Here is a 72,089-nt window from a genome sequence, read left to right as displayed (position 1 = left end):
AACTTGGTGGCAGATTGAAATCCCAAGGACTCTGCAGTGCATCAGTAGACACTGGCAGGGAACTTCACCTCCTCCAGAAGATATAGAACAATGTGACTAAAACACATGATTGCTCTGAAAAAGACCCTTATCAAGGAAAAACAAACAAATGAATGGAAAAAAACCCCCACATAAAATGCCATGCTTTTTAGGAGGTGTAACCAGTTTCTTCCAACATGTGCTTAAAAGATGGTCTTGGGCAATTTATTATTATCATAATTACTATAATTACTAGATTTTCCATAGTATTCTGTTATGGACTAAATGGTTGTGTTATCCCCAGTTTCATATGTAGAAGCCAAATCCCCATGTAATGGTATTTGGAGGTGGGAACTTTGGGAGGTAATTATGTCATGAGGGCAGAACCCTCATGAATGTGATGGTGCTCTTGTAAGAGGAGACGTGACAGAGTTTGCTTATTCTTCCTCTCTCCTATCAGCCAAAAGAGGGCACAAGGAGAAGATGGCCATCTGCAAACCTGGAAATGAGACCTCACCAGACATTGGATCCATGAGCACCTTGATCTTGGACTCTCCAGCCTACAGAACTGTGAGAAATAAATGTTTGTTGTTTAATCCACCTCGTCTATGGTATATTTATTACAGCAGCCTGAACTGACTGAGACAGATGGCATTATACAGCTTCTTCCTTATGATGGGCCATACTCAGAAGCATAAAACACAGCAAGTACTATTTTTTGTTTTTAATGAAAATTTTATGGTGGGGAAAACTGCTTTCTGCATTTGAATCCAAACCACGTTGAGGGAGTTAGTTGTTCCATGAGACATCATGGCGAAATTTGAACTCCATTTATTACATGGGTTGGGAGGAGTATTTGAGAAAGCCATCTCTAAACTAGAGACAAATGTTGGAGCTAAGCATGGAGGGTCTTAAGTCCAACTGAACTGGATTTAAACGGTAGCTTCATGACTTATTCAATCTGAGAAAACTATTCAACTTCCTTGTGTCTCAGTTTCCACCACTAAAAAATTGGAATAAGCATAGTGTCAAGTTTATATAGCTGCTCAAGGATTGCCAAAATCAGATGTAGTTCTTGGTATATAGTACATACTTAATAAATGTTGGAATGAAAGGCACCAGTTTAAGAGGTCTGCTATTTTTTTGCCTCCTATTTTTCAGTATTACATTTTTATGAGTGGTTGGCTGGTTTAACCCCAACTCTCTGCAAGTCTGTGTATTAGTCAGGTTCTCCAGAAAACAGAAGCGATGTACATAACCTGCAAAAGATATACGTGTATATATATGTGTGTGTACACATACACACACATATATATGCACACACATACAAACATATATAATGTAAACCAATCATATAAGCCAACTCCTTATACAAATTTATGTATGCATAGCCTTATAATAAATTTACTATAAGGAATTAACCAATTCCTTATAGTAAATTTGTGTACCCATATCCTTATAATAATTTTATTATGATCTGTGATCTGCTTTACCCAGCCTACTGACTCAAATGTCAGTCTCACCCAGAAGCACCCTCACAGACACACTTAGAGTAATATTTCTCCAACTATGTGGGCACATAAAGTTGACACACAAATTTGACATAAAATTAGCCATGACAGTTGGACACAGAGTCTTCTAACATCACTGACCTCCACCCATCTCCTTCTATAGTCATGGACCTGAAATCATTCCCCTAAAGAATGTGTATCTCTGGATCTACTGGAGTGGCAAAGCGGATATAATTTTACGGAGCGCATGAATCCTACCAGCCACTTCTCAGCCCTTGACGGATCTGCATTCTCCAGACAAGCTGGTTGTTGTCCTTACCAATGGGGTCACAATGTAAGTTATGGCCTCCTATTATAGATTCTATTATTAATCTTGAAATTGTTCTTTCCAAAGTCACACGAGTCATGATTCCATAATTGGCATGGTGCTAGTGTCAACTCATTTCCTCCCAAATTCACTCACATGAAAGAGATAAAAATCTTTACCTCCAGAGAGTATATAGGTATGGGAATATTTTTGTGAGTGTGATTAGGCTTTCAACTAGCATTTTAGTTTCAGATCATAAATTTGCCTATGCTTTTCCAAAATCCAAATGGATAAGGATGAGGGAGAAGGAATTTCTGTACACTTGAAATCTATTCACTAAATGACAGTGGTCTGGGGACCATCCCCTGAGCTATCTAATCCAAACAAGCAACTACAATGGAAATAAATTACAAAACTAAACTGTAATTCAAGTAAAGATAGAAAATGTTATAAAGTGGTGCTAGAGAATTACAACTTTGGAAGCCCTTTACTAAAAACGTATCTTTAGAGTTTTCCTAAGTTAACAATTGTAGAAGAGAGAAGGATAGAACCACCAATAGAGAACTGTCTGGATACCAAAGGATTAAAAGAGACCTTTGGGAGAACTGACACCCCCAAATGTTTCTGCAAAAAATGACCCTCTTAGTGATCATGCTGAGAAAGCAGCAGTTAAATAAAGGAGCTATATGGAAAAATTCTCCCTCTGTCTCAGAAAAAATAAAAGTAAATAAATAAAAAGTCACAATTCATCCTTTGTTCCACACATTAGTAGTTACAAAATTGTAAGTAAATTTTGATAAATACAGTAGACTCACTTTTCATAATGTTTAGTTTTATTTTCAAGACAGGGCCACAATCACACCTTGACGTTTTTGTTCCTATTTTAGTTAGATCCAATTTAGCTGGCTTTTTTCCCCCTCACCATTTAATAGTTGGATAACAAAAGTCTTTCTTTCAGCTGTGCCAAAATGCATACTATGTTTGTATGTGCGTTATTATGTTACAGTGTCTGCAGCCATAAGTTACTAGAAGTTAAGTATTTGCTTATATCTTCCAGGATTAACATATAGTGGTATCTCTTTTCTCTATATCCTCTAGGGTCATATTTTCCTCTGGGTTTATCTTGGATATTCTCTGATAAACTGTAGACTTTTGTCAATAGTTTATATTCCTTGGATTTCCAGTCTACTTAAGAATAAGTCAAAAAGAAGGCCACAGAGAGTTCTATGTGTGGGGAGGCAGACCACATTAGGGCCAGATGGTTAGGAGAAGGTCTCTGTGCTATGAGATCCCTGCTATAAGACCCCTTCTTCTGCTCTGAAGTCCCTGTTTCGCTCCCCTTAACTCTAAATCCTTCCAATCGGACACGTCCTAGTTACAGGTCTACTCTCCTATCTGAGAAAACAAGCCTGAATCTGTGGGAAAATGTTGTGTGGCTTTATTTCTGCCTTTAAATTTTGTCCTCTCAGGCTATTATCTTCTTCTTACTGAGGTCTATTGCATCTAAGCTGACATATGAGAGTTCTGGTTCAAGCTCTGTCTCTAATTGGCTTTGTGATCTCAGACAGGTATCTTAATCTGTCTGGACCTCGGGTTCCTTCTGTAAAGTGTATGGCCTGGCTGAGGTTTCTAACCACCCCTTTTAGCTCATAAAGTCTATGATTCTAAAAGAAATTTGTGTCTCCATTATAAGTCTCCACTCCAGACACTCCAGAATGTTACTCACTGCATAGCCAAACCCCAATCTTCTTCTTTAAACCTGCTTATGAGCGTTAAGCTTCATGTCAAACTGGAAGTTCCAGTTTCCTCCATGATCTTGCCCTCTTCTTCCTACTTTCCTACTTAGTGTTCCCCTTAGCCCAGCCCTGCTTTTTGAAAATGATTCTACGTTGCCAAACAAACTCCAAAGCTAAGTCCTCTCAAAGATTTCTTTAAACTTCTCACCAAGAAAGAGTTTTACCTTCTTGGGATTTCCATAGAATTTTCTTCACGAACTTTTATTATGCTGAATATACTCTATGCTTTATATGTGGTCTTTGTGAACTAAGCCCATCTATACTTCTAAATTCTAATGTCTGAGAAGCAAAAAGATTGCCAATTCACTTTCTGTGCTTTTCTTTTCCCCAAGCTCCAAGCGTGGTGTTTTGTGTATAGTGGTACATAAAACAACTACGATCCATTGGAAGAATGAATGAATACATGAATGTGCAAACCAGTGAAGGGGAAAATGAACAAATGCCTTTGAATCTCATATATAAGAACTTGATTAAAAAAATAATTGCATACAAAGAAAAAGCAGGAATGAGAAAAGCCAGGCAGCAAAAAATAAGTTGGGATTCCCAGTGGTTCTCTTTCTCTGCTTCTCAGAATTATAGAAAGAAAAGATTGAGACCCACATTCATGGCCATATTGAGGCCTGGTGTCAGTCCTAGGACATCTTGCAGTGGATTAAAGTGACATTCAGTTTTTTGGGGAAGTCCACAAAACTGTGGAGCAGGTCAGTCTGAACTCTTGTGAAGTCATTAATTCTATATTTGCTCTCTCCCTTTCATCTTCGTGGGTTTAATAGTAAATCATTCCTCATTCCTCTGGACTCTGGTTTCTTTTCTGGAGCTTGTTCTAATGATGTAGAGCCCTAATCACAAAGTACAAATGCTAAAATTCCCCCTGCAAAGTTAAAAAAAAAAAAAAAGGGCAAGACATGACATCCAAAATAAGCAAGTGCCCCTGAAAGCCAACTGGTTATTGCTAAGGTTGTTGCTGGTGGAAAATTTATGAATTGCTTTTTTAAGCAAGCAGTGGACTGAATCAAAAATGCCAATAATTTAACTTCCAAGAGTTTTAATTAAGAAGAAAAACATTAAGAGGTAAACACTTGGATCACTTATATTATCTGGTGACCCAAAATAGACATATGACTTCTCTCTGGGATAGTTTGATTTCCCTTGGAAGTTTCAGAACACGTAACTGGGGGCAGAGTTACCTGAGGCTGCAGTCAAAATGATTTTCTTAGTGCTTAGATGCATACATGGCAGAGATAGCAATTTCCAGAAGAGAAGTCACACTGAATTTGGCTGGCCTATCAATGGCTCCATATAATAGCAACATCACTCACACATAACTTTGTTTTAGTGGCTGATATTAAGAAAAATCATTGCTTGCAATGTGATGCACAGGGCTGTCAAATTCACACATACATACCCTTTGGTCTGAAAATGATTCTGTTTTTATAGCATCAATTCAGCAGTGCAAAGTTCATAAATTTGTATTAGGAATATGAGGACCACATTACATCACAAGAAGAAAGCAAAACTCTGTAACTGAGAAAATGTAGGCCCATCTTCTGAAATCGATGTCTGGGTCTAACTCATGAGTCAGTGGGAATTTTCTAGAAATCAATGTGGGATATAGCTCATATTTTGAAAACGTAGATCTTCAAAGGGGACTTTATTCAATATTTATGATGAAGATGATTGCTCAAGCCTCTAAAATGGCAGTAAACCTTAATTGCATCGTGTAGAAGTTGAATGCTCTTATAAGAAAATTATCTTGGGCTGAAGTGGATAAACTCTGAGGTCTGAGTGAGAGAGGTTTATCTTAGCAAGAAAACTGGATTACTGCTTAGAAAAAGAGAATGATGAGTAGCACTATCAACCTAACACAGTAAATACTGCTTTTAGGAGAAGTTTGAAAATAAATGAATAAAGACAAGACCGGTATCAGCTACTTCCTTGTAAGAGAAAAACAAGTAGAACTAAAGTCTCAGCACCCATATCAGGAAAGTCACTGGGGAGCAGGCTCCTCTGCAGATGTAGTTTAGGGGCTCAGCTAGAAAATCAGAAGCAGTGAGCAGAGCAGGTGGGAGGAGGCAATTGCATGATACTTTGCCTCTCACGTGCCTTGTTTTGGAAAATAGCTATTTCCTTAAAAGGATACAGCAAGAGAGTATTTATCTCTAACTCTCCATGGTCTGCCTTTAAAAGGGTTCTGAAGGCAGAGAATGGACAACGTCTTTCCTAGATTTCTCTTCATTTTTTTCATTGCCGAGTCAAAACAACCAAGGGAAAAGAGTGGTTGCAGCTGTACTTGAAATATAAGATGGAAAATGCGTAGAATCTGTAACACAATTTCTCTGGAACAAAAAGCGTTCTCCAAGATTCTTGTCCTCGAAGAAGATGAATCCAAACTTGGCATGACATGCCATTCTACTCACTTCAGAGCCAAGCGGCCAAGAGGGAGCCTGATACTCCAAACCCTTCCACCTTAACCAGCTCAATGGCTTTCTCTTAAAGAGTATGATCCACAGCACAGCCAGATATGGCTGGGTGTGTATTTTTCTGACTGTCACTGTTAAGTCCCCTTGGCATATATTCTTCAACTTCTCCTCCCTCCTCCCCCATGTAGGAAAGATGAAAGGGGATCTCCAAGAGCCTTTGTCAACTCACGGTCTTGTCTCCTGTTTTGTGGGGAGCCAGCTCACCTACTACTTGGAATCTGTCTTCAACCTGATAAGTGACAAAATGTCTCATAAGGACAATGTTCAGCTCTGGAGACAAAAGCTGGAGTTGAGCATCTACCCTCTAAATACATGCACAGAGTACATGTGTGACAAGCGGGGCAATGTTTTTATTAGGGGATCCTGAAAGCAATACAGGAATCAAAAATCCTTTCTTCCAACACTTGCAAGATGATTTACACATGTTCTATGTAACATGTCCCCAAGTTACTTTTTTTTTTTTATAGAAATCAGTGTATCAAAGTTTCGCATTGCCAAGCTCCTTTTATTTCAATTTGAAGGTGATTAAAAATCTTTAACTGAACCAGAAAACCTAAAGAAGGTCCTGCTTTTCTTGTAGAACCCATGAAATCTATCCCATAAGGACTTTGGGCACATAACAAATGAATTTGAGACCGTCCATTAACCCACTTTCCTTTTTCTCAACAGAAGATCCCTATACATGAACAAAATAGCACAGATGTGGCAGAAAATGCAATTGAAAGAGCAAAAGACTTCACTGTGAAAAAACAGACCTCTCTGGTTTAAAGACCAAGCAAGAGTTTATAAGGCAGCCTCTTTTGGAAAAAGTCCAGACACTTGTTTCTTACTTCCAAGATGCAGCATCTCATTTTTGAAAACCACAGGAACTTTGCTTTCTTGGCGGGTAGGAAAATATACTTGTGCAGCTGAAATTGTTTCTATTTATTCTACATTCCATTAATGCAACTGACCCTTTTTCTTGAAGTATTAGCAGCCCAAAAGTTAAAGGGCTATAAAGAATCTGTAACTGGAGAAAACAGGAGCACTCAGATCTAGGTTTGCAATAGTTTTAAGCACAGTAAGGACTTGAGGGAGGAGTAAGGGGGAAAAAGATTCTTTGGTTCCACGAGGTTCCTGCAGATGACAATCCCATTCTCTCTCTAACAGTTACTCAGGAAACAGACCAGAGCTGGTTGTCCTTATTGACCTTTGTGATATGTCAAGAAAAGCTTGTGTATTTCCATATCCATTTCTCCTACATTTGCTCCTTTACCTATACCATCACCTACACTTACAGCTACAGCTATTTGCTTCTCTCTTATACTTATAAGATTGATAGAGTTACTAAACTAAGCGGTATATCAGAAACAAATTCAACTATGAAGGAGTGTGTCTGAGTGTGTGTGTGTGTGATAGAGAGAGAGAGTAAGAGAGAGAGAGAGAGGGGGAGAGAGAGAGAGAATGAGCAACAGACCAGGGAACATGCAACCCAGAACCTCCATTTGTCATCACTGCTCTCTTCTCTGGTGTCACATGCATTTGGTCCCGTAAGGTGTAATGGATGATAAGTAATTTTGGTTTTGGTGTTTCTCCAAAAATGGTCCCAAATCCACAGTGCCACACCAACAGAGACTTTTACTAATTTGTGTTTTAAGTGTGTTTTGGGGGTTAATGTCTACCTTCCTGGGAGTATCAGGGGAAAAATGAAAAAAAGGAGGTTGATGATGTGTGCGAGGAAAGGAACAGAAGAATGGGACTGGTCCAGTCCTTTGGGTTCTCTGCCTGTTTTCTTATGTCACATCCAATTGTTCAAACCATTCTTTTAATCCAATTAAAGGCTTTGAGTTGACGAAGTCACTCACTCAGAAATCAGTGAAACCCCCATGCGCTGTTTGTGATCTGCAGATGTCAATGGGTGTGTGTTGTCCTCAGAAAGCTTCAGGCTGTAGCAGTTCTTAGCTTGCCTAGTCGGTTCTTTGGAGAAACATTCTCTGTTGTACTTTCACTCCAGCTAGAGCATGGCTAATATTAAATACTGAGAGTAATAAGAAAGATAAAGGTGATTGCCCAATGGCTTGCAGAAACAGTGGGTCCCACGAAACAGGCATTCAGATAGCACACCATGCCAGTCACAGCAATTCTGGAGCATGCCTGGTGACCAAGGCAGCTATATTTCCTCAAAATGTGAAGATTTCTAAGATGCCTGAAGTACAGGAGCAGGAGTCCCTTGACAAAATGTAATGTCTGGGTTTCTGGTAGTATAGCCCATGCTAGGAATATGAATGAGACCAGTTGCAACATTTGTTCACAATCTGTATCCCATTTTCAGCCCACACTCCAGAACTGAGACACCTCCCTTTCTCCTTGATGTGCTACTTCCTAAGTCAGGATGAAGTATCTTGTGATTCCCAAAGCGCGCGTTCACTCAATAGCGGCAAGAGAAGGCCAGTACGGAGCCCCCCTCTCACCATGTCACGGGGCTAACCTTCATATCACAGGGCACACCTCCATCTACTGGCACTAATTCACTGACACAGGTTTGGCATCCAAGCCAGTTAGTCCACAAGGGTGAAATATTGAGGCAGTCATAATAGAGGAAACAAATCAGCTCTTGTCCATAAGGTCTTTTAGCCTCATACAAATCACGAATTCAATAATAAATAATAAAAATGGCACAAAAATGCCAGATGTGCCAATTCATACCCAGAGACACCTGTCAAGATCTAAAGACTGGTGTCAGGGGATCGCTTGAGGGATTTCAAGTCCTGGAGCCAGACAGGACCAGTGTTGATAAAGGAGAAAGAAAAGCCTTCCTTTCAAGATGAGTAATACGACTTTCTGGTGAGGTTGGTGAATGCAGTAGATGGGAATCAAGATTCACTTGAAAGCTGCTATGATACAGTAAACCAAGGATTTAAGCGCAGACGCTACAGAGTCAAAATATGCCCTACACTGCCACTTTAGAGAGCACAGCTTTGATCTCAAGCAAGTTACTTAACCTCTACAAGACTTCTTTTCTTCATTTGTAAAGCATGGATAATAGACATAACTACCTCATAGGGTCAGAGAGTACATGTAGATGTACATGAAATTTTAAGAGACTGCCTGGCACTTGGAAATTCTCAGTAAATATTGGCTGATAGTATCCACTTAAGTGTTTTGTCAGTGCTTGCCTGGCCCAAGAGTCTTTTCCAGCAGAGAGAAGCCTAGCCACAAAGCCTATGACTTCTGAGATAAGGAGTTCCTGAAGAGCCTGGCTAGAAAAAAGAAATGAGAATGTCTGAGTGAAGCTGAAGGGATGCTTCTCCATGGCACTCCCACTCCATATATAAAAAGAAAGTCATTTTCTAAGCAAAGGCTCAGTGACCGGCTTAAAAGGAGCTTGTATATTTTCAGAAATTAAGCTATTTGTACAGTTTTAGAAGTTAGTTGACACCAAATAAAAGCCCCTTTGGGGATGGAGAGGGGGAAGAATTTCATTTATAAGAAAAGATTATTCGGTCACGTGTGATGGCTCACGCCTGTAATCCCAGCACTTTGGGAGGCCGAGACAGGTGGATCATGGGGTTAGGAGTTCGAGGCCAGCCTGGCCAACATAGTGAAACCCCTCCTCCACTAAAAATATGAAAAATAGCCTGTCATGGTGACAGGCGGTTGTAGTCCCAGGTACTTGGGAGGCTGAGGCAGGAGAATCACTTGAACCTGGAAGGCGGAGGTTGCAGTGAGCCAAGATGGTGCCACTGCACTCCAGCCTGGGCAACAGAGCGAGGCTCCATCTCAAAAAAATTAAAAAAAAAAAATTAAAAAGTTGCATGAGGGACCAGATCACAGGGAAGTAGGGAGAACTGTAGGAATCATAAGGTCAAAGTCCTGCTACTCTTTGTTACTAATGGGTTACAGATGTTGAAACCTATGACTAGAAATGGAGAGACTCCAGGCTCCTTTGCTTCCAGGCTCAAGTAGCCTTGGGCGAGCAGATGTCACCTGACTTTAGAAATTTGAACAAGTAGGTTTGCAAATCCAGAAGCCATGGCATAGAGGCCCTGCCCCAGCACATCTGGTTTGTCCCTTTGGCCCTTAGGATTCTCCTTGCTCCTATTACTTGCCAGTCAAGCTGTCAGAGAAACCTGGGTGAGGGATAAGTCATTGTCCCAGTGGCTGCCAAGGAAATTCCAAGTTTACACAAGGTTGGAACCGTGGACTTGGTCAACCTCAGGCAAGATGTCTGGGCAGGGCATCCAGCTGACTATGCACCCAAAGAACACAAGGCTTCTTTTTCTTGAGCAGACTGCAGAAGTGAGGCCAAGGATGTGGAAGCAGTTTCTAAACCAAGAACACCATATAAACAGAAGGGCTTGCTCTTATTATTGTAAGGGCTTTGGGGGAATGCAATGGGAGAAGGTCTGGCCCCCATAAAGGATTTCCCCCATGAACATCAAAGCATTGACAAGGGGGAGTGGGAGGAGGACAAAAGTAGAGGTTGGAATGTTGGCTCTTCCTCAAAGGCACTTCCTATGCATTTTCTTTGCAGAGAATCAAATCCAGAGACTCCAACGATAATGATTCTCATTTTTATTACCATTTTATTATTCAAGATTGGCTCAATATTTTCCCCCCAAAGGCATTTCAGTGAAGATGAAAAGTACCAACTTAATATCTTGAGTGAGCCAAGTCCCCTTTCTGTGACCAAGGTCTTTGTGGACAGATGTGGAACCTGCTTGCTATTGTAGCTCTGCCTCCAAGATGTCATTGCAGCAAGGATCAAGGCTGTCCCTAAGTCATGGGTTCTGGTGTTCTGAGTAAACGAGACAGAGGAAAGGGGGCTTTTTCAAGTGATTCCATTGGCCCAATTCTGGACGTGCTCAAAACACTTAAGTAGCAATTCTCATGGCAGACGTGTCATAGAGATTTTGAGTAAGCACATTGGAATGAATGATACGTGCGTAATAAGCTTCAACTTGCTGGGCATCAGTGAACTATGACTGTGATACAATTTGCAAACCAAAACTTCATTCAGCTTGTGTGGACAGAGGGACATGAAAGATGGGAAAAGGAAATTAAACAGAGGGCATTAAAAAATACATGTTCCAAGAAAATAGATACTTAATCATCTGGGGCTACTTGTCTGGTGCTTAATAATAATGATGTCAATTTACTGACAATAATAGAGGCCACAACATTGTTTAGAACAAAGGGAAGAAGCTAACATTTATTGAATGTATGTACTGCCAGAACAGAGGCATCATCAACCTGCAGTGTGTGATTCAAATGCTCCTCAGTTGACTGAAAATTTTAGCAAGACTCTTGTATGTGCTTATAAAGCCTGTAAGACATCTGAGAAGCTTGTCTAAATGTGGAAAAAAGTAAATTCACTTGCAACAGATTGGGTAATTTCTAGTACAAAGAGAAGAAAATAAAGTTTATATATGATCTTCCATTTTTCCATTCATTAATATAATCTGTGCTGTGAAATTTTCAAGCCAGGATTATTGAATGTTGAGAGAGAATGCGATTGAGATTGTTAATCTTCTTCCATTTGGCTGCTAATCATGGCCAGTTTATGGGATATTTGTCAGCAGTGAAAACAAAGAGGGTATCACAATTAAAAAAAAAACTTCATATAGCTAGGTGGTAGAAATTTGTCAAAAAGTTTTATTTAATTGATACTTCAGATAATGAAATTTGGGAAACTAAAGGGTTCTGAGACATTTTATTTTTCACTCCCAGAGTCATAGGATTACTTGTTCTTACTAATGTGGCACAGCATCCAAATGGTTTGAACTTGAAAGTGAAGGAAAATTAAAAGAACATTGACCATCATTCCTTCTTTTCACATACCAGCTGGGTCAAATAACATGTGGATCGAACACTTAACAACAGCAACTTGAATTTGTTTCCCAATATCCTCAACAACAAATGTCAAATAACTAGCTATTTAGTTGTTGCAAGGTTTTTTTGTTTTTGTTTTTGTTAAACAAGTCACAATTTCAGAAGTAAGTTACAGATTTGTGCTTGTTTGAAACTGCATCTAAATTTCTATTCCTCTTGGAATATATTTCTATTCCTCTTGGAATATCATCTCAGATTTGCCTGCATTATGGAATAGGAGGTTGGAAAAGCTTCAAGAAGTACTGACTATGCTAAAAATTCCCGCACAGAAGACACACTATCCCTGGAATTCTGGGTATCCATCCATGAATTTCAGAACTAACACCAAATGTTTGGCCACATGGCCCATGTCTGGGCAGTGTTTGAGCACTTTTAGCTCTGAGAAAAGATATTATCTCACAGACCCATTGACAGTGGTGTAATCCTAGAGTCAGAATTGAGATACTTTCTGTCTGAATACAGAGACCAGCTCCATCTGTTCAATATCACTTATGGCACAAGTTGTGAGTTGCCTACCATTAGGAAAGAAAGTGAGAGAGAGACAGAAAGGAGGGAGGTGAGGAAGGAAGGAAGGAAGGAAGGAAGGAAGGAAAGAAGGAAGGGAGAGAGGGAGGGAGGGAGATACTGAGACCCAAGGGCATATGCCAATTCATAAAGAACTGGATGATTTTATTTTTAAGCAAAACAAGTATGTATCTGAGTGCATGCCGATAGCCAGCAAATGACTACAAAGCTGTAGTAGATTTTTCTCTCTATTTATATGAAATTAAAGCTACAATTGTTGTATTTCACCCTACTTTCAGTAAACAGAAGATATTCCCTTTGCATCAGTAGTACATTGCACTTACTCTGATATCCTGTTTTTGTTTTGTTTTTTTATAATTCCCCATCAGGCTTGCTCTGACATCTTGTTTTTCATAATTCTCCCTCAGTGTCTCCTGTGGCTATCCCTGACAGTGTATCTAGCACATATCACATATGATGAGTCACATTCTTCAACATTCCTTAGTGAGTTTGGATTAAGTCTAGTTTCCCCACACTATACAATCACCATTTTCCTTTTCTTACGTGTTAATAGAGCACTGATTTTGAATAGGAGCAGCATGTGTCCAACTAAAGATTATGATTCCCAGCTTCCTTGCAGCTCAGTAGGGCTATGTGAATGGCCAACGAGAAAGAGATTGTTGTGTGGACCTTCAGGGAAAATTCTTTAAAGGTGATTGACTCACCCAGGGAATGTGCTCCACTGGTTTCTTTCCCTTTGCTCTCTCTTGCTGGGGAGGGTCCTTGGACTTTGAGGAGCAAAGTCACATATTAAAATGAAAATGCAAAAGCTTAGAGGGTCTCTGATGACATCAGACCTGGACTTTCTACTTTTGAACTTATGTTAAAGAATAAACTCTTCTGGGTTTATGCCATGATTGTATGTGTTTGTGCATGCATGTGTGCTTGTTAAGCCCACCTATTTCTAACAAATATACCAGATAACTTTTTAATCTTGATGAAAACTGGCCAATGACTAAGCTGTATGCTGAAGTTATGCACTTTTTCATGAATAAAATGTATCTCCCTATTTTCAAACTGTCTTTTGATTGTGGCTAATATCCATACTTTTAATAGGTAACAGGTTCATCCTTGTTATAACAAATTCTATGTGGTCTATAAAGATTATTGGTAATATAGCCAACTATGGGATAAAAGTACAAGTTAGACTCCAGTGGAGGAAAACAGCATAGAAATGATACCAGACAAGGCCTTGCAGGAGATGACTGTAGCTTTCCTGTGATGGAGAAGAGGAGTGGGAAGAACGTGTAGGCAGAGGAAATAGAGCAGGCAAGGATGCGTGGGCTTGAAAGAATATGGCATTATGGGGAACGGCAAATGGCTTGGCGTGACTACGGAGAGAGTGATGGAGCACTTCGGGAATTACATACATAACCTTCAGGCCACACTCTTCTAATTGGAAGACCACGAGTGAAACACAGCTTTGCTGTCTCACCAGGTACGTCGTCAGTCAGAAGGCAAACAGGTGGTTTGGGGATTCGGAGTATTCAGTCAACAGAATCATTAACAGAGGCCCCATTTGGGTTCTGGGGAGGCCTCACTTTTTTCCAGTTTATGTCCCAACTTTACCATAAGAAAAGTGGCAAAGTTGTTCATTCGACCTACATTGTAATTCAGCAGTTTATAGCACCAGACTCTGCTTCTGACTGATGACCACGTCAGTCATGAGGCTACCTGCAAAAGAGACTTAACTTAAGGAGTTAAAGAAACTTTCTGATTCTCTGTGCCATAAAATAAGAATTTTAAACCTTCAGCCTATCATTTTCTTTCTTTAACTGCTCCAGTACAGTTAGAATTGGCCAGCACACACCATAATCCTTGTATTTCTTATGCCCTTAAAAATGGTCTAATGCAGACGCCTATGCAAAAGCCAAGAACCAAATACAGCCCACTGCCTCTTTTTGTAGAGAAAGTTTTATTGGAACACAGCCATGGTCACTGGCTTATGTGTTGCTTCTTTCATGCTGTAATGGTAACATTGAGCACCTTCAGAAGAGATCATCTGGCCTGCAACGCCTGAAATATTTACTATCTAGCCCTTTACAGAAAAAGTTTGCTGACCTCTGGTCTAATGCAAGAGATGGGAAACAAATTAAATCTCAAAGTAAATGTCAACCTCTCACTTCTGCTGAGTTATTAGAGTCCTGTCCCCGGACTCCGGCAATAGGACAGCTCCCTGTCTAAGTGGTGCTCCTGCCTTCTCCTCCCCAACCCTTACACCCCCCTGCCACATACACACACAGACGGAGACTGGAGGTCCGATGACAGAGATCTTTTCCTCACTGGCTCTGTGGCCAGGAGTGACCCCTTTGGCCTCTTTGAACCTCCATTTCCTCACCTTCAAAAGTCACATTGAGAAGATCCACCTCCTAGTGCTGTTACCAGGATCGAATGAAAAAGGCATGTGAAAAGCTTCTGTGAACTATAAGCCACCCTTCGAATAGGCAGGCATATTGGGTTTTTTATTCTTGTTACCACATTATTTTATTTCATGCAGTTACATTCATTTATTCAGCAAATACTTATTGAAAGCCTTTGAAGCAAAAGTTCACATTGGGTATGGATGGGTAGATGGGGTGTGGAAAGGGACAGCACAAGAGAGGAATCAGAAATTTTGTCCTCAAAATGTTTATTGTCTAAAGCGGGAGTTTATAAGCCAGCTTCCGTTTTTTTTGTTTGTTTTTGAAACCAGGTCTTACTCTATTGCCCAGGCTGGAGTGCAGTGGTGTGATCATAGCTCACTGCAGCCTTAATCTCCTGTGTTCAGGTGATGTTCCTGCCTCAGCCTCCCAAGTAGCTGGGTCTATGGGGGTGTACCACCATGCCTGGATTTTTTTTTAAACTAGAGACAGGGTCTACTGTGTTTCCCAGGCTGGTTTCAAACTCCTGGGCTCAAGTGATTCCCTGCCTCAGCCTCCCAGTGTTAGGATAACAGGCATGAGTCACCATGCTTAGCTAAGCTTTCCATATGATATGCTGTAGTGGCAAACAATCCTCAGATCTCAGCAGCTTACAATAAAGGTTTATTCTCAGTCATGTTCATATTGCCTGCAGATCAGCTGGTGTGTTCACCTCATTCTGAGAATCAGACTGAAGGAACAACCTCTATCTGGAACACGCTTTACATATCAGAAGGAAAAGAAAGAAAGCAGGGAAAGAAAACAAGCATCGTGATGGCAACTAAAGGGTATGTTCCCATCTCGTTGGCCAAAGCAATTCATGTGGCAAAGCCTGATGGGAAAGGGGCATGAATGTCCTTTCCCACAGGGAAGCACAGCATGGCATTGAGCCACAGGTTGGGATGTATGAGCTTCTTGCAGGGAAGGCAGCAAATAGTTGGGAAAGATCATGCAATCTAACAGTGTACTAGTCAGGGTTCCCCAGAGAAACAGAACCAACAGGGAATATGTATATACACACATGTATCTGAGGAAATTTATTATGGAAATTGACTCAAGTGATTACAGAGATTGAGAAATTCCACCATATGCATTACACAAGCTGGAGAACCAGAAGCCAGTGGTCTAATTCAGTTTGAGTTGCAGGGCCTGAGAACCAGGGGAGCCGATGATGTAAGTCCCAGAGTCCCCAGGCCAGAGAACCGGGAGCTCTGATGTACAACAGTAAGAGAGCATGGATGTCCCATTTCAAGAAGATAGGTAAAAAGCTTAACATTTCTCTGCCTTTTTCTTCTATTTGAACCCTCAATGGATTGGATGAGGCCCACCCACATTGGCAAGGGCAGATCTTCTTTACCAAGTCAACTGATTTAAATGCTAATATCTTCTGGAAATGCTCTCACAGACGTATCCAGAAATAACGGTCACCAGCCATCTGGGCACCCGTTAGCCCAGTCAAGTTGAGACATAAAATTAACCATCACATACAGGGAAATTCACACATACACAGCAAATACACACACCCACACACCCCCCATGTATAATACATTACTACACCATATATAAAATATATACACTGTATATATATATACACTACCTCATATAGTGGAGAGCGAAGGGCATCCAAAGTGCAGGAATATTTACTTTTTCTGTCACCTAGAAACTAGCTGTTTGACTTTGAACAAGGCACTTAATCAGGCAGAGCCTGTTTCTCCACCAGAAAAAAACAAGGTAATAGTACTTGACTTATAGCTTTGTGGTAAGGATGGAAATATTTGATTCAAACTCATTGCAAAACAAAATGTCCAGCATAGAGTTGTCACTAAAAAAAGATTTTCTCCTCATCCTCCTTTACCTCATTATTCTTGCTATTTCATTTCAGAATAATAGGGAATGCTTGGTGGACAATGGTATTTAGTCTGAGGCCTCACATTTGAATAGTATTTGAATAGGCAGCAGAGAAATTTGAGTAACTCTACAACTCAGTTTCCTCACCTTTAAAATGGGGATAATAGTAGTAATTACCACTTAGAGGTGGGATGGGGATAAAATGAGTTAATACACAGGATGTGCTGAGAACAGTCCTTGGCATATTGCAAGCATTATGTGAGTGTTTATTAGATACGAGTACACACGCGAAGCCTGAAAGTGGGACTGAGGGAGGAAGGGTGTTCAGACGGAGAAGTTGGGAAACACAAATGTGAGGAACAGGGAAGGTGTGAGGCCTGCCCGGGGACCAGAGAGCAGATGGTTGTGGTGGAGTGTGTGTGAAATGAGGGGTAGGAGATTCGGCTGAAGAGGCACACAGGGGCCTGAGCTTGCAGACTTGCTTCTGCAGGCAGCAGGACGTAGTTTGAGCTGTGCTTCGGGAAGATCACTGTTGTAAGCATGTAGAATGGATGGGAGAGGGCAGAGATGGGAACCAGGAGGCCAGAGAAGGACTTCGCAAAACATGGTGGAGTTTAATGACCGCCTCCTTAGGACAGCGAGAGAAAGCATGAAGAGAAAGGGTTGCTGCATGAGGGAACTGGAAGTAAAATCCTACAGGCCTGCAGCCTGATTGAGTTGGGATGGGGTCAGGGGAGAAGAAAGCATGGGGAGGAGACACAAATAAGGTTGAGGCTTCAAGTCTTGTTGAAGATAAGAAGTTCGCTTTTAGACACATAGAGGATGAAAGTTATGAGGACAGTCTGTAATATTACCTTGCTTGAAAGTATAGCAATTAAGGATTCGTTGTTACTTAGAAAAACAACTTGGGGACAGGTGTTAAGATGCTACCTGTCATTTCCCCATGATGTGAATATTGTCACTCAGATTTCTTTTCGAACTCCAAACAAGATCAGCTGTGCTGAAGATTGTTATTCTTCTTATTATTATACTTTAAGTTCTGGGAGTTGAACAATGAGAACATATGGACACAGGGAGGGGAACATCACACTCTGGGGCCTGTTGCGGGGTGGGGGTCTAGGGGAGGGATAGCATTAGGAGAAATACCTAATGTAGATGATGGGTTGATGGGTGCAGCAAACCACCATGGCACGCGTATACCTATGTAACAAACCTGCACCTTCTGCACATGTATCCCAGAACTGAAGTTGTTTTAATCAGGGAAATGAGAAGGGAGCCAGGTGGCCTGAGAGCATGCTGGTGTGGTGCGAAGGGGAAAGCAGGTGCTAGTGGGAGATTGAGAGCTGGAATCTGAGAGAAGAGAGCAGGGGCATGGAATACAGGTGCAGAACGGGAAGTGGGACTATGTCATCTTCCTAAAATATCAACCTTTTATGTGTCCAGTACATTACCAAGTGAAATAAAGAATACTATAAAACAGTGTACAATAGAATATTTTTATTTAAAAAATCCATTCCCTACTATGCAGACATAAAAAAGAATGAGATCATGTCCTTTGCACGGACATGGATGGAACTGGAGGTCATCATTTTCAGCAAACTAATGCAGAAGCAGAAAACCAAATACCACGTGTTCTCACTTATACATGGGAGCTAAATGATGAGAACACATGGACACATGGAGGGGAACAACGCACTGGGGCTTACTGCAGGGTGGAGGGTGGGAGAAGGGAGAGGATCAGAAAAAATAACTAGTGGGTTGTAGGTTTAGCACTGGGGTGACAAAATAATCTGTACTACAAACCCCTGTGACATGAGTTTACCTATAAAACAAACCTGCACATGTGCCCCGAACCTAAAATAAAAGTTTAAAAAATGTCAAAAGTATGCATTCTCAGGCTTAGAAAAAATACTAGGTTATATACCTAATGTTAGCAGTGATGAGATTATGGGTGATTAAAATTTATTTCCTTTGTTTCCTGAGTTTTTCTGCATCAAGCACATATTAGTTTCGTTACGTAAATATTAAATACTATGATAAGGGAGAAAGAGTCGGAGAAAGGAAACATCGCTGGCATATAGAGCTCAGAGTCTTTACACGTACAGAAAGACATCACACCCACAATTTATGCTATTGTTTTGTGACATTTAGAACATATAGTCTAATAAAAACAGATGTGCAAACAATTTTTTGGCAAGCAACGCATTCAAAGATTGTGGCTGCCTGTAGCTGATTACATCGCTGATGTGTCAGAAACAGTGTTTTAAGTTCAAAATGCTTGCTAACAGAAATCATTACAATACACAGACTAGTTTGAAGAGAAATAGCCTAAAATTTGGATACATTTAAAAGAAAATGTTTCAATGTGTTTATATTCCAACTCAGCCTCAAATAGGCAACCTTTCAACTTAAGAGTCATTTTGGACAACTGTTCTTGAATTTGTCTTGTATAGAAGACAATTAATGGCGACTGTTGAAAAATATGTTACTTTTTTCTTGTAACCAGACCATGCAGCAAGTAAGAATCCTTTGAGTGATATAGCAAAAAATTAATCTTCAGGCCATTTTAATATAGAACTTACCTGTTTTGTTTTTCTTTCTTTATTGGATTCCTGAGAAAGGAAGGCTGCAAGTATTTCCTTCAAGGAAGGTTTGAGGACCAAGTCCTGTCTGCCTCTAGCCAACAAGAATTTCATTTTGGTTGCTGAAAATTCAAGGAGACTGGCGTTTGCAGGAAAAAGAAGTGGCTTATAAATGTTGTAGGGACTTCTCCTGAATCAGATGTATTTCCTAGGGGAGTAGGAATAAAGAAGTCAGTGGGTCCATGGCAGTCAGGAAAGGGGCTCTTCTCCCTGGCAGTGTTGTGGAAAGGTGACAAATGTCCAGAAGAAAGTGACTAGGGAAGTAGCACCACAGGTATAGGTGTTTCCCAAGCATGGCCTTGAAGGGATGAAGCAAAAGGGGTCAGTGGTCTTCTCAGGGGCAACCAGAATGACCATGCTATAAGTAATGATTTCCTACTTCTTTACCCTACCCCCAAGCCTTGGTCCTGCTTGAGACCCTGGAACCTAGAAATAGCCCCGAGTTAGAAAAGAAGTCCTGAGAATGACTGAAGTTACATTTCCAATGTATCCCAGCAGGATGGGGACTTGGAGTTGAACTTAAATAATATCATACATAATATGATATTTCTTGTGCACCTGAGTTTAAGGACTGTCAAAACCCGGTACAATTCTGACTAAAATTGTGGTCCAATGATTCCCTCTTTGAAACGTGCACACATTGTGTGAAGATATAAAACAGCATGAATGTGGTGTAACCAATTCATGACTGAGGCACTCATTCTCCCAGAGGCAGGGAGGATTGGTTGCTGAAAGTTCACAATTGTGATCCTTTCTCAGAACTGCCCTCTGCCAAAGGAAGCAGTCTTGCCCCTCCCCAGAGGTAGCCTGAGTCTAATAATTTATTGATGGAGGGATACAAAGGCGCAGCCCCTTGCCTCAATTTGTGACAATTCTGAAGGCCCATTTCAGCTCCAGAACTCCCAGTAAGATTGGCTGAGGCCTCCATTGCAACTGCATTGCAGTACAACTTCTCCCTCTGCTTCTTTCTGAATCCTTCTCTTCCTTACAAATATTCTCAAGTTCATTCCCAAACAAACTGCCAGCATGCAAATCTCTGCCTCAAAGGCTGTGAGTCTGTTTTCAGGAAACCCAACTTAGGACAATAAATTCCCCTAAACCTTTCCCATTAACAAGCACAATAATTTCAATTTTTCCCAAACATAGATAACTTGTACCTTCAGACACCTAATTTTTTGTGATTACTTAAAAGAAGTGGATTTTATTATAACTTTTTCTCCAGTGAAAGCATTCATAAAATGTCTTAAGAATCAAGAATTGCTAGGAAAGTACAAATTGCTAGGAAAGTACAAATTGTAGGCCATTCCAGAACTTCCTTCTCTGATGGACACAAGCCAGAACTGCATTCCAGAAGCTCATTTTTAACATATGGTAGTTGCCATCGACAAAATAACTGTCAAACATCACAGAAACGTAAGATATAAATGGAAATAAAATGCTGATTTATAATGTTTTTATATATCACTACAGAACAAAAGGGATCATGTTTTCATCAGATGCTGTTTGAGGTCAGTATGGAAATCTTCTCCATGACTCTGGGATGATATGAAACCAGTCTTTTTTACTGCTGAACCCACTAGGGAAAGAAATAGGAAGGTGTAAAAAGGGAGAAAGTAGTAAGCAATCACTTAGTTGTGATTCTGTGTAGCTAAATGCTAATTCTGTTCCTTATTTCTCCAAATGTCTTCTTACTGGGAGGATTATGGTCATGCGACTGAGGGTGTTGAATGGGGAGGTAGGTGTCTATTTTCTCTCCAGAACTTTTGTTGTTGGATCATCCCTGCATCACTGCTACCAATATTCACCAACAGAAGAGATCTAGGAATACAAATTAAGAGGAAAAAAATAGAAAATAGAAAAAAATTAAAGAATTTTTTTAATTAAAAAAGTTTAAATAGTACACCTATTTCACCCTCACTCATTAAGATTGATAAAAATATTATAATCAATTAAGTTGTAAAGCTACATATCGAACCTCTAAAATATTAAATGTAAAGATCAGATCTAGAATCATTAGAGACAGATCTTGGGAGAGGCAGAAAGAGTTTGAAACATTTTTATTTTAACTGAAAGACCATTATAAAGATTATTCTCCCCTGCAAAAAGCAAGTTCTCAGTGCTATGTATTTTGTTTGTTCACATTTGCACTAAGGTAAGTGAATATAGCTAAGATGGTGCATTGGCCTCTTCAGAACAATATGCTACTTTAAGAAGAGAAGCCCAGATTTTGATTGGGGTAACCAAATCCTCGTCTAGTTTGAACTAGACCAAGATATCTGACTTTAAATGATTTGCTTGTGTAAAATCAACAAATTAACCGTTATTTACATTGTTGGTGTCACCAGCTGGATATAACTTCCTACGTGTGCCCAAAGTATCTCTACAACTGCCAAAGGCTTCAGAAGGCAGTCTGGGTTGCCCACATGCCACTGTTCAGCTTCCCAGGGTTATTGGAACAATGGTATAATACTAATTTGACAACAGTTTTCTTTGTATGGGCATTTGTTTTTAAGAAAAGATGTAACAGGAAGAAACAAAATTTGAGAAAATCTAGAGAAAGAATGAACCTAGATTGTGGACTATAAACATTTTATTTCTTTGATGTAACTTACAATGCTTGGCAAAGAGATAAGGAAAAAACTCCAAGTGCTTCAAGAATATAGAAATAGAAAAAAGAACGCAGATACCCATTCACTTTGGGGACTATTACAAACGGAATTGCATCTCCCCCAAATTCATATGCTTAAGCCCTAATCCCAATGTGACTACATTTGGAGATAGTGCCTTTAAGAAGGTAATTAAGGTTAAATGGGGTCATTAAGGGTTCAGACCTAATCTGATAGGACTGATGTTCTTGTAAGAAGAGGAAAAGATACAGAGACCTCTCTCTCTCTCTCAATCTCTCTCTCTCTCCCTCCCTCCCTCCCTCCATGTGTATCTGTCTCCCTACAGGCTGCTCAGAGGAAAGGCCTTGTGAGGATATTGAGAAGGCAGACATCTGTAAACCAGGAAGACAGGTGTCAACAGAAACCAACTCTGCTGGCACCTTGATCTTGAACTTCCAGCCTCCCAATTGTGAAAAAATAAATTTCTATTGTTTAAGCCCCTCAGTCTGTGGGATTTTGTTACGGTATATTGAGCAGACAAATACAGGGACATTGGTGATAAGTTTCAGGAGTTTATCAGTGCACTAGAAAGACTTTGATGAGTAGGTATAGGGATAACGTCACCCCTTCCCATACTTTTCATCTGCTCCCACTTTTTAAAGTTTTGGCATCTTTGAAGTGCTTTCACTTTCCTCATTAGGTTTTTGCATCTCATTTCTTCCTCTCTTCTTCTTTCTTTCCTTCCTTTCTACTTTTTCCATATTTCTTGGTGGCAGGTAGGAATAAACTGTGGGAAGCAACTTCACATGCTGCCTTAAGCCAGAATTCACCCAGTTATCAATTAAAAGAAAATATACTGAGTACTTAACTACGTGCAAGTTCTGTACCAGGTTCCTGTTAGAAACAAAAGGGTGTGGGTCCTCTAGACATGTGTTATGTTCCTCTTCAGGCTCCCAATAAAAGAATGAATGGCTCTTAATTACATTATCAAGGATTTTACCCCTTGAATGAACAGAATCATGGTGAGTGCATTGCAGATCAACAAAAACAATATTCTACCATTCAGTTTTAAGTGATGAGTATAAATTGGCAGGTTTTTAAATGTATTAATAAAATATTTGGTAAATAAGACACAGACATTTGACTGAAAGCTCCCAGTTTTTAAAGAATTTCCTTCCCTGTAACTCTCCTCTTCTCTTGCTTAGGAAGCAAGTCAGGAAGCTGTGGCCTACCTGACACTCACTCATTTAGTGAGATACCAATTCAGTTCATCTTGGAATCAGCATCTAAATATTCACTTTTATTTTGGTCAACCTGGGTTGGGACATCTGTATTTCCAAGGGGAAATGCTAACAAAATGCATTTTTAATGGCTTGGAATAATTATTAGTCAAAAGAATGAAGAGCAAGGGCCAAGCGCGGTGGCTCACGCCTGTAATCCCAGCACTTTGGGAGGCCGAGGCGGGCGGATCACGAGGTCAGGAGATCGAGACCATCCTGGCTAACACGGTGAAACCCCTTCTCTACTAAAAATGCAAAAAAAATTAGCCGGGCGAGGTGTCGGGCGCCTGTAGTCCCAGTTGCTCGGGAGGCTGAGGCAGGACAATGGCGTGAACCTGAGAGGCGGAGCTTGCAGTGAGCCGAGATTGCGCCACTGCACTACAGTCTGGGCAACAGAGCGAGACTTCGTCTCAAAAAAAAAAAAAAAAAAAAAAACACACACACAAAACAAAAAAAAGAACGAAGAGCAAGTTAGCCCCGTTTACATTACAGGTTCACCTTTTTCAAGTATTTCCTTACTTACAGTAGCTGAACCCGTAGCCTGAGACCATGCTATGTGAGCTTCCCGTTCTGGAATAGCCATTTATACAGTTCTTATGAGTAATTAAGGAAAACCCATTTTCGTATTACTAGCTATTTTGCATCCACTATCCCTAGTCACTCTTCACTTATTCCGCATTCTGTTATTACTGCTCTTTCTCTTTTTCCTATATTTTTGATGGTCTCCCATTCACAGAAAGACAATCATCTGTGAAGGGGTGGGGTATTCCAGCAAAGGAACTGAGAATCAGGAGTCCTGGGTTCTGATGCTGCTTTGGCCACATCACTTTACTTGCTTTTAACTTTGTCTCCTCATCTGCAAAGCAAAAGCATGGGATAGTTCTTTCCTAGCACTAAAATTAATACTATATTTTAGAAAAGCATTATCCTATGGCTTATATATAGTTAAATACTTAAGGATGAAGATGGGAAAAAAGTGATTTTTTTAGAGCTACATAATTACTTTGTTGGTAGGTCTGAAGACCACTCCCAGGTTCAGTGATTCTCTAGGAGGACTCACAGAGCTCAGCATACAGTCAGATTATGGCAATGATTACTGCGTTGAAAGGAAACCAAGAACTGGATGAGGTGGTGCATGCATGTGGTCCCAGCTACTTGGGAGGCTGAGGCAGGATGATTGGTTGAGGCCAAGAGTTCAAGGCTGTAGTACTCTATGATTGCACCTGTGAATAGCCACTCCCTCCAGCCTGGGCAACATGACAGAACCCAGTCTCTAAAAAGGAAAAAAAAAAAAAAAAGAAAAAAAGAAAGAGAGAGAAAGAAAGGAAAGAAATGAAGCACAATCAGCAGAGGAAAAAGGCACATGGGCAAGGTTCTGGGGGAACCAGGGACAAGCTTCCAGAGGTCCTTCCTTACTCAGAGGAGTCACACAGAATACACTTCATTCTCTCAGCCTAAGTTTGGAGGACATAGCCTAACATTTGGATACATTTAACAGAAGTTGTCAAAGAAAAAAGTTGTGACAACACGTGTGAAATGTCACTCGGGGAAGGTTGTGCCCAGAGTTTTTACTGGTAGATGGCCACATAAGCAGCCTCTGCCTAGCACGGACTCAAATGCCAGCTTCTCAGGAAGGAAGCTGTTCCGCATAAACCATAGTATTTGTACAAATAGTTTAAACATAGTGAGCCACTCTTATCAGTTAATCCTGGTGGGAACCCTCCTGAAACCTAAATTCCAGACACCAGCCAAAGGCCAACCTTGTAAGCAGGCCTGTCAGAGGATAACAGTCAGACCTGCTGTGTTAACTCTTTTCTGCAAGGTTCCATAGCGTGTTTGTTTCTTAAATCACTCTTGGAATTGGCCACTTGCATGCTCCTCTGAGGTGTGTAAAAATTTGTATTAATGGCCGGGCTCAGTGACTCACGCCTGTAATCCCAGCACTTTGGGAGGCCAAGGCGGACAGATCACAAGGTCAGGAGATCGAGACCATCCTGGCCAACATGGTAAAACCCTGTCTTTACTAAAAATACAAAAATTACCCGGATGTTGTGGCACGCCTGTAGCCCCAGCTACTCGGGAGGCTGAGGCTTGAATTCCTTGAACCCAGGAGGCAGAGCTTGCAGTGAGCTGAGATCCAGCCACTGCACTCCAGCCTGGCGACTACACAAGACCTTCAAATGACCCTATCCTCGTACATCTGAGGACTATTCTCTTTCCTAATTAAAGTATAAAGTAAGTAAAAAAATTTGTATTCAATGAAATATTATTTTTCTAAACAAATTTAATTTTTTCCCATTAGTAAAGTGGCATTTCCACTCAAGAAAACTTAGAAAGTAAAAAATAGAAAGACTAAAAACATTATAAATAGTAGCAGTTTCTAAAAATAATTACCTCTAAAACCATCTTTCAGATATTTGAGCATGATTATCACAATCCCTATTTAAATGATAGTCTGTTGTTCTCATTTTTATCTTACAGAAAATTTTTCATAGTATCTGAAAACATTTTGCAGATGTCATTTGTAATGACTATAATTAATTGTATCATAATCTATACTATGATGAATTTCCCTTTGTCATTTAAAAATATTATAAGTAATTCTGTAATGAACATCTTCATGCACAAAACTCTCTATGTATTTAGAATTATTTCTTATGATAAATTCTGAGAAACTGATTTACTAAGCCAAAGGCTATGAACTTTTTAAAAGCTTTTGTCATTGCTTGCTAATGGCTCTCCAAGAGTTATAAAATTTGGGTATTCACTAAGAAAAGTATTTCTCTAAAGTGAAATGATATTCTCATGTGTTTTTCTTCCAGTGCATTTTGATAGTATTTTTCCTGTTTGCTTTTTTCCCCCTCCCGTAACATTGGCCTCCCAAGTTATCTAATCATCTCACTGCTAGGATGTGCTTTGGGCAAAGGCACAACACTCGTAAGTCTCTTAAAAAACACGACTGTCACCTAGGAATCCGCATTGGGTCTTATTACAGATTAATTCACTTGTTTCCTGAGCAAACGGGGTACGAGTTTTCCCGGTTTGGACTGGGAGACAAAGGAGGGGGTGGAGGGAGGGACCAGAAGGAGCTGGGAAGCTGAGATATCCTTGGTAGGGTGGCTGCATGGTACGGCGTGCAGCTAGGCCATGGGTAGATGTGAGAGAGTGACAAATGGGCTCTGAAGTACGAGGTGTGAAATGATGCTAAAAGATCCAGCCTAATCTTTATTACAGTCTTGCTCAAGAACAGCTTCCACCCACAGAAGCAACAGAGGTCATGCAGCTCAAAGAAACAAGGGTTAGAGCTGGACAGCTTAGACTGGAGCGCTCATGCCACTGTCTGCTAACTGAGAGGCTGGAGCACATCACTCAGTTTCTGCTCCTCAGGTCCCTCTTTGGTAAAAGGGGGATAATAGGACATACTCAACCTACCTTACAAGGCTGCTGGGAATCAAGTTCAAATTTGGTAATTAATGATCAGGAAATCATTCACTCTTCACACACAGTTCGTGGTACATGGGATGTATGAATCAGTGATTATTGAAATTAACAGAAATAGTAGGAGAGAAAATCCCTTATGAACTCACAGAGTGGTAGAAAAAAGAAGAGTCTTCACCCCATCCTCAGCTCAGTCTGAAACATCAGGCAAGCATTAGGTTCTAAAAATGGTGGTTTTTAAACAACAACAATTACTGTTCTGTTTTCTGTTGCTAAGAATCAAATCAAAACTTATTCCACTGGCAATAATCTAGTTTCATTGTGGTGAGAGTATTTTTAATTCCGAGAGAGTCCTACTGTGCCCTAATATTTGCTCTATTGGTTTTTTTAATCAAAAACTCATATATTCAAATGAACTGCTAAAACAAAAATCTCTTGATGAATTAACAATAATTAAGTTTAGCCAGATAGTGTGCTGCCTGTGAGTGTGTGTGTGTGTGTGTGTGTGTAAGGTTTCCTGCAATTATAAAAGTTTTACACATACGATTTAGGAAATGTAAAACAATATAAAGAACCAAAATCTTATTTCTCAAACGCAACCATCATTAATAATTACCACTACTTTCTCCAATATTTTCTTTTATTCAGTTTTTTAAATCACCATTTGTTCTTTAGGCAACATGGTGAAATAGAAATGTTATTTTAGAGCATACAAAGCTTATTAAAATTTTGCCTCTGTCACTTGCTAGCTATGCCATCATGGGAAGATTACTTAGTTTCTCCGAGCCTCACTTTCCTCATGCATAAAATGTAAGTAATGATATCTACTTTCCAAACCAGGATTCATCAAAAATAACATGCAAAAATAATTAAAGTGCACACAGATCAGTTCTCAGAAACTGTACACACAAAACTACAGACCACACCCAGAACACAAGCTAGAGTTCAAATTATTTAGAAGCGGCATGGCAAATAATTTGTATTTGTAATAGGTAACGATGCTTATGCACACTAACAGATGTGGATACAGGGATGTTTTCTGAGCAATGATAATTCTATTGTTAAATATTCAATACAACAATAAGGTCTGACAGAATCACCTTCATGCTGACCTGCTAGAGGTCAGAGAGGCTCAGCTGTCTTCACATAAGGAAGAGGCTGCATGACTATGAACGACGTTGTTTCACCAGTGCTCAGCACATGCTGGAAACATAAATTTTATTTATTCTCTGCTTCCTTTCAAGAGGATTAGAGAGTATAGAGGTGCCAATGCAGCTTAAAATAAGACACGCAGGGAGGATCCCATCCAACAGAACCACCCCTCATATTGATTGAGCACCTACTGTGTGCTAGAGCACTCTGCAGGGGATTGGAGGTACCGGGATAAAGGAGGCCACTCTTCCCCGGAGCTCCCAGGTTGGGAAATAGTTTCTCCAAGTATGATCCAAAGACCCTCTCCTGATCCCTCATATAGAATCATCTAGAGTGCGTCTGAAAAATGAAGAAGGAAAAAAAAAAAAAGAAGATTGCTGATCCCTAACTGGGAGTCTCTCCTAATGCAGAATGTCTGGGCCTCTCTACCATTCACCACCTCTCCATTTCATGGTCATGAGCACTGGGGTTTGAGAATTTTCAGAGGGGAGACAGAATCAGTAACAGTGAATTCTGAAGTGCTGTACCAGTGTAGTGGTCTATTCAGGTTAAGAATGGTGACTTTGGAAAGCAACAGACTTGGATTCAATTGCTGACTAGCTGAAACTCTGGTGGAGCCTTGCAGTCTCTCTGAGCCTGTTTTATCATTTGTCCGATGGGTTTAATGTTACCTACCTCCAAGTGGTGTTGCATTAAATGAGACATTGTTCTATAAGAAAATACTTAACACATTGCCTCATTCATGGGAGGTACTTGAAATGCAGTGACCATTGTTGTCATCAGTCACATCACAATCTAGGTCTTACTTTGGCATCAATCAGATCCCAGGGACATAACACAGGTGTTTCCAAGGCCAAGGTCATCCCAGGCTTCAACAAAACCCTGCCCCTGGGGCCTGGCCATTCACCTACAACAGCTAAGGGCTGAATTAACCAAGACTCATTTTTCCCAGCATGAAAAAAAGAGGACATGCCCTTCTTCTTTGCCTCTTTTCCCTTGTCTCCCTTTTCTCTCTCAGAAAGAAAAGATGCACCACCCCAGGAGAACACAATGGCAGAAACCTGCTACCAGTTTTGTCAGATCCCAAAATGGCAGATGGCTGCAGCCTACAGCCTCTCACTGCATCCAAGATGTCTTCATCTGTCCTCCTAGGACCCCAGTAAAATGTTTTTGGCAAAAGCAGGAGGAAGGGATAAAATTTAAGTATAAGGTGCTGCATTCATAGGGGCTTTTATGGGTCTGGATGTGTAATGATGGTTTAATGGCAGTCAAGAGGCAGGTAATTAGGAACAAGCGGCTCTGATCACCCTTGTACACAGCCACAAATAGCTCCTCAACACTCCTGAAACCTTGTTTGCTTTCTCCGAGGCAGAAATCCCACAAGGTCTGCACGTTGCCAGCTGTCGAGCTAACGGACTGCCAGTGTGTTCTTGAATGGGAGCACTCAGCCTGGCGAGGCTCCCCTGAGCAGCCTTTGCTGTCTTCGCCACGTGATTGCTTTTATCTGGCCAGTGCAGGAGCTGCTCCTAATCACACTGCTGCTTGCCTCCAAGGGTCAAACTGGGGACCATCGCTACCTAAACAAATGAGGAGGATGTCACCTTTGGGGGAGACTGATAAGCAGTTGGCAGGCAGGCCACGGGCAAGAGAAGGCGCCAGCAGCCAGCAGTCTGCAAAGGCCATAAATATGTTACGCTCTCAGCAGGGAGACGGGCAATATAGGCACCAAGAGGCCTTTGTTTAATGAGCTGTCAGAAAGCAGGCATGAAATTATGTTTGAAAACATGTGCAAGCTGCAGAAACAGAGCGAGAGCCTGTAAATGGCCCTCTTCCTTCATGCTGGATGTTTGGAGCATCTTATCAGTCTGAGAACTGTCATAGGATGAAAGCTATCATTAGCAAACTAATGGTGTTTGAAAGCTACAAATTTTTCTCTTTCTTCTCCATTTTTGACTTAAATGGATTATAGAAAAAAACTTAATGATTTTTTTCTTTCCTTGGGATTTTGGTAAACATGCAAATTGGAAGAGAACCAAAAACAAACCGCAGAAAAAGTATCTCTCGAAGAGTAAACCAAATGGTTATACTTCGCGTCTCTGCTCGGAACAGTCAGCTGATGTTCTTTTCAATTCTGTTGAGACTCTATTCAGAGAACTCTAATGCAACTCCAGCCAGCATTCTATTTCAATCAGGCCCATAAAAGAAAGCATAAATATAAACTAGATTGTTCTCCTATAATGTGAGTATTAAAATGTGTAGGTGGGTATGATATCACTCCTACCACATCAGTTATCAAATAATAGAGAATAAGTTTTCAAAGACTAGAAACTATTCTTATGGGTCCCATGGTTGTGAAGTTTATTTCTATTCAGGGTGAAACTTAAAGACATTTAAAATCTGCCAGGACTGAGAGGCACCGCTGGTTCAGGGCATGTTTGGACCCCAATTCCCAAATTCTGAAAAGGTGCATGTGGGCTCGGTTGCCACACACAGGCCTTTCTCCTTCAGTGCACCACAGCCCTGTATTCCCTCCCTCTGATCAAACCAGGCAGCCAGGAATGACCTGCACAAACCACTTCCCCATCAAAAGGCCCAAGACTAACCAGCTGAAGCTGCTTCAGGAGAGGTGGCCAAATTAGCAGGGAATAGCCTCTTTAAGACCCATCTTCTCCCCAGATTGAACAGCAGCAAGCTGCTCCCTTCCAGATTTGAGAAAAGAGGAAGGTCTGAATAGGAAATAGGAAATAGCAAAGGGGTGAAGGTTAGAGAAACAGAAACTAAAAGACAAAGAAAAACAGGAAGAAAAAAATGGTGTTTGCCGTACACCATGCATCAATAACTGATATTCAGAGGACAATATGTTTTCCTGCCTTTTATGCCTTTTATGCTGGTCCCCTGTGTGTAGATGAGAAATACAAGATACCTAAAGTCATCCAGCTGATATGTGAGCCAGCCATGGAGCCAGGGCTGGGCACCCAGGGCCCACATCCCTCCCATGCCAGGTTATCATCTTTGAACGCATTCTGCAGGCCCTCTCTCCAGAGCATTCGCGTGGATTCTACGTGCAGAGCCTGACATAATGTGAGTGCTCAGTTTGCATTTAATGGTGTAGGGAGACCTTTAGTCCATGGAAGACACAAGAGAAAATCGAGACAGAAACAAAATCGGAAGGAGTACAAGCATGGCTATTCTGTGTCCAGAATAGGGCCTGTGAGGCCATGTATTCCATTTCAGTTTCCCAAGTGCAGAGAGGAAAGTCATCCTTTATTAGGGCTGAAACTGCACAGTGGCTTGGGATTGTGGAGATTTCCTGAGGCTGTTCTGTGGAAGGTGGGATTCCTTTAGTCTGGAAAATATATATTTTTAAAATTTATTCCAGTTCAATCAATATGGAATGTACTCTTATTAGATGCTGATGCTGTGCTAAGTACTGTGGGGAATGCCAAAAGGTACATAACAGGATCTCAGAGTCCTACCCTGAGACTTTCTCTCTATCCCCCAACCCTCCCTTCATCCACTTGCCTCTCCCAGCTTCTTCCAGGAGCTCAGGTGAGGGAGAACGATGGTTTGCCAGAATTAAGAGTTTTGTTCTTCAGCATCCCCAAGGACTTATATTTATTTAATGTCTATTCTGTGCAATAATCTCAGCAATACAAAAATATTCATATTGGTAATCTGTGCTTATTTATTTGAGTTATTTTTTAATTTGTCACCATTCACATGGTTTAAAACTCCCTCTTACACTTGTCCAATCACCTAGTGCCCCTATCCAGAGACAAATAGTGTTATCAGTTTCTTAAGTATCATTCCAGACATTTTTCAATGCATATACAAGCACATTTTTAGGATTTTTATGGCTTTATCTTTTTTGACATTTAAGCCTCTGATTATCATTTGGTATATATTCTGGTGTGAGAAGTGAGGCATAGATGCACCTTAATTTTTTTCCATAATACTACCCAGTTATTCAAACATCATTTATTGTGTAATCTATTTATTCCCCAATGATGTGAAATGCCACCTTAATCATATCCTAAAATCCTTAGGTATATATGCATCATTTATGTCTATATTCTAAATTTCTATGTGGATTTTGGCCTATGTTAGGCTTCCTATTTTGTTACATTGATTTGCTATTTATTTATATGTTAACATCATGCTCTTTTAATTATTGTAGCTTTATAATATGCTTTAATATCTGATAGGGCTGATTCTAATACATTGCTGCTCTTTTTCAAAATTTTTTTCAGAATTTTTAAGATATTGTTTGTTTTTTACTTGAGGTTTGGAATCAACCTGCCTTGTCAAAAATTACTATTAATATTATGTTATAATTTATTAAATTTATAAATCAACTTAAGAAAAATCAACATATTGATGATATCAAGTCTTCCTTTGCCTTTCCATTTGTTGAAAGCTTTTGTCTCAGGAACATTTTAAAGTTGTCTTTTTAAGTAGCATTTATAGTTTATTTCTAAATATGTTGTATTTGTTGAAACTCCTGTAAATGTGACTTGATTGTTCTAATAACTTTTTTTAAGCTACTGTATGTTGGCTATGTGCCCAGTCATCTGTTACTGTTTGTAACAGGTTTAAATAAACACATGGTGATTTTCCAGACAGGAAATTCTATCATCCACAAATAACTATAGTTTTATTTTCTTCTTTTCAGTAATTATATGTCCAGTTTCTTTATCTTGCATAATTATATGGTCATCTCCAGAAAAGTCTTACATAATAGTGAAATTGAAATCCTAATATTCAATGTATTAAGAATAAAACTTGAATGGATATTAAATATTATCAAATGCCTTTTTAACATTTATGAGACTGATCATATGAATTTCTTCCTGGAATCTATTAATATGGTGAGTAAATTAATAGATATTCTAAAATTGAACTCTCTTTGCATTTTTGCAATAAAACCCACTTGCTCATTGTGGCAGAGACTTTTAGGCACTTTTTTCATGATTTTTATTTTCAAGATATTTAACAGTTTTAGTTTTTTACCCAAAAGTTACCCAAAAGTTATTTAATGACAAGCTTTTAATATCTAGGCAATAAGAACTTTTTGTTTTTACTATTAAGTCCCAGTTGTATTGCATTGTGACTTTTTCTAATTTTTGGTATGTACTGAGATTTTCTCCTCTCATAGATAACTATTTCACTAATGTGTGGCTCCTGAAATCTCTAACACCTCTCCTCTATCTTCCTTTTTAGGTAATGAGCTTGTTTCCCACTTCACTGGAAAACAAAATGGGAATATTCAGAAGACAAGTTCCACAGCTCCCACAGCATCTTCCTATCTAGCAGGATCTGGACCTTCTACACCTCACTCCCATTAAGGAATTAGCCTTGCTCTTGTTCAAGACTAGCCTTTGCGTATGCCTTAGATCGTATCCCCCTTGCTTGCTAACAGATTTTGCTCCAGCAGTTCTCCCTATTTTTCCCCTATACCATCAGCTTCCTCTACTAGGTCATTTCCACCAGTACACAACAAAACTGTCTCTCTCATCTTAGAAATGGAAACTAACAAAATTGAGTTCACTTCTCCTTCTGACACTATCCCTTTTCTACCTCCCCCACTTTATAGCAAAGCTCTTTGAAAGCTATCTCAATTTCACTGCTTCCATTTCCTCTCCTCTTCTCACTTAAACCTGCTGCTGCCGGAACTGGGACTCCACCACCTCACCAGACCCCTGCTTGTCCATATCACCAATGACTTCCATCTTGCTAAATCCATTTATTGTCCCCATTGAACTTGATCCTCAGTAACACCTTCTCAAATTAACCACTCCCTTTTCATGGAAATGATTTCTTGTTTTCTAAGACACTACACACTTCATTTTCCTTTAACACCACTGGATGCTGCTTCCCAGTCTTGTCCCTTAACCTCCTAGCACTGAAGTGACGCAGGGCTCAGACAACAGATCTCTTCATCTTTTCTTTTCACTCCATACTCACCCCCTTGGTAATTCCCTTCCAGTTTCATGGTTTAAATTGCATCTGTCTGCAAATGATTATCAAATGTATGCCTCCAGCCATGGCCACTGCTCTGAACGTCAGCTTATCCATCTAACTGTCAACTCTTTATCTCCACTTGGACACTTGATGGAGGTCTTCAATGTGTCATACCCTAAACTGAAATCTTGATCTTCTTCATCCACAGAATCTGCTCTACCCCATCTCAGTTAAAGGTATCTATGCCCTTGTCTAGAGAGACTTCAGTAATTAGAAAGCATGTATTTTGTGTATATGTCTTGGTAAGTGTTGACTGTAGCTTTAGCAAGGGATAATTCGTTGTCAGGAAATGGTCAGGAGAGTGTCTCCAAATCTTTTAAGCGTGTGCTAACCTTCATATATAGGGTCCTTGTATTACCTTTTTTCAAATTGTACTATAGTGTCCCGACCTTCAAAAGACCTTATCCTTGTACATTTGAGGACTATTTTCTTTCCTAATTAAAGTCAGATGGTTGTCTTGTGGGTTTTTTTCTTCCTTTCTCTTTTGTGAGCTGCCTCTTAACAGCTGTGGTGTGTTGCTAGTGAGTTATCAGTGGACAGACGTGAGATTCCTTTATGATGTTAAATGACATATTACAGTGTTTTTTCTCCACAAACTACAAAAGCTAAACATCATAGGCAATATTAAATCTTGTGCAAGAGTTATCTATTTTACAAAATGTATGCTGATTTCTAAAATAGAGTTGCACATTTTTTTGGCTGTTTTCCTAACATGTGCTCTATTTCATGAGAAATATTTTCAGAGCATTGGATGATGGTTTCTGGTTTAAACATATTAGACAACAAACAATGGCAAAAAATTCTCTCTGACCTTAAATGCTGGAATGAGGTAATCATTATTAAGGAACAGCTAAATTAAAATTAAGGCATACCAATGTAATCATTGACTCAGGCAAGGGTCATCAACAGATGCTTATACCATTGAAGAATATATTACATGGTTTTAAGTTATCATTATACAGATTACTTATTAATTACAATGGAGAGAATTGCAAGATACCACCTAACTAAGTGATTTAAACAGGCATGGTTAATAATAAGACAAACTGTCATTTTGTGCCTCCTGACACGACGGGGAAGTTTATAACTTGTTTAGAATCACTTGTTTAGAATTCTTACCAAAAATATTTAACCTGAATGTGACCAAGGGGAAACAAACAAAAAAAATGAAAAATCCAGCAATAATAATACTATAATTACATAGGAACAAGTCCTTTGTCTAAGAATATGCATTCGAGGTTGAAGTATCGTAATAAGCACAACTCACTGTCAAATAGTTCACTGATGGGGGGTGCAAAATGTTGACAGTTGTTGAATCTAGACAAAGAGTATATAGGTATTCATTGTACTCTTCTTTCCAATTTTCTGTAAGTTTGACATTTTTCAAAATAAAAAGAGGAAAAGTCATAAATTAGTGGTTCTGGGAAGAGAAAGTATCAGTTGTTATAGTCATATATCTCTGTAACCTGCACTCACTGCAATGTTTCATTGAGATTTATTAAAAATGACAAGAAGATACGTCTACCTCAAAACTCCAGCAGAACATTTTTCTCAAGATGGTAGACTAAGCCACCATTAAAACTAAAGATGTTATTTGAGCTAAAGGAATAATGAACACAGTCACCATCTAGTTAGTCTCTCAGACTAGCAGGTTCATTCACTCTTAATTCCTCCCCTCTTCCACCTTCCAGCCCCCATATTTAATCAACCAGTCACCAAATACTGAAGATTCTACATCACAGTCTCCCCCAAATTGAGTGTCTCTTCTGCATGCATCAGGTACTACATGATCACCAGGCAGACTCCACGACTGTGTATGCCAGTCTTCTGCAGGAACACCTTCCCTTCCTTCTCTCTCAAGTAACTTTCGTCTCTATTCAGGTTCAAAGCCATCTGCTCTGTGGAGATGGAGCCTTGTTGCTCCTTCTGCTGGTTCCCATTGTGTTTTGCATTTCCTATGGCACATCTCCCACAGGGCTGTGCTGTCCTCTGACTGAATGTTTCCGTGTTGGTTCCCATTGTGTTTTACATTTCCTATGGCACATCTCACACAGAGCTGTGCTGTCCTCTGACTAGATGTTTCTGTGTCTTACCACTGGACTGTACCTCATGGATCTTTGGGTCCCGGTTCCTACCACTGCTAACAGACACACAATGATGTTCAAATTATATTTGCAGGAATTAATGAGGAAACAAGGGAAGATAAGAGAAGCTAAACATGAACTAAAATGAAAAAACTCATTTTAAACAAGACTGTTTCTAAAGTTTTACTGGCCCAAATTGTATATCTAGTCTGTTATACTATTTATTTTCAAGCTTTGTAAGGGAATCAAGATAAGATTAATTTGATGCACTGTGAGAATGTGGAAGGCAGACATTTTGAATACCGGGCTCTGTGAAAATAACTCTGTTACAATGGAAAATCTCGTAAGGCATGGATTGTAAGGGAACAGGTCTTAGGGAAATAGGGTCGTCCAGTATGTCAGAATTTTGGAAGAATAAAGGCTGGAGAAACAAGGCTAACTGGAGTGGGAGTGACCCTACAAATTTCCAGTCCTTGCCTCTGAGATCCTCACCCCATTGCTGACCAGGAGAGTCAGATGTTGTGATGCATCGTGGAGGAGTCACTAGCAATGTTTCTCTCACTCCTATCTTTTTTAGAAACTGTTTGGGAGGAATGGGAAACAAGATTTTCATGCTGTCACCCATTCAAGTTCACTTCCTGTGTTTGTTTTTTAGAGATATGGTGTGGCTCTGTCGTGCAGGCTGGAGTGCAGTGGCATGATTACAGCTCACCGCAACTCAAATTCCTGGGCTCGAGAAACCCTCCCATCTCAGCCTCCTGAGTATCTAGAACTACAGGTGCACCACTATGCCCAGCTAGATGTTGTTGTTGTTGTTGCTTTTGTTGTAGATACAGGGTCCTGCCAATTGCCCAGGCTGGTCTCAAACTGCTGTCCTCAAGTGATCCTCCTGCCTTGGCCTCCTAAAGCACTGGGATTACAGATGTGAACTATTGTGCCTGGTCACTTAAGCTCAGTTTTAATGCAGCTGTTCTGTGATAAAAGACTGTTCAGTTCTGTGATAAAAAAACTTCCAGAAAACTTCTTCAGCATCTTGTGTAGCACTGTGCAAAGGCATACAAATATTATTTTGAAAATAATATATTTATAAGGGAGCAACTGGGAATCAAAACCATATCTAACATTAAATTTCATTTCCAATCTGAATGGATTGAAAAGCACAGGGGCATTATTGTTTAATGGGTACAGAGTTTCAGTTTGGGATGATGAAAATGTTCTAGAGATGGATGGTAATGATGGTTGCACAACAATGTGAATGCACTTAATGCCACTGAATTGCATAGTTTAAATGGTTAGAATGGTAATTTTTATGCTATGTATATTTTACCACAATTAAAAAAAAACATGAAGGGAGAAACATCTTGAGTTAAAGAGAGATATTTTTATATTTGCCAAACCACAGATTTTTGAAAAGCTGTTTGGAAAATTCTGAGGGAATCTCTCTTTCTATCCTGGGTCTGATGAATTCACTTACATTGTTGCATGACGTTGCTCAGAGTTGGGGGGATGGGGAGAGTCTCATAGTCTAAACTTTCCTCTATGTGGAGATCTGATTCTATAACATAAGATCCACAAGATAGTCTCAAATCTCTTTTCAAGGTCCTTGCATCTGCCAAGCTCAAGCTTCCTGGTCTGTGCCAGACAAGGCGCCCATTCACCAGGATTTCCTCTCATCTCTCCTCGCTTGTGGATATTACTACCCAGGACATGGCCCTGGTAGGTTTGGGGTCCAGGGAAGAGGAGGTGCATGTTACCTGGCACATCATAAATATATTTTTGTCAAATGTTGAATAAATGTATGTGTGCACAGGAAGCATTCAAAAGCACAGGATGCTTTTTGAAAAATCTTTGCCTGTGAACTACAAATGTAAACCTTATTTAGGGTTGTCCTCCTATGTCTAAGGATTTGTTGATATACACCTTTGCTTATAGCATTAGTATTGTGATGAGAGAAGTCTAACGGAAGGTATTTTTTAAAAATAGTGAGCTCTTATAGATCATCCTGAAGTTTCTCCTCCCCTGCTCTGGAGTTGCCAAGCTTCCTTCTCTCTTTTACAATTGTTTACGTGGACTCTGGATTTCTTTGCTGACAGAAGGGAACCCTGCCTGTTTTAGATATGCTTTCTAGGGTTACATTGAGATGATCCACTTTAAAGCTGAGACCCTTAAACATCTCAAGGCATAGGTAGACAATGAGGCACAATGGCCATATATTACATAACAATTGACATATTACTGAATGAATGCAAAGGGAACCCAATGATACAGGTGAATGTCCATTTTTGTTGGAAGAATATCTGGCATGTTTCCCTGTTATACTCTAGTATTGTAGAGACAATGCAGACGTTTCTCTCAGCAAGAGCTTTCCAAAGTTTGCCTGACAATGATGTGTTTGGGCTGACAAAGATGGCGCCAACAACACTCTGGCCTTTCATCCTATTTCCCCTTTCACTCTTCACAGTATCTTGAGCACAGACAACCCTTATTTTGGATGATCTCTGAGAACCCTGTTTCTTCCCCTGCATTGGCAGCTTTTCCTTATATACTAATTTTTTAATATATTACTATCACTATTAATAGTACCACTGATAATAATATTTTCCTTCTGTGCACCAGCTACTTTGCATATATTACCATATTTCAATCCCAAGAGGTAAAATAGATATTGTCAGTTACACTTTCTAGATGCAGAAATTAAAGACAAGGGAAGGGACATAGTTTGTCCAAATCTCTGTGATGCATTTAATGTGCTGGGTATGCTGCTTGAGACTTCATCATATTGTATAGGCCCAACTTCGGATCCGCAAATAGGTAGCACCTACATTCAAGGTTGGGAGGTCTTTCTTCCTATGAATCCTTTCTTATTCCTCAGCCTTTTCTTAGAAAACCCTGTTGTTCTATCCAATAGGAAAGCAAGTTTAATGTAAATAACATCTAAAGAACACTTTCCAGACTTTTACCAGTTGCAGGAAACAAAGAAGGCATATAATGCTGAAAAGCACTAAGGTATCAAGAACACATTCTTAACTCTATAGGAAGTGATCACACATCATCTGGTACTCTAAGCACACTTCACAAAATTTTTCATTTTTGTTCTCCCAAGTAGCCTGGCTACATGTATGGCAATAAATTACCTTGAAAAAGAAATTCCGTGTCAGCTAGAGGGGTTAAAAAACTATTTGAAAATAAAAGGACAAAATATTTTATTTATTAGGAATCATCAACTACGTTTATCTGAATTCCACTGGATAAAATAAAATGCAGAACCAGAATGTATCTCCGTTTTATTTCTCGTGTGTGTGTATGTGTTCCCCCGTTGGCAATAACAAAGAGTAGGAGGGACTTAGCACTTAGCATTATCAGAAAATATAATATTTTGAGAGGAGGCAGAGCAAGATGGCTGAATAGAAACCTCCAGCAATCATTCTTCCTGCAGGAACACCAAATTGCACAACTATCCACACAAAAAAGAACTTTCATAAGATCCAAAAATCAGGTGAGTAATCACAGTAGCTGGTTTTGACTTCATATCACTGAAAGAAGACCTGGAGAGGGTAGGAAAGACAGTCTTGAACTGCCAACACCACTCCTCTCTCATTCTCCAGCAGCAGGCTCAGGCCTCAGAGAAAGAATCTGTTTACTTGGGTGAGGGAGAGCACAATGATTGTGGGACTTTGCATTGGAACTCAGTATACCAGGCAGAACTCAGCCAGCACCTACGGAGGAAGCATTTAGTCTAAACCTAGCCAGAGGGGAATCATCTCTTCTAGCAGTCACAACCTGAGTTCCCACGGCCCCGCTACCATGGGCTAAAGTGCTCTGGGGTTCTAAGTAAACTCAAAATGCAGTCTAGGCCACAAGGACTGCATTTCTTGGTGTCTGCAAGTCATGGTGCTGTGCTGGACTTGGAGCCAGGGGACTTGAGGGGGCATGCAACCTAGTGAGACACCAGCTCAATTGGAGTGGCTAAGGGAGTGCTTGCCCTACTCCTCCTTCTACCTCAGGCAGTGAAGCTCACAGTTCTAGGAGAGATTCCTTATGTCTGCTTGGGGAGAGGAGAGGAGAGGAGAGGAGAGGAGAGGAAGAGTAAAGAGGACTTTGCCTTGCAACTTAGGCACCAGTTCAGTCACACTTGGTTACAGCACCAAGCAGACTTGTAGGATTCCAGATTCCTTGGTTATTGGAAGGCATTTCTGGATCTGCCCTGGGCCAACTGGGGAACCCACTGCATTGAAGGGAGAGCCCCAGGCCTTGCAACCTTCAACACAAGCTGACAGAAGAGCCCATGGGCCTTGAATAATCATTAGGGATAGCCAGGCAGTACTCACTGCAGGCCTGGGATGGTGGTTGCTATGGGGAGAGACTCCTCTGTTTGTGAAAAGAAGAGGAAAAAGTAGTAAGGACTGTCTTGTGGCTTGAGTGCCAGATCAGCCACAGTAGAATAGAGCACCAGGTAGACTTCTAAGGTTTCCAATTCCAGACCCTGGCTCCTGGATGGTATCATTGGACCTGCCCAGGACATGGGGAACTTGCTGCCCTGAAGAGAAGGAAACTAGCCTGGCCGACTTTGCCACCTGCTGATTGTAGAGCCCTACAGCCTTGAGCAAATATGGGCAATAGCCAGGCAGTGGTTACCATGGACATTGGGCAAGACCTGGTGCTGTGCTGGTCTGACCTAGCACAATTCCAGTGGTGGTGGGCACAAGGGTGCTTGTGTCACCCCTCCCCCAGCTCCAGGCAGCTCAGCAGAGAGAGAGACAGGCTCTGTTTGGGAGAAAGTAAAGGAAGATCTGATTCAAGAGTCGCTTAGTAATCCAAATAATTCTTCTGGATCTTATCCAAGACCACCAAGGCAGTACTTCCACAGGTCTGCAAGAGCCACAGAGTTACTGGGCTTGATGCCTCAAAATGCAGATATGGCTACAGTGACCAAAAACTTAGATCACCACACCCATGTCCCTTTGAATACCTGGAAAGCCTCCCCAAGACTGACAGGTAGAAACATGCCCAAATCATAAAGATTACAATAAATACCTAACTCTTCAATGCCCAGACACTGACAAACATCTACAAGCATTAAGACCATGCAAGAAAACATGATGTCACCACACAAACTAAATAAGGCATGAGTTACCAATACTGGAGAGACAGAGATATGTGATCTTTCAGACAGAGAATTCAAAATAGCTGTTTTGAGGAAACTCAGTGAAGTTCAAGAAAACACAGTGAAGAAACTCAGAATCTTATCAAGTAAATTTAATGAAGATATTGAAATAATTAAAAAGAATCAAGCAGAAATCCTGGAGTTGAAAAATCCAGGTAACACACGGAAGAGTGCATCAGAGCTTTTTAACAGCAGAATGAATCAAGCAGAAGAAAGAATCAATGAGCTTGAAGACAGGCTATTTGAAAATAATCAGTGGAGACAAAAGAAAAAAATAATTAAAAAGGATGAAACACATTTACAAGATCTAAAAAGTAGCCTCCAAAGGCAAATCTAAGAGTTATTGGCCTTAAAGAGGAGGTAGAGAAAGAAGTAGAAAGTTTATTCAAAGGGATAATAACAGAGATCACCCCAAACCTACAGAAAGATATCAATATACAAGTGCAAGAAAGATATAGAACACCAAGTGGATTTAACCCAAAAAAAGGTCTACCTTAAAGCATTTAATAATCAAACTCCCAAAGATCAAGGATAAAGAAAGGATCCTAAATGCAGCAAGAGAAAAGAGAAAAGAAATAAACAACATAAAATAGAGTTCCAATACATCTGGCAGGATACTTTTCAGTGGAAACCTTGTAGACCAGGAGAGACTAGCATGACATATTTAAAGTGCTGAAAGAAAAACAGCTTTACCCTAGAATAGTAGATCCAGCGAAAATGTCCTTCAAACACAAAAGAGAAATAAAGACTTTCCCAGACAAACAAAAACTGAGGAATTTCATCAACATCATACCAGTCCTACAAGAATGTTAAAGGCCATTCTTCAATCTAGAAAAAAAGGGATGTTAATATGAGCAAGAAATCATCTGAAGGTACAAAGTTCACTGGTAATAGTAAGTAAACAGAAAAAAACAGAGTATTATAACACTGTAATTGTGGTGTGTAAACTACACATATCTTAAGTAGAAAGACAAAAACATAAACTGATCAAAAATAATAACTACAACAACTTTTCAAGACATACACAGTACAATAAGATACAAGCAGAAACAATAAAAAGTTTAAAAGCAGGGAGATGAAGTTAAAGTACATAGTATTTATTTATTTTCATTTTGGTTATCTGTTAGTTTGTTTCTTTTTTCAGACAATCAGTGTTAAGTTGTTATCAGTTTAAAATAATGGGTTATGAGACACTATTTGGAAGTCTCATGGTAACCTCAAATTTAAAAACATACAGTGGATACAGAAAAAAATAAAAAGCAAGAAATTAAAATATACCATCACAGAAAATCACCTACACTAAAAGGAAGACAGGAAGGAAGACAAGACCACAAAACAACTGGAAAACAAATAACAAAATGGCAGGAGTAAGTACTTACTTATCAATAATAATATTAAATGTATACAGACTAAATTCTCCAATCAAAACATAAAGAGTGACTGAATAGATAAGAAAACAAGACCCAGTGATCTATTCCCTACAGGAACACACTTCACCTCTAAAGACACACATAGATGGAAAATAAAGGGATGGAAAAAGATGTCCTATGCAAATGGAAACAAAAAAAAATAGGAGCGACCATACATGTATCAGATTGTTGTGGGAAGTCAGGGACCCCGAACGGAGGGACCGGATGAAGCCGTGGAAGAAGAATATAAATTGTGAAGATTTCATGGATGCTTATTAGTTCCCCAAATTAATACTTTTATAATTTCTTATGCCTGTCTTTACTGCAATCTCTGAACTTAAATTTTGAAGATTTCATGGACACTTATCACTTCCCCAATCAATACTCTTGTGATTTCCTATGCATGTCTTTACTTTAATCTCTTAACCCTGTCATCTTCATAAGCTGAGAATGTATGTCGCCTCAGGACCCTGTGATGATTGCATTAATGGCACAAATTGTTTAAACAATATGAAATCTGGGCACCTTGAAAAAAGAACAGGATAACAGCGATGTTCAGGGAACAAGGGAGATAACTATTAGGTCTGGCTGCCTGAGAACCGGGCAGAACAGAGCCATATTTCTCTTCTTTCAAAAGCAAATAGGAGAAATATCGCTGAATTATTTTTCTCAACAAGGAACATCCCTGAGAAAGAGAATGCATTCCCAAGGGGAGGTCTCTAAAATGGCCACTCTGGGGACATCTGTCTTTTATGGTTGCAGATAAGTGATGAAATAAGCCCCGGTCTTCCATAGCGCTCCCAGGCCTATTAGGATGAGGAAATTCCCGCCTAATAAATTTTGGTCAGACCCGTTGTCTGCTCTTAAACCCTGTCTCCTGATAAGATGTTATCAATGACAATGTGTGCCCAAAACTTCATTAACAATTTTAATTTCACCCCGGTCCTGTGGTCTCGCTCTGCCTGCATTTGCCTTGTAATATTTTATTACCTTGTGAAGCATGTGATCTCTGTGACCCACACCCTATTCATACACTCCCTCCCCTTTTGAAAATCACTAGTGAAAACTTGCTGGTTTCGTAGCTTGGGAGGCATCATGGAACCTGCTGACATGTGATGTTTCCCCCAGACGCCCATCTTTAAAATTTCTCTCTTTTGTACTCTTTTCCTTTATTTCTCAGACCAGCTGACACTTAGGAAAATAGAAAACAGCCCATGTTGAATTATTGGGGGTGGGTTTCCCAGATGTCAGATAAAATAGATTCCAACACAAAAACTATAAAAAGAGACAAAAAAGTTCATTATATAATGATAAAGAGGTCACTTTAGCAAGAGGATATAAAAATTGTAAATATATATGCACTCAATACTGGAGCACTTAGATATATAAAGCAAATATCAGAGCTAAAGAGAGAGACAGACCCCAATATGATAATAGCTGGAGACCTCATAACCCACTTTTAGCATTGGTCAGATAATCCAGAGAGAAAGTCAATAAAGAAACATCAGACTTAATCTGCACTATAGACCTCATAACTATTTATAGAGCATTTCATCCAATGACTGCAGAATATATGTCCTTCTCCTCAGCACATGAATGATTTTCAAGTATACATCACATGTTAGGCCACAAAACAAGTTTTAAAACATTCAAAAAAATTGAAATCCCATCAAGTATTTTCTCTGACCACAATGGATTAAAACTAGAAATCAATAAAAAGAAGAATTTTGAAAGCTATACAAAGACATAAAACTCAAACAATATGCTCCTGAATGACCAGTGAGTCAATGAAAAAATTAAGAAGGAAATTGACAACTTTCCTGAAACAAATGATAATGAAAACATAACATACCAACACCTATGGGATATAGCAAAAGTAATAGTAAGAGAAAAGTTTATAGCTATAAGTGCCTACATTTAAAAAAGTAGAAAAACTTCAAATAAACAGCCTAGCAATGCATCTTAAGGAACTAGAAAAGCAAGAGCAAACCAAACACCAAATTATTAGAAAAAAGAAATAATAAAGATCAGAACAGAAATAAATGCCATTGAAGCAAATAAAACCATAGAAAAGATCAATGAGACAGAAGGTTGTTTTTTCCAAAGATTAACACAGTTGACAAACCTTTAGCCAGAACTAACTGAGAAAAAAAGATAAAAGGCCCAAATAAATAAAGTCAGAGGTGAAAAAGAAGACATTACAACTGACACTGCAGGAATTCAAAAGATCATTAGTGGCTACTATGAGGAACTATATGCCAATAAATTGGAATATCTAAAAGAAATGGATAAATTCCTAGACAAATACAAGCTACCAAGGTTGAACCGAGAGGAAATCCGAAACCTGAACAGACCAATAACAAACAACAAGATTGAAGCTGTAATAAAAATCTCCCAATAAATAAAAGCTAGGGACCCAATGGCTTCACTGTTGAATTTCACAAAACATTTAAAGAAGAACTAGTATCAATCTTACTCAAACTACTCCTAAAAATAGATGAGGGAATACTTCCAAACTCATTCCATAAGGCCAGTATTACCCTGATACCAAAACTAGACAAAGACATATCAAGAATAAAAAAACTACAAGCCAATATCCCTGATGATAATTAATGCTAAAATCCTCAACAAAATATTAGAGAGCTGAATTCAACAACACATTAAAAAGATCATTCATCATGGCCAAATGGGATTTATCCCACAAATGCAAGGATGGTTCAACACAGGCACATCAACAAAATAAAGGACAAAAACCATATGATTATTTTGATTGATGCTGAAAAGGCATGTGATAAAATCAACACCCCTTCATGATAAAAACCCTCAAAAAACTGGGAATAGAAGAAACATACCTCAACACAATAAAAGCATAAATTCACAGCTAGTATCATACTGAATGGGGGAAAACTGAAAATCTTTCCTCTAAGATATAGAATACTACAAAGATGCTCACCTTCACCACTGTTATTCAACATAGTACTGGAAGTCCTCTAGAGCAATCAGAAAAGAGGAAGAAATAAAGGGCATCAAAATTGGAAAGGAAGAAGTCAGTTATCAGTGTTTTGAGATGATATGGTCTTACATTTGGAAAAATCTAAAGACTCCACCAAAAACTATTAGGACTGATAAACAAATTCAATAAAGTTACAGGATATAAAATTAACATACAAAAATCAGTAACATTTATGTATGCCAGCAGCAACAATCTGAAAAAGAAATAAAGAAGTAATCCCATTTACAATAGCTACAAATAAAATGAAATACCTAAGAATTAGCCAAATAAGTGAAAGATTTCTACGATGTATAAATGTTGGTAAAAACAATTGAAGAGGACACCACAAAAGGGAAAGAGATTCCATATTCATGGATTGGAAGAATCCATATTGTTAAAATGTCCATACTACCCAAAGCGATCTATAGATTCATTTGAATCTCTATCAAAATACCAATGGTGGCATGCTTCACAGAAATAGAAAAAGTAATTCTAAATTTTATATGCAATTACAAAAGACTCAAAATAGCCAAAGCCATCCTGAGCAAAAAGAACAAAACTGGAGGAACCACGTCACCTGACTTCAAATTACAATACAAAGCTATAGTAACCAGAAGAGCATGGTTCTGGTATAAAAACAGACACATAGACCAATGGAACAGAAGACATAACCCAGAAATAAATCCATACATCTACAGTAAGCTCATTTTTGACAAAGATGCCAAAAACATGTGTCAGGAAAAAAAGAGACTCTTCAATAAATGGTGCTGGGAAAACTGGATATCCATATGCAAAAGAATGAAACTAGACCCCTATCTCTTGTCATATGCAAAAATCAAATCAAAATGGATTAAAGGCTTAAATCTAAGACCTCAAACTATGAAACTACTAAAACAAAACATTCAAAAAACTCCCCAGGACATTAGTCTGGACAAATATTTCTTGAGTAATACCCCATAAGCATAGGCAACCAAAGCAAAAATGGACAAATGAGATCACATCAAATTAAAAAACCTTCTGCTTTACAAAGGAAATAATCAACAAAGTGAAGAGACAACTCACAGAATGAGAAAAAAATACTAGCAGACTATACATTTGACAAGGGAATAAGAACTAGAATATATAAGGAGCTCAAACAACTCAATAGGAAAAAATCTAATAATCTGATTTTTAAAATGGCCAAAAGATCTGAATAGACATTTCTCAAAAAAAGGACGTATAAATGACAAACAGGCCTAGAAAAGGTATTCAACATCACTGATCATTGGAGAAATGCAAATCAAAAGTACAATGAGATATCATCTCACCGCAGGGAAAATGGCTTTTATCCAAAAGATAGGCAATAACGAATGCAGGTGAGGATATGGAGAAAAGGGAATCCTCATACACTGTTGGTGGGATTGTAAATCAGGACAAGCACAATGAACAACAGTTTGGAGGTTCCTCAAAAAGCTAACAATAAAACTACCGTATGATCCAGCAATCCTACTGCTAGGTATATACCCAAAAGAAAGGAAACCAGTATATCAAAGCAATGTCTGCATTCCAATATGATTCACAGTACCCAAGATTTGGAAGCAACCTAAGTGTCCACCAACGGGTGAATAAAGAAAGAAAATGTGGTCCATATACATAATGGAGTACTACTCAGCCAAAAAAAGAATGAGATTCTGTCATTTGCAACAACATGGATGGAACTAGAAGTCATTATGTTAAATGAAATAAGCCACACACAGAAAGAAAGATCTCATATGTTCTCAGTTATTTTTCAGAGCTAAAAATTAAAACTGTTGAACTTATGCAGATAGAGAGTAGTATCATGGTTACCAGAGATTGGGAAGAGTAGGGGGTGGGTTTAGTGGGGATGGTTAATGAGTATAAATATAGAGTTAGGTAGAAAGAATAAGATCTAGTATTTGCTAGCATAACAGGATGACTACAGTCAACAATAATTTATTACACATTTAAAAATAACTATAATAGAAGAGTATAGTTGTTGGATTGTTCATAACACAAAGAAAGGATGAATGCTTGAGGTGATGGAGACCCCATTTACCCTGATGTGATTATTACACATTGCATGCCTGTATCAAAATATCTTGTGTACCCAAGAAATATATACCCCTACTATGTACCCACAAAAATTAAAAATTAAAGAAAAAAATAAAATTTTTAATTTTTACTGGAAGTTCAAAAAGATATATAATGCTGTGCAGTATTCAAATACAGCTGTTGAGTGTTGATGATAGATAGCATGTATTAACATGCACAGCATAGCAAGACTAAATCTGCAGTTTCAAGGAAAGTTTTTCCATTCATGAAAACAAATCTTAATATTTTATGTAAACCCCAAAGTAAGAAAAACAGCAGGGTTCCCATGCATTGAGCACTAAGGGCTTAATCCTATAATCTTTGGGAAATTGATACTGAAAGATATTGACCTGGGAGTCCAGGAACCTCAACTCCAGTTTCAACTCTGCCTTTTAGTCTGTAATCTTGGATAAGAAGTCTAAGGAGTTTTTGCCTCCATTTTCTTATGTGTAAAACATGGTGACCTAAAATGCTATTACAGACCTTTCCACCTCTAACTTCCTTAATGTTTTCATTTGCACATAGACTGGAGTTATCACATGGACACAACTTCCAGGAACTTCAAACTCTTTATTTTAGTTGATCTGAATGTTAGAATAAGATCAAAACTAACTGTTCAGTCTACTCTAAATTTCTTTTATAAAATGGGTTTATGGGGAAAATGTGAACAGTGTGACTTAGTATCTTTTTGCTCAACTTTAAAAATAATTATAATACTAACTGGCATTTATTAAATACTTACTATTTGGCAGGTACTCTAAGTGCTAATGCTTTACATACACTATTTTATTTATGCTTACAACGTATGCATGAGGAAGATATCTCCCTTATTAGATGAAGCAACTGAGGCTTAGAAGATTACATGGCTGTCAGAAGACCATTCAGCTCCTTCAAATCCAAGTCCATTTCTTTTTGAAGCATTCACTAGCAATAATTATATTACAGGATGTAGGGCTTTACTCTTCAAAAAGTGTAGAGAACAATTAAAATGTAAACAGTACTTCAACAAATGTAAGAAGTTAACTCTCAAACAATTCGTTATGCACATACTTTCATCAGTCACTCCCTACCATTTAATATTACAGTTATTTTTACAGTAAGAAGAAAGGAAACTAAAGTCATATTTCGTGTGCTTCAAGTAAGAAAGGAAGTGGGGGGAGAGCTATGGTTGAATCCATTTGAATTCAATTCTACTGCAGCCAATCTTTTACGGAAATGAGGTTATAATATAAATGAATGTATGCTTGTGCTAGAGAGAAACATACATTGTCTTTAAAGTTATTCAATTTATATTGCTACTTGGTTGTTAAAGTGTTGGTGAAGTAGCATGTATATAAATATGACATCAGTGACAGCTATAAAGATAAACCTTTTACATTGTAGCTTCTCAATTTCAGCACACAGGACAATTTGGGGAATAAATCATGATAACAGTAGCCACTACATTTATATGAAAATGAATAAATGTTCTATACTGTAAGTTTATTAACCTGTAATGAGTAGATACTTTATCATCACTTTGTAGATTTTTTGAAATGCCTTGGCACAGTTGTGTTAGAGATAATGCAGCCTCATCTGGTTGCTAAGAAATTAATTTTATTACCTAAGAAATTGATTTTCTCAGCACCCAATAGTAAGTAAGACTGCAAGAAGGCGTGACTGACCCAACACATTAACCAGCTATGTGACAAACCCATTGGGAGTATGTTCACTCATATTATTCTTTTATCTGGGGAAGATAAGAGGGGATAAAGATTATATACAGACAGGGAGAGGGATTAAAGGTGATAAAAGCCCTCAGGCCAGAGTGATGAGGCTCTTCTGGGAGCAAGTTCCCAGGAATCTTCCATGTCATCAATATTACGGGAATGCTTCTTATCCAGGAGAGGAATGCCCACAGGCAGCCCCCCACATGGCATATTGTAATAGCCATTTCTGCAGCATGATATGAGGGTCAGTGCAAGATCCTTTGGTCCCATGTTTTTTACTATGACATACCTTGTTGCTCAATGGTCTTCTTATGCTGGGTTTGCACAAGCATGAAGACTTTAATTTCAGGAAGCTCTAAAGTGCAAAAAAAAGAAACAGGAGGATTGTCCAAAGAATAACCCTAGGAATTTCTCTTGGTTGCACAGCAACCAGGCAGCTGGAAGCTCTCTTCCCTCCTACTGGAGAGGCTGGATATCCCATTTTGTGCCCAAGAAAAAAAAGGAACCAAGCCCTCCAAGTATTGCCCAGCACTCCTCTAAACAGCTGGTACCCAGGCACAGACTAGCACCTGAGCCTAAAATTTCCTGTGCAAGGACATCTCATATTTGGTCTGTTAAATAAAAAGCAATAGAGGGGGAGATCCCTCTCCTGGAGCAGAGCCCCAGAGTACATCCAACTCACCTCTCTACAGGATGCTGAGAGAATGAGGAACCCAGGCATCTACTTACCAACTCTTCTGCCTACAAATTCCAGCCATTATCCGGTTATATCAGCGGTGTTTCCCTGAGCTCTTTGCACAACATTTCATGAATAATAGAGCTCAAGGAACTTAGGGGTTGGCTAGACCAAGCCCAGAGGGATGTAGTGACAAATTTAAGATCACGCAGCCTGTTAATGGCAGAAACAGGGCTAGAACCAGTTTTACACGCTTTCCATAAGGGTAGCACATCTCTGTGCCCTCTAGACTTGTATTTTAGGTTAACAGTAACTTCTGAAGTCTCCAGTTAACACTGAAATTGTCAACTATTCAGTTGACCGTTTAGATGAGATGAGTAAAATGCAAGTCACTTCATTTTCTCCTCTTACTGGACTTCAATCCAGTGAAGGCCAGTCATGCTTGGAGACCTACTGACTATAACTTATAAAAGTACACACAATTCCATTTCTAGGTAAAAACCCAAAGAATTGAAGGTAAATACTCAAATAGATATTTGTTCATCTATGTTCATAGCAGCATTATTCACAGTATCCAAAAGGTAGAAATGACCTAAATGTCCATCAATCAGTGAATGAATAAACACAATTTTATATACAACAATGGGCATTATTCACCCTTAAAAAGGAAGGTACATGGTACATGCTACAACATGGAAGAACCTTGAAGACATTAAGTTTAGTGAAAGAAGCCAGATGCAAAGGACAAATATTGTATGATTCCATTTATGCGAGGCACCTAGAGTAGTCAAATTCATAAAGACATGAAATGACTGGAGATTACCAGGGAATGGTAGGAGGGAATAATGGGAAATTATTGCTTAATGAGTACAGAGTTTATGTTTGGGATGATAAAAAGTTTTGGAGATGAAAGATGGTGATGATTGTACAACACTGAATGTACTCAGTGCCAATGAACTGCACACTTAAAAGAGTTAAAATGGCAAATTTTATATTATGCATTTTTTTTTACCACATAAGTTCCCACCATAAAGAAATTATAAATGTTTGAGGTGATGGACATGCTAAATACCTGATTTGATCCTTACACAATGTATACATATATCAAAACATCACACTGTGTCCCATAAATATGTACAGTTAGTGTATCTTAATTCAAAATTAAACAACAACAAACCCCACAAAAATACATACAAGAGACTTATAGAAACCAAAAACACTTTTGGATTTAGTCATGTAACTCTATAACCTCTCTTTTTCTCTGGTAAGTCTCTTTGTTACACCACTTTCCAGTCCCAGAAATCCACTCACATCACTATCCAATTGTCTGGCAGAATCCAACCATGGCATTCATCGTCTTACCTGGTTTTGCTTTAGTGATACAAAACCTCATCAGTGCTATTCCTGCTTAGATATCTTACTACTCTCTTATATCTTACTACTCTCTTACATTCAACCTATCCAAATCAAACTCATTCTCCTTACTCTCAAACCATCACCCCCTCCTGTTTTCCCTGCACCTGATAATGGCCCCAGTATTCTCCTAGACAATTAACTTCAAAAATTTCAGAGTCATCTTTGATTCCTCATTCTCTCTTCATCTGTTCTCTATCCTATACTCCAGTTAGTTGGTATTTTTGGATGTAGAGGTGAAAGCATGAGCTTTGGCCAAATCTCTGGGGATGCTGGACTTTTGTTTCCAAGGAGGAGTGTCCTGGCTAAAAGGTGTTAATGTGGTTTTGTCAGTAGGCATAAGTTACCAAAGCCAAAGTCAGCAAAGGAGCCTCCACGCTTGGAAACAGCCCAGCTAACTGCAATCTGCGTGGTAGCTTGAGTGTGGATTATAAGAACAGAGAGTCAGGTAAGAAGGAAATTTACAGAAAAATAGAAACTACAAAATAATGTGACTGAATCCAGAAATGATGTTGGTTCAAAGCAAATGTACCAAACGGGTTCAAATCTGAGGCTTACCCCTTATTGTTGTACAATCTTGGGCAAGTTGCTTAACCTCTAGGGCCTAAATTTCCTTTTTATAAAATGGAAATATCCATTTATTTCTTTCAATATTGTGATAATTAAATAAAATAATCTATGTAAAGCCTGGCACAGAGTAAACACTTGTAATGGTTACCACTCAGTTATTACTTCTTCCAAGTGTCTGTGTTACATTTGTCCCCTGCTTGGTAGGCTCTGGTGGCCCCTAGCCTTGTATGTTCTTGTCCCTACCCTTAACCTCTTAAGGTCAACCCCTTTTCTCCTCCATCATAAACCATCTATCTTTTTCCTTACAACCCCAACTCAGCCTCTTAATAAAAGTTTTTCCTCGCACTTCTTAACCCCATCCCCAAACATTGTCTGTCCTCAGTTCATTGTCTAAGGTCTCCTGTGGTTCCCATCTCACGCTTTACATTCCAGCTGCCCATTTCATTGGATATACAGCTATTTCCCCTATTAGACTGCAAACTCCTGGGGAAAGACATTATATTATTCAATATTTTATGCTTTCTACAGCAAGTAGAACTCTCAGACAGGGTCTTTATTTTGTTCACTGCTATATCCCAGCATCTAGAACAGTCCTTGGGACATAGGCTGAATGAATAAATAATAATGAATAAATGAATTTTAATCTGGGTGTGTCTCAAGACTGGTGCATTTCTTGTGCAAATCAAATATGCTCCTTTGAATTTGGTTCTTATTCTTCAAAGTACAATTTGTAGTGAGAGTAAAAATTCATCAGACACTATCACCTGAGAAATAAGTTGTTGAGTGAAATGGTCAATTCATCAACAACTGCCTGTCCAGCCAATCCAGGAGCAGCTCCAACAGGGTGAGGTCATCTCACTCTGAGTCACTTACTCGCAGTAAACATGCTTTCAAGTTCTTGAGTAAAATTGTTTAAATAGAATAAAATAGTCACAGAAGAAAGATATTTTTTCTAAAGATAGTAATAAGTACATTAACCCAGGAAGCAACATTCAAGTAACATTAAAAGCACTTCCTGCTTACCTTAAGATAGAGAAAAGTCTCAATTCAATAATTAAAGTTTCTACTTGAGTATCGTACTTGAGGTAGAAACTTTAATTATTGAATTGAGACCTTCCTCTATTCTAAGGTAAGCATTTAACGTTATAAATTTTCCTCTCAGCAATGTTTTAGCTGCATTCCAGAAATTCTGGATGTTGTATTAATATTTTCATCTTAATTTGGTTCTGTGTATTTAAAATATTTTCTTAGCAGCATCTTTGTCTCATGGATTGTTTAATTGTGTGTTTAATTTATAAGTATTTGACACTTTCCTATTGTCTTTCTGTTATTGATTTCTAGTTTGATTCCATTATAGTTAAAGAAGATATTTTGTATAATTTCAATTCTTTTGAATTTATTGAGGTGAAGTTTGTTTTATGTCCCAGAATATAGTCTATGTTGGTGAATGTTTTATGGTTGCTTGAAAGAGTGTGTATTTTGCTGTTGTTGGGTCAAGTATTCCATAAGTATCAATTGGGATAGTTTGGTTGTTGGCATTATTCAGTTCCTCTGTATCTTTACTAATTTTTTCCCCAGCATGACTATCAATTGCTTTCAGCTCTATCAGGGTTTTTTGTTTGTCTGTCTCGTGTATTTTGAAGCCCCATTGTTTATTGTATACATATTTAGAATTACTATGCCTTCTTTTGAAGATCTGATCCTTTTAACATTATATAATGTCCCTAGTAATTGTCTTTGCTCTGAAATCTGCTTTATCTGATATTAATGTAAGCACTCCTGCTTTTCTTGAATTAATGTTAGCATTATATGATTCTTCCATTCTCTCACTTGCAGCCTAAATATGTTGTGTTTGTTTTTAAAGTGAGTTTCTTGTAGACAGCATATAGTTGGATCATAATGATCTGTTTTCGAGTTCATTGCTTCTATCTTCTCACATCTCTGCACTCTACCATTGAGCCCATCCAGGTGAGTTTTTATTTTCATTATTGTACTATTAAATTTCCATTGGCTTTTTTTTATAACTTCCATTCTTCTGCTGAGGCTTTCTATTTTTTCATTTGTTTCAAAGTAATTTGTACTTACTTATTGAGAAGATTTTATGACGACTGCTTTAAAGTCTTTGTCAGATAGTTCCAATATGTGATTAACTTCAGCTTGGCTAATATCTGTCTTTTAATTGACCAATTACATTTAAAGTAATTATTAATATGTTAGGAAATTATGGATCCTTTATATTTTAGCAGGTAGGCAAGTCACGCTGTTTAGGGTTAGCATGTAGGTTCTGGCCTAGTTTTGTGGGCTTGTGGTTTCAATGACACTTCAATTTTCTGAGCCCTTGCAGTGCTATTCTGGTCTGCTTTGTTCTTCTGGCTCCACTCAAGGTCCTACTGGATCCCTGCTATTGCTGCCTGTGGTGTGCAAGGCACTTGTGTGAGCTACCTAGTGTGATTCTTCAGAGAGTTGTTAAACCCACAGGATGGGCAGCATGTCCCTTAGCCTGTTCTCCAGTCACCTGATGCTCGTGAGCTTTCCACTTGATCTCTGTCAGTTCTGCAGAAGGGCAGAAATTCCTGCCTGGGCCACCTTTTGCTTCTGGGTAGAAAGCCAGAAGTCATGAGGTCTGGGTAGCTCTCTGCCACTGGGCGGAAGGTAGAAGACCTAGGACCTACTTCACCTTCTGCTACTGAGTGGAGGGCTAGGCAATTCTAGGCCTGGTTTGCATTTTGCCAGCGGGCGAAGGGACCAGAAACACCTGGCCTGAATTGTCTTCTGCTGCTAGGTAAGGCCTGGGAGACATTGGGCTTTCTGGAGCTGCCAGTGCTGGCAGAGTGGCCCATCTGCTGACAAGCTGTGGGGAGGTAGAGGGCTTGGCCTTGTCAGAGTCTGATGTTGCTGCTGCTGCAGGCAGATGGGGCCCACTATTGCCACTGGATATGATACTCCCCACTAAGTTCCCACTTAGTACCTGCTGTGTTTAGAAAGGGGACCTACACAGTTCCCTTTCTCAGTGCATTGGTTAGAGAGAGAAGGCTTTTATTGTTTCTTTCTTTTTGTTTGTGCCTGTTGGTGGTTCCAGCTTATAGCCCTCTCTGGCACGCAGTCTGGGATATATGGAAGACAAAAAGAAAGCCCAGGGAACTCACCTTGATTTTGTTTTTCAAGTCCTGACATTCACATTCTTTCTTCCTATATTTCAGTCCTCTTATAATTGTTGAATTATTTCCAGGGTATTTAGTTGTGTTCAAAGGGGAAGAACAGGAAGGCATAATTCTAAACCATCTTGCCCCAGAACTGGAAGCCCTGTACCCCATGCTTAAAATGACATTAATTGATAAAGACATCATCTGAGAGTGTTACCAACCTGTCCACTTAAACCCAGCTCCTAGAGGGCATGTTAAACGCTACTTCTCCTTCCCGATGTGGATTTCAAGTTCTCCCTTAGTCTGGTATTTATTGTAATTTGAAATATAGAATGTTAGAAGTATAGCAATCCAATATTAGCATTATCTCTTAGAAAACCATCTTTAAAGAACAAATGCATTAGGCAACAGGCTTGAAAATCTTTATTTATCCTTTAAACTAAAAAAGACTCCAATAAGTTATATTACATACCACTCCCTTTTTAAGGGACTATGAGAAATTTCTGCCTACTCAAGAATAGCTATTTCTTCAAAATGATCTACTTTTTAAACTATAGGAATAATATGAATCCACTGTCTGTTCAGGCTTTCGTCTTTATGCTAGTAATGAAAGATGCTCTGAGCCAAATTTGTGCTCCCCCTCCCTACACCAAGGTCATGTATAGGACTCTATGGCACATATTCTGTGTATGTCTTTCAGCATGTATTTTCCCTTGTATCCTTCCCATTTTGACCTTATGACCCGTAATTTTTATATCCATTTTGGAATGTGGTGGGCTAAAAATTAACAAAATATGAAAGTTTCATTTTCATAGAGATGTTTTTTAAAATCCTCCCCCCCATTACATTTCTGGGGGAAGGAAAAGCCCCCACCCCAACCTGCCAGGTACTTCCAGCAACATTAAGGCCAAGTGGATACAGGGAGAGAAGAGCTGCTGAGCTTGTTATAGGGAAAAGAGGGAGAACGGGGTATCCCAAAGAAGAGCCTGGTGCCTCCTGAGCAACATGAGAGTAGGACCCATGTGGTATTCATTCTTGTGTTCCCATCCCTAACAGTTCCTCGCACATAGTAAGTGCCCAAGAAAAGCTTGATGCATTAAACTGCATGCTTTATTTACACGGGATCTACTCTGCAAAATCCAAAGAAAGTATAGTGTGGGAGGAAACCTTAGCTTCCTCTCAAGTGAACTCCCCATCTCCACTCACAGTCATAAACTCTCCCATAGAGACTTAGCTTAGTAACTTGCAAATAGCAACAGGCATGGCCTTCCCGGTAGATGACTAAAAAAGCAAGCTTTGAGAGTGCAGACTTCAGTTACCAAACTATTAACCAAAAGGATGGTTCATAACCTTTTCAGTCATCTGTAGACCCATGAGGGTGATTAATTGGAACCAACTAGCCATGTCTGAATTGTTTTTCATGTCAAATTTGAAGGTAGCCCCCACTTCCTGCCATTGAAAACTACAGCCAGAAGGTCTCTTTCGAGAGACTTCCTGTCTGCATTTCCCCAGGATCATGAAGGAAGGATCAGAAAACAAGCTCAACTCTTCACCAGCTGACTTCAAACACACTCAATCTCCTCTCACTGGAGTCTGAAGAATTCAGCTGCTTAAGTGCAGTCAGAGGTCACTGCAAATCAGCAATCTTTGCACGGGCACCTTCCAGGCCGGCTGCTCCTGGCAGATATCCACATCCATCCAAACATATCTGCAGACAATGTGAATGACATCTCCCGTTGCCCTTTAAAATGCTTTGGTACCAGAGCTCTCAGCATCCCCATTTTAAGCCACTCAGGTACATAAGAGTCAGTCAGCAGTTCCAATTAGGGGATCAGAAAAGAAATGGGTAAGTCTTCTCCCAGATGGCTCTGGTATGAGGAGTGAGTGGCACGGATCTCACTAATAGATTTTGCCCAATCTCTAGACAAGGAGCCAAACAAGCACAAAGCACCCATTAAAGGGCGAGCCTGCTTTACAACTCCCAGCTTCCTCATCAAGGCCATTCGGCCACACATCAACTTTGGAGCCAATTTGGTTGCTGAGCTCCTATCCTTTATTTTATCACCAGCAAATAAGGCCCGTGGTGAGCCAGTGAAATTATCTTCAGCCCATAACCAGAATCCTGTTGTTCTCCCACTGGGTCCTCCACTTTGCAAGATTTCCATGAGGCGATGCTCAGAGAAGATTTGAGCAGCCATGCCAATTAGCCATGACCTTCAGTCCCAGGAATGCAGAGGGTAATGCTGTGGATAAGGGGGAGAATGGTTTATCAGAATGGAAAACACATCTTGCTGCACAAATGGTGTCTCTTTGGGGCAGTTAGTACTCATAGAAATAGAAAGCTTACATCCTAGGATCAAAAGAGTAAATAGGTCCCGAAATGGCAACTCATGCCCTCTCCCTAATTCAGTCACCAGGATCTTGCCTCTTTAACTCTTTTTGGAGAAGGAGGGATAAAAGGGAAAATAAAAAATCACTGAGAAGTATATTTGTTAGCTATTCTATGTAACAAACCTCCTAAAATGTTGTCACTTTACTCAATGGCCATTTGTTCTCTCTCCCAAGCCTAAGGGAGGGGCAAGTAGTTTTGTGGGTGGTCCTGGCTTGGCAGATCTCAGCTGGGCCTGCTCACGCTTCTGCAGTCACCTGCTGGGCTAGTTGGGGGCCTCTCTGATCTAGAATGGTCTCACCTGGGATGACTCAGCAACTTCCCCTTGGCAGAATTCTAGGGGGAGAGTGGAACCAATGGCTGGGCTGGAACTCGCATACCAGCACCTCCCCCACATGCTATTGGTCAAGCCAGATTCAAGAGATAGGGAAACAGACTGTGCCTCTGGATGCCACAAAGTCCCATGGCAAAGGGCAGGAATATAGAGATAGAGATGAGTGGAGAATTGGGAGCATAATAATGCATCGGCCATGAGAGGAAAAGGCAGTGGGAGAAGTAATTTGGGGGGAAAGGAGGAACAGACTCAATCTAAAAGAATGGGATTGCTCCTCACTTCAGCTGCCCCTGCCCTCTCTTCAGTCCTCTCCTCAAGCGTAGGAAGGTTTAATACTGTTCTTCTAGAAAAGAAATTGATCTGATCTGATCTGATGACTCTGGTGAGCCTCCTGCTTCTTTCTGAGGAGTGCCGTTGGCTTCTCTGAGGTATTGGACACACATCTGAGTAGGCAGCTTTGAGATCAGCAAGTTAGGAGGGTTCCTAAGGCCAGGAGTGATGTCTCAGCCTCCAGCAGGCACCCAGGCCACTTTGTCAAAGGAACGGGAGGGCAAGGAGGAGAATTTTAGCATCACCCTATAAGGTCCAGGCCCTGCTTACCTGTCCTATGCCATCATTTGTCATTTCTCCTCATACACACCCACTCCCTGGCATACTGAGCTACCTTCCTTTCCTGAAATATGTGGTGAAAAGAGCGCCATGTCTTTGCACACTCATTCCTTTTGCTGAGAATGCCTCTCCTCACCCAGACAACTCCCTTCCCAGTTCACGGTGAGGGTCACACCTATAGGTGGCTCCCCACTGTGCTTCCAAACTCACCTCCACCAGAGCAGTCATCACTCCACTGCAATTGTTTACTTTCTGTCTTCCTTGTCATTTTTGTCAGTTCCTCTAGGGCAAGAGCCAAGTCTTTAGCCTCCCTATTCCCAGGGCTTAAGGCAGAGCCAGGCACATAGAAGCGCTTAATCAACATGGCTCCATGTTCTCCTTGGGGAACACTGTAACTTTTCTTTATGGAGTAAGTGGAGGTTTGTAAAATCCTCACTTTACTTTCCCTTAACCTCTGGAGCAAAGAAGACTTGTTTCATTTCAGTTTTGCCTTGGGCAGATTTTACCTGATTTACCTAAAATCAACTGGCTCCTAGGTGGCAGAGCAAGAACCGAAACTTGAGTCTTCCAATACTTAGCCTAGTGTCTTTTCTCTTTAACTTCAGGTTTTAAAAATATATATTTATCTTTTAATGCTCTTACTTATACCAAAAGAATGTATATTCAACAGACACTTAAGGGCCTACCTAATATGTCAGGGGCTGTTTACGGAGCTAAGGAGACAGTGATGTGTAAGACAAGCCAAGAAAGGAGTCAGAAAAATAAACATCAATTCTTTATTCCTTCAAAAATGAACTACTTAGATAGTGTTCACTGTGTGCCAGGTACTCTTTTCTATGTCTTTCACTTACAGGTGAAGAAACTGAAACACAGAGAAGTAAAATAATTTGCCCAAGGTCATGCACCCCATAAATGGTAAAGCAGGAAGATGAACACAGTCTGAGTTCTGAGTCTGTGCTCATAACCACTCCCCAGGCTGCCTAAGATGAACTGTTTTTAAGTGAGGTATGATATTGGAAAATATATATTCATCTTTGTCCAGTTTACTGGCATACAACTCCTAAAATGCTTAAATCTTCAAACTGCGCATTTTTCGTGTGTGCGCGAATGAGTTGACTGGTGGCTGGCAGCCCCTAAGTAGTTTCAGGACGGAGTCTGGTCACCAGAAAGACCAACGCATGATTAGAGGGCTGGGACTTCCAGCCCCCACCATCAACGGCCTATGATGTAATAGGGAAATCTTCCATAAAAGCAGAAGAGGACAAGAGTTCAGATGAGCTTCCAGATAGCTGAACATCTAGAGGTTCCTGGAGAGTGGGAAGCCCAGAAACCTCTTGGAAACTGTGGCCCCTCCTCCATACCTCACCCTATGCATCTCGTCATCTGTATCCTCTGTAATATTCTTTATGATAAACCAGTAAACTTGTTTCCCTGGTTCTGTGAGCTGCTAGAGCAAGTTAATCAAACCTGAGGAGGAGGTCATCTAATTCCCGATTTATACCGGTCGGGCAGAAGCACAGGCAAAACAACCTGGGACTTGTGATTGGCATCTAAAGTGGGGGGCAGTCTTATGGGACTGAACCCCAAATTGTGTGATCTGACATTATCTCCAGGTAGATGGTGTCAGAATTGACTTGGGTTGAAGGATACTCGCCTAGTGTTCACTGTAGACTCTACATCATTACTTGCTTGCTTGCTGGTGGGGAGAAATCCCCACACATCTGGTGTCAGAAGCACGTTGTGAGAGTAGAGAGGAAACATGGTTTGTTTCTCTAATCATTAGGTCATAAGAAATATTCCAAGATAAGTGAAGCAGTGGCATGGGGGTTACGGGGGAGGTAGTAGAGACAGAGAATCCTGCTTTAGACAGGGTGGACAGAAAAGGCCTCTCTGAAGAGCTGGCATTGAATCAGAGGCCTGAGTGAAGGGAAGGAGGGAGCTTTGTTGGAGAAGAGCATTGCAGCAAGAGGAAATGGCATGTGCAAAGGCCCTGGGATGGAAAAGCGCTTGGTGAGTACAAGGAACAGCAAGGAGGCTGGTGTGAGCAAGGAGAAGAATTATGAAAGATGCATTGAGAGAGGGGACCAAGGGCAAATGAGAGAGGAGTGGCTTCTTTGGACATACTGAAGAGTTTGGAATTTATTCTCCGTACAATTTGTGGTAGTTTACATAATGACAAATGCTATAAAGGGTAAAAACAAAATTAAATAAGTGAAAAAAGTGTGGGTATGGAGGATTGGGATAAAGGTGGAAAACCAAAGCAATACCAAGCGTAAGGTTAGATATAAAATGCAGGTCTTAGATTACTCCATATATTTTGCCACCAGCATCAGGCTGCAAATTTGAACATGAGCTTCCACATGGTCATCACAAAGAGGGAACTGTAGACAGCTTCATGGCTCATAGTTTCAAAAGATAAAAAGAAAAATGTCATTTAGATGCACACCTGTTCCTAGTACTGAGTCCTTGGAGGATTCTCTTGCTGACTGAAAAGTGAGTTGGAATCTGGAATTGACCAAAAGGAAAATTAAGGCATTTTATAACTAGACAGAGATATTTTGTAACTACACTGAGCCGTACAAAGTTTGAGTGGTTTGTGCATGCTGAAAACATTGAAACTGAATATTAAAATCTTTCTATGTTTCTTCATATACGGAAATTTCAGTCCACACAATTTACAAAGCCCACATTTTGAGCCTCGGATCATATCCATAATGATAAAATGGCCCAAGATATGGTTGATTCAGTGGTTTAGGCTGATGTGAGGGTGGGTGTGGGGGCCGTATAGTCAGTCTTCTTCTTACATTGTCTTTATGATGGTCCAGAATAAGAAATCGATCATATGATGTCCACTTACATGCCAGGCAGAGCAAGGGTGTAACTTACTTATTGCTGGGCTACAAGATGAGAGAGGAATCTGCTCTTTTACTATATTCTCTAGACGATAGTTACGAACAACTACTTTTTTCTCTGCTTACTAGAAAATGGAGTAAACCCGCAGATCAGTTAAGGAAGTCATGATGGGGAAGTCTCTCCACTAATCTGAGCACTCATTTATACTAATAACAGCTCCTTATAGTAAGCACTTACTCCATGAAGTCAGGTTCGATTCCTTTCCACACAGTGCCTAAGTAAAGCACGTTACCTTTGGGAGGCGGCAATTGGTCTAGCCAGTGGCAAGCAGTGATGGGATTTAATGGGATGTGGAGCCTCACAAGCCTCAGATGGTGTGTTTCAATCAAGTCCCAAAGTTTAGATGATATAATAGAACATTTGGAAAACATGCAAGTTGTTCAGGCTATTTACAAACTACATTATAATCTCTAACACCAAAGCTCTAATTTTTCCCTAGGGATTAAGGAAAGGCTGAGGCTAAAGAAGAAGAACCTAGATCATTCACAGAAGTAATCAGTGATGAAGATTCCAAGAAACAGAGAAAGATAACACGGGGCCATGAACAAACTCATGCTCTTGATCCAATCCTCTTCCACCCTCTTGATCCTTTGCATTGCTTGAGTTCTTGGTTCCTCCTTCATATAACTTTGCTTTTGTCATAGAGGAGGGGGACTGAGAAAACACCATTGGGTTTGCTGTTAGAAAGCCATGGTGCCTTTCCAAAGGGTGATGGCAGGAGCAGGAGAGGCAGAAACCAGACTTCGAGTGAGCAGATGGTGAGATGGGAAGCATGGAGAACTCACCAAGAAAGTGGCAACAACAGGACAGAAATAACATAGCAGTCTGAGGATACAGTGGGGCCAAGAACTATTCTTTTTCCAATACAGAGGAGACCTGTTGTGCATGTTAGGAAGGGTTTGAGGCTACAAAGACTGGGGTCAAGAAGGAATGGGTAGTTAGCTTTGGGGTTAGTTCTGGAAGGGAAACAAGGCACTTCTGAGACAGGTTGATAGAAGGGGACACAAGAGTCGCTATTTTGAGATGGAAGGAACACCTGCAGTCCATGTGGCCTCATACTTCTCAAGAGGAATGTGGTAGGGCAGTCACACATTTCTAGGAAAGAAAGAACTGAGGTGGGAGGGAAAGGGGAGGTGACCAGGGTGGCTTCTGTCACATCCTACAGGCTCCTAGAACTAGCTATGCAGGGAGTGGGTTCTCAGTGTGGATGTCTGGAACTATCCTGGGTAGTGTTGGGAAATTAAGAATAAAACCCAAGCCTGGCTGGGTGTAGAAGCAGGTTTTCTCTGCTCAGGACTCAGGTGTAAAGACAGTGAGGGGGAAAAACAGTTCTTAGCAGATTTAAGAAAGACCTAACAAATATAAGATCTGGTCAAAAGCAAATATAGGGAAAGCATGTTTCTAAATCTTCTAACTATTCAAACACATGATGTATTTCCTCCAATAATTGATTTAATCTTCCATAAAAATACTATTTCTCACTCAATCGCTCCTTTCTATGCTTCCACATTTATTAAGTGCTATTGGACCATAGCATGTGCCAGAGACTATTTCTAATAATATTTCTACATTTGGAAGGCATTTTCCTTCTAATTCAATTTCGTGTTTTACATGAAAGCCCTTAAGAGACAATAGGAAGGGAAGTATGTCCAGCTCCATTTAACGAATGAGAATACAAACTAAAGATGTCGTCAGGAAAGCGACCTTTTTATCAGGGGGACAGGGTCTCATGCTCTGTCACCCAGGGTGGAGTCTGGTAGCGCAACCTCAGCTCACTGCAACTTCTGCCTCTCAGGTTCAAGCGATCCTCCCACCTCGGCCTCTTGAGTAGCTGGAACCACAGGTGCATGTCACCACACTCAGCTAATGTTTGTATTTTTTTGTAGAGACAGGGTTGGGAAAGTGACTTCTAGCCCCCAGAATTCTAAACACTCTCCAGTCCAGACCTTCCTCTTTGTGGCTGTATCATAGTCATCATTATTTACTTGTGTAATGATTTACTTCAAGTCTGTCTTTCCTGCTGGATTGTAGCTCTATGCAGACAGACTGCGGGGCTTGTTCCCTGTCATCTTTCCAGCGGGTCGCATTTACCACTGAATCCTCACTGTCTACACGTGTAGTTGATAGGCAATAGATTTGCTGGTGGGGTTCTTCCTGATCTTTCTTGCACAAAGCCATTTTTTGAAAGAAATTACAACTTAAAGCTATATGAATTAAGATTCTTGAATTTTTAACATATCCCCTCAATATGTTACCATGATCTGGTTCAAATTTATTCTTGCAGCACTTTTTTTCAGCAACTCACTGTATCAGATCTTCCCAAATCATTCAACTCTATGGAAACAACTCTCTGCCTCTTCAATCTCATAGCTCATCAGTCTTACATTAATTAAATAAAATTATTATAAATATTAATATTAATATAAATTTACTAAGTACAACTGCTATAAATAAATTTAGGAATAACTACAACTGACTCTCGGTAAGTACACTACACACCTAGTAGGAACAAAGGCATCTGGGTATATTAGAAATATCTTTCGAACTATTTGACTGCAGATCCACAGAAAGGCATTTCTTACTGCAGCCTAATATATCCACATAAATACTCACATACAAACACGCATACTCATACAAATGCAAACACACCTATGCCCCTCAAATGTAATTTTTAGAAAACACAGCTTATCCTTACAACATGTGATGCATGCTTTTCTTCCATTTTACATTTTTATAACTTCTGGCTCAACCTTCTAACTTGTTTTCATGATCCACTCATGGATTTCAATGTGCAGTTTGCGAAGCGTTACTAGAGAGTAACTTTGGAGTCAGGAGTATTCTATTTGATGTGGTCCTCAGTCATCACATTTTATAGAAGGGATGGAGAGGATTAGTTGGACTGGCAAGCTGATGAAGTGGAGGTTGGTTAAGAGTGTTTCAAGTGTATATGAAAATGCTTTTTAAATATGTCAAGAGCTCTGCAAATGTGAGGGGTGAAGGCAGGCTTGGGTTTCTTCCTGATCAAGACTCTCTGGCAGTTGTTCTCAATCTGTATGCCAGATATCCCAGTGGTTCCAATAACTGGGTAAGAGATGGATTTCCTACACCCTTCTGATGGTAGGGAAAACCAATCCAAATAGGATCAGTGTGTCCTCTGTCAGCCAGTGGAGATTCTGCGGACGGTGCTGGAGACATTGCATCAGTTTTGGCTTGCCTTGACACATTATACTCCTTATCTTGCCCTTGGTAGGTCAGCAGTCAGATGGGCTGAGACAATTGTATAGTACATGCTGAGAGGACTGTCAGCTCAGGCCACGTAACTAGAGGACCATTCACCTTTAAACCCGAGATCTCATCAACTCTTATGGAAACGATCTTTCGATTGTTTTTGTAGGAAAGCATGAAAGACGCCTCTGGGGTCTGAAATGAAACACGAAGACAAATATAAATAATAGAAAGGAGAAAAGACAAGAAGATCATCCCAGGCTACAATTCTCACCCAACCAGACAGGGGTAGAGCAACCTCCAGGAAATCAGAAGAGTGCTGAGGGAGATTTGTCAGTTTCGGGGGTGCTATGCAAACATAAGAGCAATTTATTCCTGATTTCATGGTTTTGCACTCTGAAAAAGGAATATGTCCTGGAAATGTTCATTCCCATCTCAAGGCTTTCAACACCTGACAAAATGTTAAACCTATTGTCATCTGAAGCCTCCCTGGCCCTGAATATTTAGATAAGATGGGCTGAAAACTTCATGCTATGTTCCGAGGCCATCCCAGAGCTTCCTCTTAGTCTTTATGAATTCTAAAGAGTTGGGGGATCATTATTTTGGCTTTGAGGGCTTCTCTACCTAATTAGTTCAGTTTAGGGATCACTGCACCACTCCACATGTGCAACCACGGTGATGCAGATGTAGAACTGACTCCTTCCTTAGTCGACATAAAAATCTGCTCACATGCGGGTTTCACATGCAGCAGACACACTGAAGGTCTTGAGGAAGCAGAAGGGGTTTTATTGCAATAAGAGCAGAGAGTAGAACTGGGGACAACCGAGTTGGCTGACCATGTAGTTCACTTCACTGCCATGGTGGTGCCAAAATGGTGAACCGTTTTCAATTAATTGTTAGGCAACCTATTTTACCATCCTTTCACTCTTTCTCTTGACCCTTGTCTTCCACCCACCCCCAGATATATTTTTAAGGACTTCTTTATTCTATATACTGCCTTTAGCCTCATATTATCTCACAAGCCTCTAGTGCTTTTCCAACCCCAAGTGTTTTCTGTCTTTCTGTTAATCAAAGCAACTTCATTCTCTCTGACTCTGTTGTTTGTTTGTTTTATTTTTAAAATGTGTTTTGTAGAGACGGAGTCTCACTATGTTGCCCAAGCTGGTCTCAAACTCCTGGGTTCAAGCAATTCTCCTATGGCCTCCCAAAGTGCTGGGATTACAGGCATGAACCACCAAATTCGGCCTGTCTCTATTCTTATTACCAAACTCAGCTCTGGCAAACCCAAATCCACAAAAAAGCTTATGCCTTAATGGGATCCAGCCTCAATAAGCAATGTTGTGGTTATAAAGAAAATTTGCTTTCCTCCCTTCTTAGAAGAGGAAAATGTTTGGTCCCATAACCCACAGTCGGAATATGGAGCCATGACTATATCCTGGGTCTTCTCGACCTCATGCTTTGGTGATATACTAGGTAAATGCGAATATTGGGCTTTTTGAATTCTTTTTCTCTCTCCGTGGTGAAATAACTTCACATCTCTGAAAGCCCTGATTTTTCATCTGTGAAATGATAAGGCTGGATGTGGTGATCTCTTAGGTCCCTTTGGCTCTATTGCTCAGAGAGTGCATGGATTCTCTGTACTCTCTGGGTCTACAGGGGCTAAGCTTTTGCCTCCACGCAAAGAGCAGGGCTATATTAGTCAGTTCCTTCATTGCTGTAAAGAAATACCGAGACTGGGTAATTTATAAAGAAAAGAGATTTAATTAGCTCATGGTTTTGCAGGCTGTACAGGAAGCATGGCAGTGTCTGCTTCTGGGGTGACTTTGGGGAAATTTTACTCATGGTAGAAGGCAAAGTGGGAACAAATGTCTTACATGGAAGGAGCAGGACTGAGAAAGAGCAAGCAGGGAGGTGCCACACACTTTTAAACAAGCAGATCTCCTGAGAACTCACTCACCATCACAAGAACAACACTGAGGGGGTGGTGCTAAACTATTCATGAAGGAGCTGCCGCCATGATCCAATCACCAGGCTCCACTTCCAAAACTGAGGATTACATTTAAATGTAAGATTTGGGTGGGGACACAGCTCCAAACCATATCAAGGGACTTTGGTATCATATAGGCTCTGTAACTTGTAGCTGTGTCACTTTGAACAAGTGCCATCTACCTGCTCAGCCTTGTTTTCTTAGCTTCTTATTCCACTTAGGTCTTACAATATTCTTCAAAATGACGACAGTGGCTAGTATATACTCAACCATTACTATATGCTGGACATCATATTTAGTAATTTATACACATTGTCTCTTATTTTATCTTTTCAGTCAGAACTCTTTGTTGCAAGTGGCAGAATCAGAACTCAAGGCTGCTTCTGCAAAATGGAAATGTTCTGGTTCATTTCATTCCACCCTGCTATCTTGCATGTAGGTACGCGCTTTTTCACATATATACAACTTCAAATATGCCCTTGCCTGACAATGCAACTGTCCCATACACAACAAAAATACACTCAACCCATCCCCAAAAGGAGGCAACATGAAATCTTGTCTAGGTAATGCACCCAGTTCTGAGTCCAGAGACTCTGATGGATAGGAATTCCCCTTGGTCAATCCAGATGTAGCTTCACATAGCTTTACAGAATTCCATGGCTAGATAGTAACTCTAACTCCCTGTGTCACATCCAACATTCAACGGTGGAAGCAAAATAGGGTAATTGGGGGAAAATGTGTTATTTAGGAAAAGAAAATAATAAAACAACATACAGGGGCTACTGTCTTGTAACTGGTAAGATCTTATGCTGGAGAAGGTAGCCTGTATTGGCTTCCCTGGCAGTGGAGTGAGTTATGTGATCAGCCAACCAGGATGTCCTCATTTCTGCTTTCTGGAAGGCTCTTTCCTGCACACATCCACCATGGCCCCATGGGAGCTGTCTTAGGAAAGAGGTTCCCTTCCAGGGCTCTCTTCATTCCTCTAGCAGCCCACTCGTTGTTAGTGCAGGTTTGGGGCCTGCTCACTTCAGGGGTCAGGCAATGATGAGCACTTGCATGCCAAGCTTTGGGTTTCTCTGGCAGTTCAAGTTGTTTCAAACTATCCATCCATTATCTTGGCTAATAATAATAGTAGTTGTTGTAGTAACTAACACATATATTAAATGCTTTCTATGTGCGGGCACTCTTCTAAGCTCTTTACATACATAATCTTAATTAAAGCTTGAAGACAGCAGCATCACTTAGATACTATTATTATCCCTCTTCTTGGAAAGAGATAGAGGAATAGGGAGGTAAAGTAGATTGCCCAAAGCCACCCAGCTAGTGAAGTTTGGATTGAACTCAGCCAAACTACCTCCAGGCTTTTTAGAGCTGTGTGGTTTAACCAAAGCTCAATTGAGTCATGGTCTTTGAATATAGTCTCAGGCCTCAAAGCATCTGTCCCTTGGCCACATGTCTTTGTGTTCCCATTTTGGCCTCTGCCCCTGGGCAATATTAAACAATAGCTGGGTGGGGAGGAGCAGCCAGTCTGCCCCTGGTTCCCAGAAGGTGGGCCAGTGGGTGGCTCTGTGCCGTGTGATTTGACAATCACCCGCTTTGTTGGCTGGGAGCCCTCCACCAACTGGAGATCAGACTTTTCCCAGATCCCAATCTTATCTCCCTCTGAGTTTCCAGCTTTTCTGCCTTTGCTTTCATTAACTATGCCTTGGGGAAGAGGGTTTGGCTTGGCTAAGCCTTCAAAGCTCTTGAATCTCTGACTTGTAGCCACTTAGCTCTGCTGGTCACAGGCCCTCTCCTAAGAAAGTCATCCCCCACCCACTCCCCACTCCACCATGCTTTCAGATAAGTCAATTTGTAGCTTGTTTTCTTTCTTATAGGGTCAAACTGAAGGCTGCAGGATGTAATCCTGACATTTCCTATCGAGTCTTTTAAGGCTTGAGCTTTGATAGGAATATGGTCTAAATCCCAAGATACACGAGGTACATGAGCTGTGAAAGACTAGGTTATATGACTTTAACCAACACCTCCAAAATCTCAGTGGCTGACAACTGCAAAGGTTTATTTCTTCTTCATGCATCACGCCCATTGCTGGTCAGCAGGGCAGCTCTGCTCATGACCTATACTCAGGACTCAGGCTGATGCAGCAGCCGGCATCTTCAGTGGAGTGAAGGAAACGATTGCCCTGGAGAATCTTGCACCAGCAATTGGGTGTTTAATTTTGTTCCAAATTTATTGGCCAGAACAAGTAGGTGACATGGCCCCACCTGATCACAGGGACCATAAAATTCAATTCTAACTTGTGCCTGGAAGGCAGAGAGTGGCAAATATTGGGTGAGCTACTAATGCTTACAACAGTAAGCTTTGGAAGGGTAACCCACATTATAGGGTAACCAACTTTCTAGCCAGGAGAGTGAAAAGCCTCTCCACTCCATCTGCTACCCTGACAACTAATTCCATAGTTTAGGTTTGTTCCCTGCAATTCCCAATCTCTGGGTATCCGTGTCTACAGTATTCAGAATTATTCTGGCTTTTGAATATATGGAATTATTTTGTATATATGATTAAGAAATCCAGGGTTGCACTGTGCTTTGGGCATAGCTGGAGACAACAGCTCAAATATTCCCAGGATACTATCTTTCTCCATATTTTCTTGCTTTGCTTTTTTCTATGTTGGTGTCATTCTCGAGAAGGATCCCATATGGGATAACAAAATAGCCATTCACAGTTTCAGGCTTACATTCTATTGGTTTAGCAATCCTTATGGAGAACATATACTGATTTTCCAGTACCACTAGCAGAAGTCACTGGTTCCACTTACGATACATACATATCACCTACCACTGTGGCCAAGTGTCTTAGTCCATTCGGGCTGCTGTGACAAAATTCCTTAGGTGAGTAATTTATAAGCAACAGAAATTTATTGTTCACGGTACTGAAAGCCAGGCAGTTCAAGGTCAAAGCAACGGCAGATCTGGTGTCCGGTTAGGGCTTGCTCTTTGCCTCAAAGCTGTGTCCTTGTATGGTGGAAGGGGTGAACAAGCTCCCTTGAGCCTTTTTACAAAGGATACTCATCCCATTCATGAGGGTTCTGCCCTTGTAACCTGTTCTACCTCTCGAAGACCCCACAATACCATTGCATTGAGGATTAGGTATCAATATACTAATTTTGGGGCAACACAAACATTCAGCCCTTAGCACCAAAGACATAATGTTCTCTGATGGGCAGTTCTGAGTCATGTGCACAGCCCCAAACCAGGAGGCAGATTAGCTCCATCAGAACACTATGGGCTGAGAATAGGGGAGGGGTGGTTCCTGCGAGAAAAGGAAATGTCCTGGGCCAGAAGAGGAAATGCATGATGGACAGGCAAAGCCAATAGATATTTGCTACAATCAGATGCTGTTTACATCCCCACTTTCTGACTGAGGAAATTAAAACTTAGCCAAATTAAGTAGCAAGCCCTAGATCACGCAGTGGTTAGCCTGAAATTCAAATGCAAGTCTGATTGCAAATGACATTTGATATTTACCGTGCTCAGTTGCCAGCTAGACATTCCTGTTACTGATCTAACAATCTGGAATGTATGACAAAAATGTTGGCCGGGCACGGTGGCTGAAGCCTGTAATCCCAGCACTTTGGGAGGCTGAGATGGGTGAATCACGAGTTCAGGAGATCGAGACCATCCTGGCTAACACGGTGAAACCCCGTCTCTACTAAAAAATACAAAAAACTAGCCGGGCGAGGTGGCGGGCGCCTGTAGTCCCAGCTACTCAGGAGGCTGAGGCGGGAGAATGGCGTGAACCTGGGAGGCAGAGCTTGCAGTGAGCTGAGATCCGGCCACTGCACTCCAGACTCTGTCTCAAAAAAAAAAAAAAAAAAAAAAAATGTTGCATGAGCTTTTGAGTGCTTAAAGAAAATAATGAGATCTACAGTATTTCTTTATATATTTTTTAATGTTGATGAATAAAATGACTCTAAATATAATATGACCCCCCCGACCATCTAAATCTTTCTGCAAATTAAAAGACCCCACAATGAAGATTTTTTAAGTTCAAAATCTCCTTTAGAAAAATTAAATGGTGGAAATGAGTTAATTGATAAATATAAATTCCCTTTTAGAAAGGACACAGATTTAATATAAAATAATTGCCTCTTTATGACTGATTTATCTTAAGCCTGACTGCATTTAAATCATATCTTGCCCTTATTCAGACCTTATCTGGGAAAATAAATGAACCTTTCGCTCTGGAAGGAGATAGAATGGAGAATGCCCTATAAGGAGACAAAGAAGAAATCACCTCAGTTTTTAAAAGATGAATTGAGATCCCTTTCTCTCCTCCTGGTTGCTGAGGAAGACATACATATCCCACTGCAATAAATCGTGAGTCACTTATAAAGCAGTTCCTTCTAATGTAGATCTATTAGGAATGGCTTCCCTCCCAACTCCTCCCTCCAGAGCCCACCACTGCTGCCTTGTCCATTCAGAAACTCCTCTGAAGAGTCTGATGCACAGTCATCTCCCCCAGAGTCCACAGAGACCATTTGGTTGCAGACTGTTAGGATAGGGTGCAGCTTGCTTCATTTCTAAGACTTCATTCTCATGTTGCACATTTTCCTTTAAAGGAAAATATGTGGCTTTCTAGACCTTCAACAGTAATACCATGGACTCTTCTCCCCCTGTCCCCAAAAGGGAAAACAAGGAAATACACAATTTCTCACATCCTTTAAGACCAAATAGTGCCAATTGTGGCCCCCCCAAAAATGGTGGCTGGGGAGAGCAGCAGGCATCTCCATTATTCTACCTCTTTGTCTAAACAGCCCAAATTTATTGGATAATTGCTGATGCCCCATTTTGTATGTATAGACCTAGAAGAGTTTATTTTTTAATTGTATGGGCTCAATTTTCTCATAAAATTATATTGTACAAAATAGGGCTGGACATGCAGGGTTATCAAATTTGGGAAGCAGCTGAGTAAACATTCTTTCTTTCTCCTTATGATAGCCTGAGTGTCTTTCAAATGTGCAATTCAGGAACCGATATGAGTGGGACAGTAGGTGGCACATTTGAGACTGGGCAAGTAATTATAACCAATATGGTATTTACCGGTGACCTTGACCAGAGCAGTTTCCACAGAGTGGTAGGGATGAAACCCTGGCTGGGAAGGGAAGGGAAGGAAACCCTGAACAGGAAGAGATGAAATGGAGACTGAGAGTAGAGACAGCTCTTTTGAGGAGTTTTGCCGTAATTGGGGCAGATAAATCTGGCCATAACTAGAGAGTGATGTGAGATCAAGGGAGAGTTCTGTTCTGTTTTACAGTGGGAGGGATTATAGGTTTGTATGCTAAAGGGAATGATTCAGGAGAGAGAAATACTGATTCTTGAGTAAAAAAAGGAGGCAATTGTTGAAGCATTGTCTTTGAGTAGGAGAGAAAGGGTAAAGTCTAGTGCA

The sequence above is a fragment of the Chlorocebus sabaeus genome, chromosome 21 (assembly GCF_047675955.1).
Source record: "Chlorocebus sabaeus isolate Y175 chromosome 21, mChlSab1.0.hap1, whole genome shotgun sequence".
NCBI classification, from domain to species: Eukaryota; Metazoa; Chordata; class Mammalia; order Primates; family Cercopithecidae; genus Chlorocebus; species Chlorocebus sabaeus.
This window is presented reverse-complemented; position numbering follows the sequence as displayed.